The following is a 72,089-nucleotide window of genomic DNA, read 5'->3' on the forward strand; positions in this document are numbered from 1 at the left end:
GGTCCAAGTTACTTAAGTAGTTGGCCGAGGGACATAATGGTATGTCAGGCATGAAAAGGAGGGCAGGGGAAATATTTTGGTGGCCGGGATGGACAGAGTAATGAAGAGGTGTGTGCGAAATTGCATGGAGTGCATGTGCAGTAACAAGTCCCACCGATCTTAAGAATCCCCCATTGTGTCAACCAAATTACCTGACAGACCATGGCAAAGAGTGGCAATGAACATCTGTGGCCCTTTCTTGACCAGGGGAGTGACCGACAAGTATGCACAGATTACTATTCCAAGTGGCCAGAAGTGGTGTTTACGAGAGAAATCAAAACATCTAACATAATAGATTTTTGGGATCACATTTTTCGCAGGTAAGGGTGCCAGAAAAACTGGTCACAGACGACAGCCCTCAGTTTATAGCAGACAAGTTCAAAGGGTATCTGACAAAAGTGGGAGTGTCACATCATAGCACAGCTGTGTATCATCTTAGAAAAAATAGTCTTGATGAGAGATTTAACCGTGTGTTAAAGGAGTGCATACAGTTATGCGAAGGAAGTGGCGGAAATTGCAAAGAAGTGGTCAAGGAGATGTGCAGTATGCCCCATTCTGTCACAACGGAAACTTCTTTTCTGCTTTTGAAGGGAAGACACGCAGGCACCAGGTTCTCACCGCATGGATGTTGAGAAATGTAACACAAAGTTTGGACAATAGGCTGTTGGAACGCAGGGTCAAGAAGTATCAAGATTAGTATGTGAGGAGACACAATGACAAGTTCAAGAGGAGACCACGTACTTTCACTATTGGTAATTGGGTGAGGACTGGAGTAGCAGAGTGGGCACTCAAAAGATGGGTTGGTCCAAGTGGTTTGAGCCAAAGTTTGTGGAGAAGGTGTCTGCAATTATGTATGTTTGGTTGATGGAAAGAAGTGGAATGTTTGTAAAATCACACTGTGTAATGAACTTGAGCGGAATGCGTGGTTGAGGAAGGTTGATGGTGGTGTGGCAAGAGGTTTGGAAAATGTAATTGCTTTAAAAAATTAGAACGAACCTACCAGACCTACGGCCATAGGAAGGGATAATGAAGGTATTAAGAGGAGGCCCAAGTGGTAAGATGGCTATATATGTTCGTAACTATACAACATTAAGACCTGTGTGTGAGTGTTCCACACTAAGTTGATTTCATGTACTATTCTTGTGTCGAACAATGATGCTTCTTAGTTAGGTGATACAAGTATCCACTTATGCTCTTGTTATTGTATTATTATTCATTGTAGGTGTTTTGCTATATTGCTGTGGGAAAAGGAGATGTGTTGTATCCTAGTAACCATCATTAGTTCCACAGTGGGTGTTCTGGAAGATCATTCCAGGAGGTGGAGAGAGTGTTGGTTGCTGGAGAGGGAGGACATTTGTAGGGGTTGTTCCTACTATGCCAAAACCAAAGGAAATGATGGACGGAGTGTTGAACATTACAAGCACTGACCCCCAGTCAACTGATCTGGGTTTAATCCATCACCGTTCTTTAGCCCAATCTGCCACCCCAGTTCAGACATGGCCATATGCAAATCAGTCTGACCCTGTGCCTCATGGGAACAGTCCAGCCCGAAATGCCAAGCCATGTCTTCCCTGGACCGGAAACAAGCTTCCTAGGACCAGTTTTTGGCATTTCAGCCGTCTTCAGCCAGGCTTGCTTGAATCCAGTGGCAAAGTGAGCAAGGGACTCACGTCTGAGCATACCCTGCCAACTTATGGCGAACAAAGCAAAAACCAAAGGAAATGATGGACTGAGTGTTGAACATTGCAAGCACTCACCCCCAGTCAACTGATCTGGGTTTAATCCATCACCGTTCTTTAGCCCACTCTGCCACCCCAGTTCAGACATGGCCATATGCAAATCAGTCTGACCCTGTGCCTTATGGGAACAGTCCAGCCCGAATTGCCAAACCATGTCTTCCCTGGACCGGAAACAAGCTTCCTAGGACCGGTTTCTGGCATTTCAGCCGTCTTCAGCCAGGATTGCTTGAATCCAGTGGCAAAGTGAGCAAGGGACTCACGTCTGAGCATACCCTGCCAACTTATGGCGAACAAAGCAAAAACCAAAGGAAATGATGGACGGAGTGTTGAACATTGCAAGCACTCACCCCCAGTCAACTGATCTGGGTTTAATCCATGACCGTTCTTTAGCCCACTCTGCCACCCCAGTTCAGACATGGCCATATGCAACTCAGTCTGACCCTGTGCCTCATGGGAACAGTCCAGCCCGAACTGCCAAGCCATGTCTTCCCTGGACCGGAAGCAAGCTTCCTAGGACCAGTTTCTGGCATTTCAGACGTCTTCAGCCAGGCTTGCTTGAATCCAGTGGCAAAGTGAGCAAGGGACTCACGTCTGAGCATACCCTGCCAACTTATGGGGAACAAAGCAAAAACCAAAGGAAATGATGGGCGGAGTGTTGAACATTGCAAGCACTCACCCCCAGTCAACTAATCTGGGTTTAATCCATCACCGTTCTTTAGCCCACTCTGCCACCCCAGTTCAGACATGGCCATACGCAAATCAGTCTGACCCTGTGCCTCATGGGAACAGTCCAGCCCGAACTGCCAAGCCATGTCTTCCCTGGACCGGAAACAAGCTTCCTAGGACCGGTTTCTGGCATTTCAGCCGTCTTCAGCCAGGCTTGCTTGAATCCAGTGGCAAAGTGAGCAAGGGACTCACGTCTGAGCATACCCTGCCAACTTATGGCGAACAAAGCAAAAACCAAAGGAAATGATGGACGGAGTGTTGAACATTGCAAGCACTCACCCCCAGTCAACTGATCTGGGTTTAATCCATCACCTTTCTTTAGCTCACTCTGCCACCCCAGTTCAGACATGGCCATATGCAAATCAGTCTGACCCTGTGCCTCATGGGAACAGTCCAGCCCCAACTGCCAAGCCATGTCTTCCCTGGACCAGAAAAAAGCTTCCTAGGACCGGTTTCTGTCATTTCAGCCGTCTTCAGCCAGGCTTGCTTGAATCCATTGGCAAAGTGAGCAAGGGACTCCCGTCTGAGCATACCCTGTCAACTTATGGAGAATAAAGCAAAAACCAAAGGAAATGATGGACGGAGTGTTGAACATTGCAAGCACTCACCCCAGTCAACTGATCTGGGTTTAATCCATCACCGTTCTTTAGCCCACTCTGCCACCCCAGTTCAGACATGGCCATATGCAAATCAGTCTGACCCTGTGCCTCATGGGAACAGTCCAGCCCGAACTGCCAAGCCATGTCTTCCCTGGACCGGAAGCAAGCTTCCTAAGACCAGTTTCTGGCATTTCAGCCGTCTTCAGCCAGGCTTGCTTGAATCCAGTGGCAAAGTGAGCAAGGGACTCACGTCTGAGCATACCCTGCCAACTTATGGCGAACAAAGCAAAAACCAATGGAAATGATGGGCGGAGTGTTGAACATTGCAAGCACTCACCCCCAGTCAACTGATCTGGGTTTAATCCATCACCGTTCTTTAGCCCACTCTGCCACCCCAGTTCAGACATGGCCATATGGAAATCAGTCTGACCCTGTGCCTCATGGGAACAGTCCAGCCCGAACTGCCAAGCCATGTCTTCCCTGGACCGGAAACAAGCTTCCTAGGACCGGTTTCTGGCATTTCAGCCGTCTTCAGCCAGGCTTGCTTGAATCCAGTGGCAAAGTGAGCAAGGGACTCACGTCTGAGCATACCCTGCCAACTTATGGTGAACAAAGCAAAAACCAAAGGAAATGATGGACGGAGTGTTGAACATTGCAAGCACTCACCCCCAGTCAACTGATCTGGGTTTAATCCATCACCTTTCTTTAGCCCACTCTGCCACCCCAGTTCAGACACGTCCATATGCAAATCAGTCTGACCCTGTGCCTCATGGGAACAGTCCAGCCCGAACTGCCAAGCCATGTCTTCCCTGGACCAGAAAAAAGCTTCCTAGGACCGGTTTCTGGCATTTCAGCCGTCTTCAGCCAGGCTTGCTTGAATCCATTGGCAAAGTGAGCAAGGGACTCCCGTCTGAGCATACCCTGCCAACTTATGGCGAACAAAGCAAAAATTAAAGGAAATGATGGACGGAGTGTTGAACATTGCAAGCACTCACCCCCAGTCAACTGATCTGGGTTTAATCAATCACCCTTCTTTAGTCCACTCTGCCTCCCCAGTTCAGACATAGCCATATGCAAATCAGTCTGACCCTGTGCCTCATGGGAACAGTCCAGCCCGAACTGCCAAGCCATGTCTTCCCTGGACCGGACACAAGCTTCCTAGGATCGGTTTCTGGCATTTCAGCCGTCTTCAGCCAGGCTTGCTTGAATCCAGTGGCAAAGTGAGCAAAGGACTCACGTCTGAGCATACCCTGCCAACTTATGGCGAACAAAGCAAAAACCAAAGGAAATGATGGACTGAGTGTTGAACATTGCAAGCACTCACCCCCAGTCAACTGACATGAGTCCCTTGCTCACTTTGCCACTGGATTCAAGCAAGCCTGGCTGAAGACGGCTGAAATGCCAGAAACCGGTCCTAGGAAGCTTGTTTCCGGTCCAGGGAAGACATGGCTTGGCAGTTCGGGCTGGACTGTTCCCATGAGGCACAGGGTCAGACTGATTTGCATATGGCCATGTCTGAACTGGGGTGGCAGAGTGGGCTAAAGAACGGTGATGGATTAAACCCAGATCAGTTGACTGGGGGTGAGTGCTTGCAATGTTCAACACTCCGTCCATCATTTCCTTTGGTTTTTGCTTTGTTCGCCATATGCTGGCAGGGTATGCTCAGACGTGAGTCCCTTGCTCACTTTGCCACTGGATTCAAGCAAGCCTGGCTGAAGACGACTGGAATGCCAGAAACCAGTCCTAGGAAGCTTGTTTCCGGTCCAGGGAAGACAAGGCTTGGCAGTTCGGGCTGGACTGTTCTCATGAGGCACACGGTCAGACTGATTTGCATATGGCCATGTCTGAACTGGGGTGGCAGAGTGGGCTAAAGATCTGTGATGGATTAAACCCAGATCAGTTGACTGGGGGTGAGTGCTTGCAATGTTCAACACTCAGTCCATCATTTCCTTTGGTTTTTGCTTTGTTCGCCATAAGTTGGCAGGGTATGCTCAGACGTGAGTCCCTTGCTTACTTTGCCACTGCATTCAAGCAAGCCTGGCTGAAGATTGCTGAAATGCCAGAAACCGGTCCTAGGAAGCTTGTTTCCAGTCCAGGAAAGACATGGATTGGCAGTTCGGGCTGGACTGTTCCCATGAGGCACAGGGTCAGACTGAGATGCATATGGCCATGTCTGAACTGGGGTGGCAGAGTGGGCTAAAGAACAGTGATGGATTAAACCCAGATCAGTTGACTGGGGGTGAATGCTTGCAATGTTCAACACTCCGTCTATCATTTCCTTTGGTTTTTGCTTTGTTCGCCATAAGTTGGCAGGGTATGCTCAGACGTGAGTCCCTTGCTCACTTTGCCACTGGATTCAAGCAAGCCTGGCTGAAGACGGCTGAAATACCAGAAACCGGTCCTAGGAAGCTTGTTTCCGGTCCAGGGAAGACATGGCTTGGCAGTTCGGGCTGGAGTGTTCCCATGAGGCACAGTGTCAGACTTATTTGCATATGGCCATGTCTGAACTGGGGTGGCAGTGTGGGCTAAAGAACGGTGATGGATTAAACCCAGATCAGTTGACTGGGGGTGAGTGCTTGCAATGTTCAACACTCCGTCCATCATTTCCTTTGATTTTTGCTTTGTTCGCCATAAGTTGGCAGGGTATGCTCAGACGTGAGTCCCTTGCTCACTTTGCCACTGGATTCAAGCAAGCCTGGCTGAAGACGGCTGAAATGCCAGAAACCGGTCCTAGGAAGCTTGTTTCTGGTCCAGGGAAGACAGGGCTTGGCAGTTCGGGCTGGACTGTTCCCATGAGGCACAGGGTCAGACTGATTTGCATATGGCCATGTCTGAACTGGGGTGGCAGAGTGGGCTAAAGAATGACGATGGATTAAACCCAGATCAGTTGACTGGGGGTGAGTGCTTGCAATGTTCAACACTCCGTCCATCATTTCCTTTGATTTTTGCGTTGTTCCTACTATCTCAATAACCTATTAACCACCTTATTCTAGCCTGTGTATCCTAAAATCCCCTATTCTCACTCTTGCCCAAAGTGTCCTTGTATAGCATCTGTAGTGCTTTTAGGAGACGTTCAGGGATGCCCCAGCATGACATTTTCTGCTAGAGGAGATTACGCTGCACACAGTCAAATACAACCTTTGAGTCCATAAAACAATTAATCAACCAATCAATCAGTATTTTTTTTAAGTGTGACTACTTACCCTGAGTGGGGGGGCGTCTGCTGTTCAGTCGAAGAGCCAGGACTGGAAGTCCTTCCTGAACTGCGGCAGCCATGGGGATTGCCTGAGGTGCAGTGGCTTTGAGTTTCAGGTCTTTGCAAAAAGGTAGGAAAATGATCTTCCTCCTGCCATGGTCTTCCGGATCTGTGGTATGGTGGCCAGGGCCAGTTGGTCGGAGTGGAGATGTCTGGTGGGAGTGTAGAAGGAGAGGTGGTGGTTGCGGTATGCAGGTCTTGCATTGTGGTAGGCTTTGTAGGCGTGTGTGAGGAGCTTGAAGGTGATTCATTTGTTCACAGGTAGCCAGTGAAGGTCTCTCAGGTGGTCAGTGATGTGGTTGCGATGTCGGATATTCAGGGTGAATCTAGCAGAAACGTTCTGAATGTTCTGCAAGTAATTTTTTTAGTTTCTCAGTGGTGCCGGCCTAGAGTGCGGGGATAGGTCACTTGCTTGTTTAACTTTAATTAATCCATTATTGCAGAAAGAGATGTTAAATGCCATGGTGCCCCCTTAAGTACACCTGGATTGATCAGGAGGGATATTTTGTACTTCTCTCCAAACCAATAGTTCGGTTAGTAGAAGGCCTGCAAAATGCTTTCCCTCAGTATCTAACATTGTGATGTGGAAGTAATTTTTAGGCTGGTGGCGGTCACACCCTTTAAAGATCGGGTTAATTATGGAGCCTTTTCATAAGTAAGGGATGGTGTCTAGCTGCAGAGCACTGTTGAAAACCACAGCCAGTAGGTAGGTTTGGTTTTATAAAATGCTTGTGGTATTCCACTCGGCCCGGCGCTCCATCATGTCTGCACTTCTGAATCCATTTACATACTTGATCTTCAGAAAAGCTGAGCATTCTGTCATCTAGACTTATGATATTTATTGAGCTTGTGCTTTTTGTCTCATGGTTGGAGGGTATTATGTCCTCTGAAGATTATTTGAAGGGTTTGGTTAAAAAGTTGGCCCAACTTGTCTCTGGTGGCAGATTTTGCTGCCCTGTTTAGGCTTTTCACCATCCTCCAAAAGTCTCTAGAGTTTTTCTTTTTACTGAAGTACTCTTCTTTTGCCCAGAAGGTTTGCATTGTTGTTAATTTTTCCTCCAAAACCATTTTCGGTAAGTTGTATTTATAACTTCTAGGTTAGCTTGTATCAGAGGATTTCCAGGCTGCCGCCGGGCCATTCTCTCCAAAGGTACATATGCTATCATTGGACTACCGTAATCTCTCATAATTAAGTACTTGCCTACTGATGGAGGATACATTTAACATCGAGCTCTATAATTTGTTGTCCACGATCGCTTTCATGTGTTTGTTTTATCAGGAATAATGTAATTAAGAGAAGTAGAGAGAGAGTTGCTGCTGTGTAATCAATTATAGAGAGTGAGTCAGATGAGTAATAGGCCCATCCTAGTGGGGCATCTTGTTGGTATCTGCCATTTAACACTCTTAGCCAAAAGGATTCTAGATCTTTAACTAGTGGCACTACCTTTGTATCTCTTGACCTATGGCTTGTTGCTCCTGCAGATTGTTTGGGGACAAGCCAGAGATGGTCCTGTGTATAATATGGTTATCTCAGGTGAAAGGCCACAGCAGGTCCATGTTAAAGTCTCCTGTAACCAAGATTTCTGGGGCCGTTTGGTCTTGTAGACTGTCGAGTAGGATGTCTGATAATTTAATTTAAATGACATGGCTTCCCTGGATACTGGGTCCGGGTAAATAATAAAAGGGTCTCTCAATTCTTACATTCACTTCATCAATTTGACCATTATGATATTGTAGTCACCTGATTCCACCAATTCACTTTCTGTCTTGACTGTGGCTGCACAAAAGTTACCACGCCCCCCTCCCTATTTTATTTGCTGGGCTGTAGTAGCCTACAAATCCATGAATGGAAAACGGCTGTGTTGACCATGTTTCTTGCAGCAGTAAAATTTGATAATCCCTCAGGACGTTTATCTGGTCCTTATTATGACTTTTATTATGAAAGCCATTTATATTCCATGAGCATGGTTTCATAGATTGGACCCCTGGATTGTCTTGTGTCTTTGGGTGTTAACGTGTCAGATTGCTTGCCACCATGCAGGGCTGCTGCTAACCAAACTAGGTCTAGTTGTATAGAACTGCATGCATCTATTTGGGAGCGTTGCAAATTAGGTTTTTGAAAAGCTTTTTGTTTTTTGAGACTCTCACTCGAGTGGACTCCTTTCGGTAAGCAATCTGGGCAGCTAAACAGTGCATATTGATCCTGATTCCCCAGCCGAGCAAATGCTCTTTCCCAGAGATACTTCCCTGGCCGTCAAGTTTGAAACCCAGGTCACAAGGGTGGCCTCCTGTGTCTTGCCTTCCATGGGAGCTATTCATTTGATAGATTCAATATCTGCTGTAGAGGTCTTCTCAAGGGTTGACAAAGACAGTCATAGTTTTAAGATATTGATGGGTTTAGGAATATCATGTCTGTCCCTTGACTGATATTCTGTGGTGAAGACCATTTAATTGCTGTCTGTTGAATTTCCAGATGATTGTGCAGTACACACATGCCCTTGGTTTGCAGTATCCTTAGCACTTCGATCGTAAACCAGCAGGAGATCATCCATCATGCTCTGGGTGCCAGCCTCTGTTTGTGTGTGCAGCTGAACTGGCAGATCATTACTAAACATGCCGCTGATGTCTCTTTTGTGGAGGGATAAGCTAAAATGGAGCCTGTTCTGGGCTGATTGTTGAGACTTCTAAGATTCCAAACTTACTAATCGTAGATATATCATTGAATTAGGTGTTCTTCCTTTGATTGTTTTCCAACAAAATTGGTGCCTTAAGTGAACCAATATATGTGGGAGCTGGAATGATTGTTATCAATGTTTGGTTTGTAAATGATTCCTTACCTTTGGCAGCATCACAGAACTCAGAGAGAGGGGTGGCACTGATTGGTATGGCTTTTCCTGGTTTCTTATCGAATAATGTATAGGACTTCATTTTCTTTAATGGGTTATTATTGACTTGGCTTCCCCATTATAATGGTTCTACATCAGACAGACTTCTATGTACTACGGTTTGGTTTGCGCTTATACATGGTATGGTTATTGGACTGCTTTTCATTTTGTTTCTAGCCTTGCGTTACTTCTTCCTCATTTTTATTGTCATTATGTGCAATACTTGTGGAGATGGTTGAGTCCTGTGGGAGATCCCCCCTTGGGTTGACCTCTTCTTTGCCAGGCTCGCCAGCCTTCTCTGTTGGCATTATGAATAAGCAGTCTTCCTTTTCTCCTGTTGCTCCGATGTTTGCTTTACAGTAGACACACAGATAAGGTGGTTGCACTGATGTAATTGGGTCCTTTTTACAACAGAGGGTTTCAAAGTTAAGTTTTAGGTCTTCTATCAGGTGGCCAGGGCATCTGGGATTGTTTGTGAGTTTGCTAATCAATTGTGCGGAGGTGCAGTCTACATATGTTGCTGCTGCATTGTTTTCTGCATGGGTTATCAGTTTGTTTAAGTCAGTTCTGGAGACAGACACAGCCACTTGCACATCCAGCTTATTCGACTAGTAGATCAGAGTGTTTAATGTCAGCTGTGACGTTCTGAACAACAGGTCACAAATGGCCCCTGGCCTTGTTGAGGAAATGGGCCCTTGATTTTGGAAGGTCTCGGAGGTGTTTTTTTCCAAGCTCTTACTCTCTATAGGTGGCCCTGTTTGTGTCCCTGTGTCTATTGTGGTCCACATACTATGGTGTGTCACATTTGAGTCATTGAGTGAATGCAGAACTTCCTAGTGGTGTTTTTTTCCCCTCCTTTTGTAGGTCTGTGTTGTCAATCGACTGATCTCTCCTTGATGGAGTTGGACTGTAGAAACATGATTCGCCCATCATTTGTTCACATTGGCTATGTGCCACATCTAGGAAAGGGTCGGATTGTGGGCTGCTACTAAGCCCGAGATCCACACACTGGGCTCAGCAGTTGTTGTCTCAACGGCATGTGTGCTTCATGGTGCAATACGTTTTGTGCTTCCGGTTGTGGTTGATTTTCCAAGCTACTTTGACAATTATTGCCCTGACCCCATTCAGTAATGGGCCACTGTTTGATAATAATGGTCGGGGGGTATTTGAGGTGATAATGGCCTGAATGAGAGTAATTCCAAGTCAGTTATCAGGTCCCAGGCCATCTCTTTGTTCTCTTCATTCTCTGGCGCTACTTCAATGCTCGCATCCCCCTTACGAGGCTCAGTGTTTTGTATTGTCTTATGAAGGGGACTATTAGTAGTTGTGGTTGGAGAAATTGGTGCTGGCAGGGCCTCCATATTGCCCGAGGTGGAAAAAATGGTCCAGACTGGGCCCTTTAAGAAGGCTGATTTGATGGTATCTTTAATGATTTTTCAAACATGCAGGGCACTGGTGAGATTAGACACTGGCTCTCCCAGGTAGATTTTGATATGGTACTGTTTGCGGCTAGAAGAATTTGCAACATTTTCTTTCTCCATATCAGTGATTACGGTGCCTTTTCTCATCCAGACCGCATTTTAATCCCTTCAAGGCACTTACAGATTTACTGGCTTTTTGCAGGCTTTGTCCAGAGCTGCTCTAGTCCGCGAAGTGCTGGAAAGCACCTTCGATTATAGTACTGGGGGTTTGCACGTGGCAGCTGCTTGGCCCTCTAAGCCCCAGACTCCGTAGGTCCAAGGACAACTGTCCAATTGATTGTCTAGTGGTGGGGCTGACCAGGATGTGGTGGTGGCTGGTGAGGTAAAGACAGAGCAGGCACTAAAACACGCACAAGCCGCATTGGCCTAATGCCGGCCGCCTACATGGATCACGCGATGCCTGCAGCCTCATACTTGCTGCCCTATTGCAGAGCTCCTATGCTCCTTTGCCCCCAAGGCAAGTGCCACTTTACAGTTATGCCACACAGCTTTGCACAGAACCTGTCTCACCTTCCTGGCTGATGTTTTTTGAATGCCGCTGCTGACGAACTCCTGGATCACAGATTTGTGGGCTGAGTGGTGTGCCTGCATGCCTTCTCTCCTCGCCTTCTTTCACTGACTGCTCTGCTCTTCACCTCGTGATGTTTCCCCTGCAACTATCAGGTTGCAGATTTGGAGGGCCTACAATAGCCCCTAATCAAGCCTCTAGGTGCAGGGAGCAGGATGCTGGATGAGGCCGGAGGAGCAGGGTGAGTGAAGGGTGTGAGTGGGCTGAGTAGCACAGTGTTGAGCCAGTGATAATGTAGCATTGATCCTGTGGCAGGCTGTGGCTTAACTGGTCCTGCCTCTAACGTAGCCTCTCACATAGCCATTATGAACTGTATGTCTAAGATAAGCAGGTGGGACTCAAATTCAATAGGCAATATGTGTCTCTCCAGACCTGCAGTACTATAATGCCTTGGTGCATTACAGTGTCTTTCCACAGCATCAAACTGCAGTAGCTGCATCACTGAGAGACATGGGCTTGGGCTTAGCCTTAGGTTGGGGTAGTGCTGTTGGTGATGCAAGAGTGCTACTTCCAGTCTTTGCTGGCCAGACAAGGGTGCAGCAGATACACCACGTTGCCTGAAAAAGATGGAGACCGGCACAGTAGTGGTGGCAATTTTCTTCTTCTTCTCCGCCTAACTGGTCTCTTTCTAGGCAGCAACACCCTTCTTTGGGGCCAACTTCAAGTTCTTTCTTAGGTCTTGCATTTGCCTCTTAGCTGCACAAGAGGAAGCAGAGGAATACTCAGCTGGTGTGAATCACTGCCAGTCTTGTGTTTGGTTGTACTGTGTGTGTTGATGTCTCTTGTGCACCTAAAAGCAAGCATACAAGAACACATTTCAGTGAAACCTGGCATTTGCAGTTTGAATCTATAGAAACCATATTTTAGGGAGATCACATCATGAATAATTAGCAATAGTGTATCCAGTTCAAACCATAATAACATAATATTTAAATAGCAAACAGCTTGAAAAGTTTATTTTATCTGCTTTTAAGGCCTGTGAGATGCCTGAAGTAGGCAGGGGGTGCAGAGGGAATATGGAATAATCCTCAAAACAATGAAAACTGGTGTGCGCCTATGGTAGGCAGGGGGAGCAGGGGAAACTTAAATAATTTGAAAAAATATATTGCTGGTATCTCCCTAGGGACTTTGAGAAATCATATGGAAGCCAAGGAGGCAGAGGAGAAACTGAAAACAATTATTAAAAAACACTGTACAACATACTACAATCAACCTCAGGTACATTAAACTCACATTAGGAGAAAATAGAAAAAATAAAAAGACATAGGTCTCTTCCATCAATGTCCCTAGAAAATGGCTTTGAAAAGTGGAAGAAAAGGATTAAACTGGCTACAGAAAATGGCCACCACCCACATGACCACCAAGGGCAAAGGCATGGATAACAAAGAACACATGCAGGCCAGAGGCAGAAGCAAAGCACACTGACTACAAAATGACCACCTGTCACATAGCCACCAAGGGCGAAAGCATGGACCACCAAGATCACATGTAGGCCTAAGGCAAAAGCAAAGCACACTGAATACAAAATGGCAGCTAGCCACATGCCCACCAAGGGTGAATGCATGAACAAAAAAGAGCACATGCAGACCTATGGCAAAAGCAAAGCATACTGACTACGCAAAACAAAATGGCCATACTGTCACATGGCATGGAGAAAAAAGACAAAAGGGTGGCCTATAACAAACACACACTGGCCACAAAAAATGGCAACTTGGCCAACAAAGAAATGAGGCATGGTAAACAAAGAATAAAACACTGACATTAATTCAGCAATGCCATAAACTAAAATTATCTGTCAATTTAAAACATTTACCAATAATGAACATCTCAAGGCATCAAAACACTTTTCAGAAAAACATAAAATACAAAAAAATACATTTTGTATTTAATCCAAGGCCATCCCTAAATCAACAGATGTTTTAACCCCTTGCATGCTTCTGACGGAACCACTTCGTCATGAGCCACGGGCGCCGTGTGCTCATGACGGAGTGGTTCCGTCATGCTGCGGCCGTTGGCGGCCGCTCCGCCCATGCGGCGCTGTTTCCCTGCCTGAGCGGGCGATCAGCGCAAGTGGGTGGAGTCATGACGGAACCACGCCGTCATGAGCACAGCTCGCCCGTGACTCATGACGGCGTGGTTCCGTCATGAGCATGGCGGCGCCGCGCTTGGCCCAAACCCCCCCCAGCGCTGCGGCGGAATTTGCGCCGCAGCGAAGGGGTTAAATAAAACATATACCACATAAACAAATGTTGTTCAATATATATATGTTAACTCAGTGCCTTGTAATATTAGCTAGCTGGCTGTGGGCCATAGCCAGTGGAGTGTGGCATGGGCAAACTAGGCCCCAAAGTAAAATTAGTAAAATAATGGTGCAAACTCCCCAAACAACATATACAAAAATAGTGAAAATGGCAAAAAATAGTACTTTAAACATTTTAAAACAAGGGTGCCAGCCTTCCCAAACTTGCGCAAACCTCTTACCTTGGAAAAAAACGAAAAAGATGTGGCAAAATAGACCACTACTGCAACTTCAAGCCACCCACAATCAAATTTAGAAAAGGAAGGGAAATCAAATAAGGTTAAAAAAAAATACTGGTGCAGGCCTCCATCAAACAACAAACTTATCCTATCCAAAAGCTCTTTAGCTTGATTCCTTTACATTTTTTTAAATCCAATAATATATGCAGCAGGAATTGAAGCAAAAAAGGGAGTGATCCTTCCGCTCAAAATCCAAATGAAAAGTGACCAAAGGATGGACAAAGTACTGGGAGGAGCCTTCTGGAGAGTAAGAGGAAGTTGGAGCCTCTGTAGCACTTAGTCTGATCCGCTACGCCCCCCCCCCCCCACCAAATGCCATGTGACACTCATGGGTGAGTAGCCGCCCTGTACAAACCCTGCTTGATTGATTGATAGCACTTCTTTCTTGTTAAAAAACGTAGAATTAAAAAAATGTGTGTCACGCAAAAAAACTGCCTGAATCATCCATTCAGGAAGAATAGTTACCTGAAAATCCATATACAAGTTGATTTGCTGCTTCTCGAGTAGAAAATCTACTCAAGAAGCAGCCCTCTAAACACATCCGGCTGTGACCACCTGCATTGTAAAATGGTGCTGGATGGCTTCCTAGAGACTGGAAATCGCCAGCTCGCTTGCCGAATCTCGTGCTGTTCCCGTTGTCATCACCCTGCTTGAATGGGAGCAAAATTCTGCTACAAGGCGATTAACAGAATTTGGCCAGAACTCCATATTTAAGAGTAACATGGAGTAACCAAAATTCTGTCAATTCAGTGAGCGGAATGACATTTTCCACCCATTCCTACTATGATATTAAAGAAATACAAAAAGATTCACCCAGAGTTTGCTGAATGGTCTGACACATAATGGGAGAAAGCAACTGCCAACAATTCTCCTTGATGGCCTTCAAGTCAGAAACAAATGAAGACTAATGAGTTTGGGTTGTTCATGCAGTTTTTACTACATATCTACCTAAATCTAATTCATGTATTGATTATGCTTTGTATGTACTTATGTATATGGTATTTCTATAGTGCAAACCTAGCAGAAAGGCAGCAGACTGTTGTACTTGGTCCAAAACAAGCATAAAGGCAACATGTTATAGGAGAGGATGTTTACATACCCCACTCTCTTGGACCCAAAGATCCACCCTATTCCCATTCCCCAAAGGATGTATTGTGTCGCTATTGTACTGTTCTTAGTCATGAGTTGCTCTACTGTATACGTAAATGACAAGAATCCCTGAATGTATAAGAATATTGTAGTGTCTAATGGGAACCAATTCTCTCAGTCTCTTGGAGTATGTTATACTGCTAAGGTCACATCTGGGGTAACCAAGTGTTGGAGACCATAACTTATGGAAGACTAGCTTTTGGCCTAGATGCTTTTTGCCAGCTTCTGGTACCCCAGTAATTTCCAAAGTCTCTGAAGCCCCATTTTCAATGCCAGTATTTCATTTTTGCCCAAAAGAGACAGTATAATGTGTTCAGCTGCTCATAGTATCTGAGAGATAGTTTTACTTTGGCTTCAGGGTACAAGGTATTTTAGAGTTGCGGGGTGGCCTAAAATTATTGTCTCTGGTATTTTTCTGATTTATCTTTTGTCACTTCCCTGATTCCCTCTAACACACCTGAACAATATCTTTCCAGATTCAGGCGTTTCCAAAGAATGTACAGAAAGGTACCTGGTTCCCCACAACCCCTTCAAAAATCCCCTGATTTTCTAGAGTCTATTGCGTAGAGTTACTTCAGTGGATAGTACAATCTGCATAATATTTTTCAATGTGCTTCTTTTTCTTGAGATTGTATTGCAACATGTTCAGGGCCAATGATGATTTCCTCCCACTGTTTTTATCTAGACTAATGCCTATCCCACTTTCCCACTTCTTTGGCATTTGTATTTGTCCATGGTATGATTAGTGTTGTGGGTGCTATCTCTTAGATTATCTGCTTGATAATCATACCAACCATTGTTTGGTTGGGGACGGTGTTGTCCTCAGGAATGGACGAGGCAATGTGACCCTAGAGATAAGATTCAAAATACAGTCTATAAATAAGGTTTTCTCAAAAAAGAGTTTGAGATCAAAAAATTAAAAAAACACAAAAGTTTATTAAAATATGAAAATACAATCCAGAAAGGAAAAAATATAATCAGATTTAAATAATGAGACATAATGCCTACACATACAATTGCTATTAAGGCACTTTAGCATTTAGGAAAGATGAAGCACTGAGAAAAATTTGAGAAAAAGCCCAAACTGTGGAGCAAATCAATAGAGAATCAGGACAATCCCTGCTAGAGACCCAAAAGGATCTTGCTCACCCCCTCAATTAGAGGGTATTTTATAGCAATTCTCACTATTGAAAACGCATAGTCAGCATGGTGTGAGTGTATGTATCAGAACTGTGGCTCAACATTGTAAAACAAACTCTAATCCATCATTTTAGCACAATTTCCCCTAAATGAATAATATTATGCCCCTTCTGACCTAATGTCATCAGAGGTATCAGAACAATATGGTTACAGGAACAATGAAAAGTCTCATGAGTGAATAGACTGCAGTGTACAAGCAGGAAAAACCTTGAATTGTATGTAAAGGCTTTCTCTGGAGTTCTTTGAGAGCAGCATGTACTTACAATCAGTGCACATTTTGCTGCATGCGGTGGCAATGACAAATATTAAGACACAATAAATATTATGAAACAGCAGCCATGTAAATACAAGATAGAGTCGAGACCTAGTTATGACCTAGTTCGTCTAGGTCAGGGAAACACATTCCTGTACATCTCCGCATCTTAATTTTAATTTTAAATTAATCATATTAATAAACACATATGATTCCTATCAGAAAATAACTCCCACAAACCCCCCCTCTGGTGATTACAATCATCACCAACATCCCACTCTTACATTACATAATACAGTCTTCATCTCGTTCTGTTTTGTGCATTTCTATTCGTCCAACATCTTTATATCATCACAGGCTCATGCTTTGATGTCTTCTAACTTGTAGAATTCATGCTTCTTCTTATTTGATGATGCTGCTATCTTCTTCTTACAACCCCAGTTTAGTCCCATTTTAGAAAAGATTTTTCAAACCTTATAAACAAGAGGATGAAACTATTTGCACAAAGTAGCAAAATAATTATTGAGGCTAGAATCAAAGGCAGAAAAAGAAATACAAAAAGATTCACCCAGAGTTTGCTGAATGGTCTGACACATAATGGGAGAAAGCAACTGCCAACAATTCTCCTTGATGGCCTTCAAGTCAGAAACAAATGAAGACTAATGAGTTTGGGTTGTTCATGCAGTTTTTACTACATATCTACCTAAATCTAATTCATGTATTGATTATGCTTTGTATGTACTTATGTATATGGTATTTCTATAGTGCAAACCTAGCAGAAAGGCAGCAGACTGTTGTACTTGGTCCAAAACAAGCATAAAGGCAACATGTTATAGGAGAGGATGTTTACATACCCCACTCTCTTGGACCCAAAGATCCACCCTATTCCCATTCCCCAAAGGATGTATTGTGTCGCTATTGTACTGTTCTTAGTCATGAGTTGCTCTACTGTATACGTAAATGACAAGAATCCCTGAATGTATAAGAATATTGTAGTGTCTAATGGGAACCAATTCTCTCAGTCTCTTGGAGTATGTTATACTGCTAAGGTCACATCTGGGGTAACCAAGTGTTGGAGACCATAACTTATGGAAGACTAGCTTTTGGCCTAGATGCTTTTTGCCAGCTTCTGGTACCCCAGTAATTTCCAAAGTCTCTGAAGCCCCATTTCCAATGCCAGTATTTCATTTTTGCCCAAAAGAGACAGTATAATGTGTTCAGCTGCTCATAGTATCTGAGAGATAGTTTTACTTTGGCTTCAGGGTACAAGGTATTTTAGAGTTGCGGGGTGGCCTAAAATTATTGTCTCTGGTATTTTTCTGATTTATCTTTTGTCACTTCCCTGATTCCCTCTAACACACCTGAACAATATCTTTCCAGATTCAGGCGTTTCCAAAGAATGTACAGAAAGGTACCTGGTTCCCCACAACCCCTTCAAAAATCCCCTGATTTTCTAGAGTCTATTGCGTAGAGTTACTTCAGTGGATAGTACAATCTGCATAATATTTTTCAATGTGCTTCTTTTTCTTGAGATTGTATTGCAACATGTTCAGGGCCAATGATGATTTCCTCCCACTGTTTTTATCTAGACTAATGCCTATCCCACTTTCCCACTTCTTTGGCATTTGTATTTGTCCATGGTATGATTAGTGTTGTGGGTGCTATCTCTTAGATTATCTGCTTGATAATCATACCAACCATTGTTTGGTTGGGGACGGTGTTGTCCTCAGGAATGGACGAGGCAATGTGACCCTAGAGATAAGATTCAAAATACAGTCTATAAATAAGGTTTTCTCAAAAAAGAGTTTGAGATCAATAAATTAAAAAAACACAAAAGTTTATTAAAATATGAAAATACAATCCAGAAAGGAAAAAATATAATCAGATTTAAATAATGAGACATAATGCCTACAAATACAATTGCTATTAAGGCACTTTAGCATTTAGGAAAGATGAAGCACTGAGAAAAATCTGAGAAAAAGCCCAAACTGTGGAGCAAATCAATAGAGAATCAGGACCATCCCTGCTAGAGACCCAAAAGGATCTTGCTCACCCCCTCAATTAGAGGGTATTTTATAGCAATTCTCACTATTGAAAACGCATAGTCAGCATGGTGTGAGTGTATGTATCAGAACTGTGGCTCAACATTGTAAAACAAACTCTAATCCATCATTTTAGCACAATTTCCCCTAAATGAATAATAATATGCCCCTTCTGACCTAATGTCATCAGAGGTATCAGAACAATATGGTTACAGGTACAATGAAAAGTCTCATGAGTGAATAGACTGCAGTGTACAAGCAGGAAAAACCTTGAATTGTATGTAAAGGCTTTCTCTGGAGTTCTTTGAGAGCAGCATGTACTTACAATCAGTGCACATTTTGCTGCATGCGGTGGCAATGACAAATATTAAGACACAATAAATATTATGAAACAGCAGCCATGTAAATACAAGATAGAGTTGAGACCTAGTTATGACCTAGTTCGTCTAGGTCAGGGAAACACATTCCTGTACATCTCCGCATCTTAATTTTAATTTTAAATTAATCATATTAATAAACACATATGATTCCTATCAGAAAATAACTCCCACAAACCCCCCCTCTGGTGATTACAATCATCACCAACATCCCACTCTTACATTACATAATACAGTCTTCATCTCGTTCTGTTTTGTGCATTTCTATTCGTCCAACGTCTTTATATCATCACAGGCTCATGCTTTGATGTCTTCTAACTTGTAGAATTCATGCTTCTTCTTATTTGATGATGCTGCTATCTTCTTCTTACAACCCCAGTTTAGTCCCATTTTAGAAAAGATTTTTCAAACCTTATAAACAAGAGGATGAAACTATTTGCACAAAGTAGCAAAATAATTATTGGGGCTAGAATCAAAGGCAGTACACTTCCTCCTAGGCTACCAAACCACACATCAGCGTTTTAAAATCCCTTTCCAATCCCACGAAACCAGGAACCAAATGATTCATACAAACCATACTCCTCAAAAGTCGTTTCTTCATGAGAAATGTTAGTAAAAAAAATGTAATACGTGTTAATAAGCTTACTGTTATCAGGAATGAAGGTGCAGCACTGTTGTACCTACAATCAGACTCTGACTTACATTAAATATGTCTAATGCATAATGGTATTAAACAATCATAGCAAGCATAGTCATTAATTCTCCATTTAGAAGGAAGACAATCAACAAGCTTCACCAATCTTCTAATTTTCACATCGTTCAAAGCCACACCAATAGACGGATCTATAGCACCAATCAATTTGTTGAATCCATTTTTTGTATTCTTTTCAAACAGTATCACATGGTGAACCTGTGGAAATACCAATGCATGATAGCAACTCCATATCCAATCACAAGGCAGTTTGAAATAAGCTGTCTTCCCACATACATAAAAAATCTCCCTGAATATAGGCTCGCCACCAATGAAAAATTCCTCATCATACACCTTTCACACCCACTTTCTCCAACAAATTCCATTGAACAAATACCTCAAGACTTTAGTTGCGCCATGCATAACACTTCTCTTATTACATGTTCGATTCTCAATCTTGGATGCATATTCAAGTTCCTGAATTTCTCTTAAGCTTCTATTTGCATTTTGACTTCACGTACATCTTCCCGATATCTTAGAATTTTTTGCCTTCTTTCATTATGATGCTTGACAAACTCACACTCTCATTCACTCAAGTTTATACAACTCATTTTGAGTTTGGTTAATACTCAAGTATTAGGCTGTGCAATCACTTTTAAGTGTTTCAAAAAGGTTACGTGATTCCCACAGGTTTCAGATGCAGGAAGTTCTTCCAGGTAAACGTTGAAGTTCAAATGATATGGTGACAGAAATTCTCTATTATGAAGACACGACAGGGAAGGGGATACAAGAAGGGACATGGGGAATGTGTGCACCCCCTGTCACTGAAGAAGGTAAATATGTACAGATAAAAACTCCTTTACTTTGATAAACTGGCATACTCCTCTAATAAATCTGAATGTAAATTCTCACTATAATTACCTACACATCTATCCCTATTTGATAACATCATGAGTGTTAATTATATTAGTTAGCCTACTGGTTAGTTCAGCATGTGTGGATGGAGCAAATCTAACTCAAACATAAGAAAAGACCAACTAAACTATTAATATTATTATCAATAAAAAAACACCAAAAATCTGCAGCAGTTTGCCATGTTCTACTAAGTGAAGATAAAATGAGACACGAAAGCCAACTATAAAGGCACAAAATCAGGAATTGTACATACAATTACTTCAAATGTTCAGTTGATTAACTCAGTTTATAGAATTCGAAAAACTCTTCTATCTTTGTCTGCTTACCAGAGGTATAAAAAATCAATTATTAAGTTCTTCTTGCACGTTTCAAATTTTCAATAAAAAAATTTATCACAACTCATTTTTTTTAAGTTCAGGGAAAGTCTTTTAGTTATTGATCAAAAATGAACTGGCAACAATTTATCAAATCATAGACTTTCACATCTGATTCTTCATCTGCAGAGGCTATTATAAATGTCTATTCAGGAGATATATATTTTCTGTTTGGCACTCTATTCTCATGTAGATAGTTTGGCTACAAGCAACTCACTCACTATTTTCAGAGTCTACTTCAATTGTCTCTGGATTTTCTCTGATTTACTCTGGCCTTTTTCTCACTGATTCAGGCCACTTGTCTCCTCAGTGCATATTCTCATCTTCAGATTTTTGTGACTACTGCTGAATCTTCTTCACTTATGACTAGATTTGTGCTTTCATCTACTTCAGCAACTTTTTTCTTTAGGGGTCCTTTATCATGAATTTTCAGCTTTACTTTTTCAAAAAATGGAGTCTAAGTTGGAATTTCATTCTGTTGTTCTTGCTTGTGATAATGCAACATTTCTTCTTCTTGATTTTTGATGTTGTTTGCACTTTCACCCCCTCTTCCACCCACTTTGGGAACATATAGACTACCACTAATATATATCTAGGCTCATTGTGTGCAGGCATTTCAATGTAATCTGCTTGAAGTCTAGTAAACAGTCCCTCATTAGGCATTCACATGTAACTCATCGTCACTACTGTTTACTTTCCTTGATTCATTTTCTAACAGGAATCTTTTGTTACAGCTCTTAAGTAACCATTATGTCAATACTTTTAAAGATCCATTTCATCTCTCCCTACATGTGACTATACATGTATTAACCTGGCCATAGTTGGGAGCATTAAATCAGGAAGCACATATAGTGATCTGAAGTCACCCACAGGTCATTGTAGTCTTTTTACAACCAATTATTTCCCACCATTTCTTTTCATCCTCTGGTACCGCCTCCTGAACTCCTCTGAGTTCATCCGGTGTTGTCTGTCTGGATTTATTAAAAAACAATTCACATTGTCAACTTCATCAGAGTCTGTCCCTGAGTTACATTGTTCTTGTTCCATTTCTTGTTTTTGCTCTATAAATTTGATTGTTAGAGTTTCAAGAGCACAGTATCAAGCAACGTGATTCGGACAGCGATTATGCATAGTGACCATGTCATCACCAAACTTATGAGTAATACACTTTACAACCAAACTCTCCCTAGTTTGCTGTAGTGCCTCTTACAAATTCAAAATGTATGTTCAATTCCTAATTGGAGTACCAGAGGATGTCATGAACCCCCTTTGTGACCACAGTTGCCCAAAATCAGGTACCACCCCAAAACCATATTGGCTGTCTGTGTAGATCTTTCCACTCAATTCATTAGCTAGACAGCATGCTCTTGTCAGGGCAATGAAATCTGCTACCTATGCTGAAGTTACATAACACAAGTGTGATGTTTCACCAAATTCAGAAAAAGAGCAAACTGAATAAGCTGCTCTCAATATTTCTTGCAGGTCTCTCAGACAAGAACCATCTACAAACAGAGTTAGCTTGGACTCATCAAGTGGAGCATCTTTTATGTCTGGTTTTGGTACACAATTCTGTTACATCAGTGCAATTGTGGCCAGATTCTTCCTCATCGTCATCATTGGGTGCAGTATTGCAGGATTCAATGTATTGCACCTTCTAATTCAAAGTTGAACAGCTTCCAATATTGTTTGCTCATACTTTTTTTTTTTTTTTTTTTTTTTTTTTTTAATTTTATTGAACAATAATTCGGTTACAAGCACGGGCCTACAACCACCAGGGCCGGCCGCTAGGTACAGAATGAAATATACATTTATCAAGGCTGCAGTCAGTTCCCGGGGCTCAGCCCCGTAGTGGCTCCGGATAGTTCTAAAGGAACAGGAGACTTAAGTCCAACAGACACAAAAACTAAAAGAAAAACAAAAGGCGAGGCATAAGGGCAAACAGTGCGGGTCAGGCTTCCTCCGGGGAACTCCAGTTCAGACCATTAAGCAGCCGGCAAAAGGAAGGAGTACCGGGAGGCTGGGGATGGGGGGGGGGGTCAAGGGAGATGAACGTCCATATGTAGTTATTCCAAAAGGTGCCAGGAACCGTCAAGGGTCAGGGGGACATGGCGATATCGGTGTCCACCAGGGGGGGCGTACAGATACCCCCGCGATACGCATTCCATTGCCCCCAGATTCTACCCCATGCCCCCGGCTTACCACTGTTTGCTCATACTTGATCAGGTGGCTGTTTGTCAAATTCAGAGTTCGTGTATGAGTTAGCAATATCTGGGCTGAATGAAAAACTAAGACAATAAGTCGGTACCATCACGATTTGTTTGCTCTGCTGTATCGCTAACTAAACAGCTGCTACAGATTTCAGACAACCAGGAAGAGCTGCAGCCACTGAATCTAATGCAGCAGAGATTAACAGGACAGACTGCTTTACTTCTGCATGCTTTTGCACGAGAACAGATGGCGCACCCATATTTATCATGGCAGTATAAAACAAAATCTTTCTCATAATTTGGCATTCCTAGAGCTGATGTGCTGCAGAGTTTGTCTCTGAATTCCAGCAAGGCCTTTATGCATTCATCATCAACTGGGACTGAATACACTATATCACTGTGAGTAAGCCTCACTAAAGGCTTTGCAATTGGGCAAAAGTTTGGAATCTATTGGCTACAGTAGCAAAAAAGTTCCACAAACATCCTTACTTTCCTCTAGTTAGTTGAAGAATCAAATCTGAGGATTACAAAAATTTGGGATCTATTAGGATGGCAGTTGGAAAATCTCTCTGACCGCCATGGTAGTGGGAAAACACCGCCCGCTAGGACTGCGGCATAACCGCCGGTCCAATTAGTATGCTCTGCAGTCGAAATCCAACCACGGCGGTACTATCGTGGCATTTAACATTGCACCGCTGCGATGTCCAAAAATGCATGTCCTGCATATCCCTGCACTGCGTGGCAGGCAGTGCACAGTGCCTGCCACCTGGTACAGGGACACAATGCACCCACACCCCCCAAACACATTGGGGGCCTGCAATGGGCCCCCGGAGTCATTCTCGGCATGCCTTTCCATGGTGGTTCTACCATCACGCAAAGGCTGGCTACCGCCGGCATCATAATCATGCCGGCAGAGCCTGGCCCTGCACTGGCCCAATTTTAGTAGTCCAGCTCCGCACGCCAGGCAAGCGTGCGGACTGCTACCGGCGGAAAAGTGGCGGGCGGAATATCTCACCATCGCGGACGTCACCACCAAGCTAATGGGACCTGCAGTTTTCTGGTTTGCGATCGCCATATGACCGCCATCCTAATAGACCCCTTAGTTCTTTGGAAACATTTTCACCCAGGTTTCAATGTGGTGAACAAGGTAAATCACTTCTTTCATACAATATTGCATTTTTGCTGGTGACACTTTATGACCATTATCAGCAAGTTGATTCAAGAGCCCACTTGTAGCCAACTTGCAATATTCTTTTTGTCTTGGAAGCGACCAGAAGGTCATCCATGTATTGCATTACCACCGAGTTTTAGGGCAGCTGCAAATTCTCCTACTCTTTCTTTAGGATTTGTCTAAAAAGGTGTTCTGCATACCCCTGTGGGATTCGTCACCAAATGAGGGCTTTATTGAAAAAAAATCCAAATGTGAAAATATATTGGCTGTCCACATGAAGAGATAGACACTTAGCGCAAGTCGACGACTAGCTACTATTCTGCATCCACATGAATCTGAAATAAAATCACAGCAGGATTAAGTACCACTGTATAATTTTGGAAAACAATTTTATTGAGTTTCTTAAGATCTTGTACGACCATCCATTTGCCACTAATTTTTTTCATGCCCACCGCAAGGACTAACAAGCACCTCTTGTAAGATACCGTGTTCTTCTATGACAAGCTTCATTCCCTCTTTTGCTTCTCTTCAAAGTTTATACTGACCAGTTTGAGGGTAAAATGAATCTAGTTTCACTATTATTTTTATTATTTTGCACTTTTTATTCATCTGATTTCTTTATCTGTAAAATCCCTTACCTCTTCCTTTATATTGTGTCTTATATTGAAAGACAAGACCTCATTTTTAAGTAGTGGTAACAGCTGAACTTTTGAGTGTTGTGATTTTATTGTGAACTATTAATCCTCATCTTGTGTTTGAATTGCAATGCCACCCAGTGTACAGTCAATCATGCAATTCATCATGCATACCAAATCCTTGCCAAACAAATTAACAGGGCTGAATAACACAATATGAATTGGTGATTGTTATCAATAGAGTTAGTTTTTAAAAGAACATTTGCAGAAACTTGATTCATAATGTCCTTGTTGCTTATTCCTACAACTTGGACTTCTTTTCTGATGAGGGATTGGTTTGAAACATCCATGGAATGAACCAAGGAGCGGGTAGCACAAGTATCAATAAGGAATGATATGTGGTGGCCATTCACCTCACCATCTGCATATTGGTCTCTCTGGCCTACCTCTAGGACTGCACCAAGCAGGTAAGACTCCTCCCCCACCCTGGTCTCACCATTGCAAATTAGTTGCATCTGGCTTAAACTGGGAAAACTCACAGGATTCTGTTCAAACTCTGAATTCTGGCAATGAGGAAAATGTATTTCTGCCACCCTGGAGCTACAAGCACATTCTTTTGGAATTGCCATAATTCTGCACATTTTGTCTAGAAGCCTGTTGGTCTGGTGTCATTGACTGTGTCATCTGATTTGAATTCTGTTGCACTTGTAAAATTATTTTGAAATTGATCTGGATTTTGTCTGCCCTTGTTCTTCCAGTGACCCAATGTTCCTACAGATATGACAAGCAGTACTCATTTTAAGCATGTTGATGTTCTCATCCATTCCAGATACATTCACAAACCCTCTACCTCTGCCCTATGAGACCACATTTCCGATCTGTCCAGACACCATGTTATTTCCTTGCACACTAACTCCTTCCATTCCTTGCACCAAAAAATTCAAATTCACACCATAATTTACACCATCAACAAAATCAGAATCATGACCCTAATTTGCTATTTGATCTGTATAACCATCAAATTCTCCTTTACATATTTAAAAGTAGTCACTGCAATATTTGGCATACTTGAAGTATCTCATCAATGATCTTAGTCTCCCAACACATCACACTCTGCTGATTGTTAAGCTTCCAACCCGAAACCAAAACGAAAGTGGATACAAATCTGTTAACGCCGTCTTTCGCTGGATTGTTCTACTCCACTATACTTTCTATAGATTTGCGTAGGCCAATCATAGTAGGTATGAACTGAATCTTTCGGCTCTTGTTTAGCGCTTATGATTGTTGGCCAGTTCACCTCTTTCTCTGGCACTTATTGCTTCAAATGCTCTAACTTTCACTGCTTTGCATTTTTCCATCATAAGAGTAGCAGGACCATGTAGGAAGCTGGATTGCTGTTGCAGTAAACCCCCCATGTTTTGCCATACTACTGATGCACTTTGACTTGTTGTGCCCTGGGTTCCTGCCAATCAGGTTCCTAGGGCCTGTGTTCTTTTCCAAAAACTGTACTTTGTACCCCCAATTGGCACCTCTATGGCCATATGTCAGTCCCTTGTAAAAGGTACCATGGGTACCAAGGGCACTGTGGCCAGGGAAGGCCGCTAAGGCCTGAAGCACTTATTGTGCCACCCTTAGAGGCTCTGTACCTTTACACACACACTGCCATTGCAGGCTGCGTGTTTTGGTGCAGAACAAAGTGAAGAGTCTATATGGCACACATCCCTGTGTGCCATGCATCCCCGTGTGCCATGCATCCCTGTGTGCCATGCCTACAACCCACTGCCCTGGCATAGGTCAGCCACCCCTCTAGATGGGTGCACTATACCAGTGGTGAGGGTACAGGTGCATGAGCCTTGTACCCCTACAGTGTCTAAGCCAATATCTATCCATTGTAAGTGCAGAAATGCCATTAAGAGTATATGGTGCTGGGAGTTTGTCATGACGAACTCCACAGCACTATAATGGCTTTACTGAAAACTGGGAAGTTTTGTATCAAACTTCTCAGCACATTAAACCCACACTGATGAAAAAACTGCACTCAGAGGGCATCTTAGAGATCTCCCCTGTAAAATGACCAGCCTCTGATGGGTTCCCTGACGCCTAGAGTGGGAAAAACGCTCCCTGAGCCCAGAAACAAAGTATTTCCTGGGCGAGGTGTTCACACTCCTCTCCCCCCCAGGCCAGGAAGGGCCATCTGTGGCAGCGGAGCTTCAAAGGCCTTGCAGCCTTTGTAATGCGACCCCCAGCCTCTCCTTCTATCAGGAGCAGGCCCCCTTCATGTCTCCCCTCCTTTTCAGTGGGAAGAGAGGCGGGAAAAATTAGCCAAACCAGAAAGTGTGCCCACCTCTGCTAACCCCACCCCTCAGGTGGGGGAGGCAAGGTGAAGCCCACTCTTCAGTGCCCGCCATCTTGTAGATGGCAGGCACTCCCCAATCAGGATTAGGGATTGTGCTCACTCCCCCACGTGGGATGAGCACACCAAGAGTGAAGTCATCCTAAGGTCAGTAGCCGATTGGCTACTTACCCCGAGACCCCGAAAACACCCCCTTAATACAGTATTTACGGGGGGCAGCCCTGAACCAAGAAAGCAGATTTCCGCAATCTACGAAGAAGAAGGACATAAGAAGACGCCCAGCAGAAGAGACTGCAGAGAACAATTTACTTGGCCCCAGCCCTACCGACCCGTCTGCGGTTTCCAGAGATCCTGCGCCAGAAGTCGCACTCTCCTGCAGTCAGTGACCTCCAGAACCCTGGGAGGACTGACTGCCTTCAACAAAGACCAGACCTTTTGCGAACAGCAGCACTGTTCAAAAGAAACGGCAAAGAAAGACTCCGAGCCTGCTCTACGCCTGGAACCACCACTCACCCGACGCCTATGGCCTGAGTTCGAGTAGCCCACCGATCCCAGCGAGGTCCCCCAGCGCTCCAGAGTCCAGGTCCACCCTGGGTTGACCCTTTCCGGACTCGACTGCAGCCTCTGCACGGAGACCCTCCCAACCGTGAGTGGCCCGTTCAGGTGTAATCCGACCTCAAAAGACACCCCTGCATCCAGCCGCCCTGAGCCCTGGAGAAAAGAACCCAGGGTGCACCTACGTCCCTGAGCCCTCCAACTTACCTGCCCAGCTGTCGGTTCATTCCAGAAGTCTTCCTGGACCGAGCCTGCAGCTAAAAACCAAAACCGAAAATCCCCATTGAAAACAACTGGGCAACTGACGTCAAAACAGCAACCTGCACCCAGCCGCCCCTGCACCGCTGCGGGTGTCACTTTGTTTGCTAAACTGGATCCCTCTTTGCCCTGAACCTAACATGAAGAGCTTGGCTCCCACAACCCAGTGGCCTGCTCGTCAGCAGCCATCAATAGGAGGCCCCCTATCCCCCATTGGATAACATTGGGCCTGAGCACTCTGCACCCGGCCGCCCTAGTGCCACTGAGGGTGTAACAAGAGTGTATCCTTGACCCTGGGGGCCCCCTGAGTCTAGTCCCAGAATACCAACTCCCACAACTGAATACTTACCTTTGAACCGTTAACCCTATTTACCTCCACAGGATAACATTGACTGCTTTTCTGTGAAAAGTGTGGAGTTCAAAAATCTAAGAAATCCTTTAAAACTGTAACTAAATAAAAACGTTTTCACCTACCTGTTTACAGGAAATGTCCCAGTGCTGTATCCAGGTATACTTCACTGTGTAAGAAAGGTAATCTGTAAAGTAATTTACTTGACATTCTACTAAAAAGCCAATACTAAGTATATGTACAGTATTTCAAAAGCATCACATTACAAGTAGCTCTACTGTAAGCATATCAAAGTGCATATTCAATTGCAATTCAAACTGTTTACAAACTGCTTTACTACTGTGAAGTATTTATTGCTTACCTGTGCCAGGCTTGGTTGCTTCTAGAAAATAAAATAACTAAAAGAATACTTTTGTACAAAACCAATTGGTCTGAAGATCAGTCTTTGAGTGTGTGATATCATTTGCTGATTGAGAGTGTACAACAAATGCTTAACACTACCCTCTGACACAGCCTTACTACTTGACCACACTACCACAAATAGAGAGTAAGGTACTATCTACTTTTACCTCTTCCTACCTTTGGGGTTCCACTGGACTCTGTGCACACTATACCTCACTTTGGTATAGTATATACAGAGCCAGATTCCTACAGATCATTATTATGAAACACTCTTGGAGGTTCCTCCGTTGGTCAAGTAACAGCCGCTTTGCCATCAGTCCACAAATCTTTAGAAACAGTAATCTCGAATAATGTACTCAGACCCACCTAAAGCACTTTTGAAATAGCCGCTAGCTTTCAACCTATATGTGCCACTTATCTGGCTCCTCTCTCAGTTATGGAAAAATCATTGTAAATGCATAAAGATTTGACCCTGCTTAAGGAACATGCACAAATTCTCCTCCATGAACTTCTAGCAAAGGAAATTCTGACACAACCATTTCTATTTCAGGCTCACTCATAACCACAGTCACTCTATTGTCAGTAGCTATCCTTTTTCTTTTTAATATAGCTCTTGTTCTTCCATTTATCTCTGTACTTTATCAAATCACTTCAGTCTTTAATACAAGAAATAAATTCTCAGAAATGTGCTCACAAAGACAACAAACCCATATTTTTTTTTTCTGCATCACACAAATCCTTGCTAAAATGTTTACAAATTCTTCTTTCTATACATACTGCCGCTGCACCTTTCAAGTGGGAAACTAGATCCATTATTAGCTACTCCAGGTCTGAGCTATATGCACTTAACATCGGAGGTAAAGACCCAGCTTTTATGTGCCTAGCATTCGATGAGTCCCTGAAACTATCCTCCTTTATCTGCCACAATTGTCAGGTCTGTCCACCTATGATCGAATACAGGGCAATCAAGCCCCGTATGTGTCACAAACATCTAAGTAATGGTAGGCTTCATGTTAAACCACTTCGATGTATCCTTCTAAATGCTAGATCGTTAGTTAAACATCGTACGGAATGTGCTGAGTTAATGGAGACACAGAATATAAAATGGCATTATTCACTGAATCGTGGATGGATGACGCTTCGGGTCCAGACTTGGTTAAAGCTATGCCACCTGGGTTCTCATGTCACTCCTTGAATAGCCCCAGTAGAAGAGGGGTGCCTAGCGATCATTTATCACAGTTCATTAACTGCAGTATTTCTACTTTCACATGTGAAGCTCTATCTTTCTGCTTTCTTCTCTGGCATCATCACTCCTTTAAGACTTTACAGACTGCCAGGAAGTTTTTGGATAATATTGGGACCCTATCAGAGGAGGGGCTCTGTGCCAAAAATGTCACCATACTTGGTGATATTAACTTTAATTTGGGATAATCTACTGATGTAGACACTGCTACCCTGCTTGAAGTTATGAGTCGTATAGGACTAACAGTACACAGCAAGTACAAGACCCTACTCATGCCACAGGCCATACCCCGGATGGCGTTTTTTCAAACCATCCACAGTTAGCCTATACAAGCTCAGTGCCACTCAACTGGATTAATCATTTAGCAATCCAATTTTAGCTGTTTCTACCAGACCGGCATTGTGCCTGTAAAGTGTCCAAAATCCCGGTCACATTGCAGGCCTGGAACAAAATCAACGGATCTGAGTTAGAAGATTATCTTACCTCTACTATTCGACCACTGCCCGTGGACATAGAGGAGACCACCACGTGGTACACAGAGTGGGTTGAGGCAGCTTGCAGGACTCAAAACCCGAAAAAATATTAATTCCTAAACGCTCCCAGCCTACAGCGCTGTGGTACTTGGAGGAACTCAGGGAACAAAAACGCATCTGTAAATGCTTAGAACGCAACTGGAGAAGGAATTACAGTGACGTAGAAAAAGAGCACTACAAACAAAGTCTTACTGTATATAAAAAGCTTCTACTCACAACCAAAAAATCATTTTTTGCAAAGCAGACTACGATGGCTAAATGTTCAGCCAAAGAACTTTTTGGAACTGTATCTAAATTAGCCTCCCACTGTCCGCCTAAAATGGCCAGCAGCAAAGCTCTATGTGAGGATATTGCAGCTGTATTTTTACAGAAAGTAGAACAAATCTTCTCCTCCTTTAACATAGGCTTGACCGGCAAAATGGGGGCCCTTTCTACTTGGGTTAACCCCAACACAGACGCTCAAGCTGTCTTGACATACTTTGCCCAGTTTTCAAAGGAACACAGCTTGGATCTACTTTCTTCCATTACATCAGGCTCCCCTTACGACCCTTGTCCAGCATCAGTGATTAATTTAGCTACTGAACCCATTGTAGATACTCTTACCTCTTTATTAAATGCCATGTTTAATTTGGGTAATTTTCTAAAGCATGGAAGAAGGCATCGATCCTCCCTTTGCTGAAAAAACTAAATTTGAACCCCAATGATCCTAATAATTTTAGGCCTCTCTCCCGGCTTTCCCTTCTGGCTAAATTAATAGAGAGGGCCATAAATTCGCAGCGCAGCAGTTTCCCACAGGAAAATCTTATTTCAGATCCAACACAATATGGCTTTAGGGGAGGCCACAGCACTGAATCAGCGCTTAATAAATCCACTGAAGAAATCAGGGAGGCACTGGACATGGGAGGCAATGCAGCTTTAATTATGCTGGATCACTCTGCAGCCTTCGAAACGGTCGACATGACCTTTTGCTGGACTTTCTGTCAGCCTGTGGTATTCAGGGCAAGGTTTGGGGGCTACTGCACTCCTTCCGGATGAACAGAATCCAAACAGTGGCCTTAGATAAGTTTACATCTAAACACTTTTCTCGTCCTTGTGGGGTCCCACAGGGGTCTACTCTTACTACTCGTATTAATGTTTATGTCTCAGGTCTGGCCCCTTTGATCAGATCATTTGGATTTCACCTAACTTCTTATGCAGATGACACACAAATTGTGGTGTCTCTGCTTCCAGGCCAGGAATCAGAAAGGGGTAAGATGTTTCATGATTGTATGAAATCAGTCAAAATGTGGATGAAGCTAAATTGTCTGAAACAACTAAAAAAAACTGAGGTCATCATTTTTGGAAACAATGCTAACATCTGGTCACTTGGGTGGTGGCCGTAGGATTTAGGTACCCTCCTAAAGCCGGTCAGTAAATCTGGAAGTAATTATTAAAAATAAGCTCACCTTTAGGGATGAGGTAAATGCAGTTACTGCTGCTACTTTCCAGTCACTCAGAATGATAAAAAAAAATAATGCATCTTTTACCTCAGAGTAGTCAACGTGTAGTGATAACCTCCCTTATTTTATCAAAACTGAATTACTGCATCAGCTTATATCTGAAAATCCAAAAGCAACATTTGAATTAATTGTAACTGTTGCAGAATGCAGCAGCTAGACTGTTCACTGGTATCCCTAAATTTACATTGGTAAGTAAAGAAATCATAAAGCTTCATTGGCGGCCAGAAAGGCGACGGGTGTGATTCAAATCCCTTTGCACTGCCATTAAAGTTCTGCATGGAGGAGGACCAGACCATCTCAGACATTGTTTTAGTTGGTACATTCCAAAGAGAGCACTTCGCTCATTAGGAGCGAAGATGGTGATAGTGCCTCCATTTAAAAAAGTCAACTGGGGAGGCAGAAGCTTTGTTACCTGCACCTCCAAGGCTTGGAACTTCCATTCCATATCAGAATTTTCCCCGATTTGATGTCTTTCAGAAAGGCATTGAAAACATGGCTTTTCTGCACTGCCGGTCTGTACGCTATCCTTCTATTCGACTGTTTGAGCTATGTGCTAGGACACCTTCGGGTTACAGCTGCGCTCTATAAATGTATATACCATAACATATCAATGTCATTTTCTTGTGCTAATTTCTCAAGTGTGTCATAGGTTTTACTTAGCTGCTTCTCTGATCAAATGTTGCAGTTCATCTGAATTGCATCAATTCTACCCCCCAAAATTTCTCCAAACTTAATATTCATTATTTCAAGTTATTTTTATAATTTTTTTCACAAAAAAAGATCCATTCGCTTTACAGTTAGGAATTCCAAGTGAACTTTGCATGTCCTTGCAAAAAGAAGTTACATATGAGCTTAGTTGGTGTTACAAACAGTGCTGTTGCTGTTTTAAGCAAGTCCCTCTGGAGCCCTCTATGCTGTCCATCTAGGGTAATGTGTAGAAAAAAAATAGAAGAAAAGAGAGTTAGTGTGTGCTCCAGCGCGAAACAGGAAAAAGAAAGAGAGCACATTTTACAACTATCCTCCCTGCGTCACAGACCCGTCGTCATACTAACTCATTCACACACGCATTCATTGGCGCGGCCCATAACACCAACACTCACACGTTTTCTCACAGGTCTACACACAGGAGGAGGGATGATGCGCTGGACATGTGGAGGGATACCTTATAACCTATAGGGAAAGAAAAGTTATTTTACAGAATATACATTAACATTCGTCACCTATAGATTCCTAATCCATAAACATCAAGGCACTCCACCCACTTGGTCGATGGACCAATTAGTTGGATTGGTTGATGGTGATTTAGAACCAGCTAAAACACATTTTAAGACTCAGAATCCTTTATTCTCTTTAACGAAAGACCACAAACTCATAATTTCTGTTAATGTAATCAATATTTGTTTAACTACAATTTCATTTGAAATATTATTAGCATTTGTTTCATCAAAAGTTTTAGAATTTTCTAGATCAATTTATTTAAATCACAGGACATCATATTTACCTATTCTGGCTATCTGGATTTCTCTAATTCATTGGCTCTGCATAAACGAATTAGCCGCTAAATTGTCCAAATAAGCAGCCCAAAGCTTAAGGTCCAAAAGTTCTTTGCTCAGCACGTCACAGTCCCAAAGATCGCCAAAGGACCAGAAGTCGTGCAAACATCAGTCATCACCTGTGGGGTCAAAGAGGGTATGCACTCATAGTAACCGCCGAATGCCATTAGCCCCTCCCGATTCCACTACTCTTTTTATAATAAATTTTGAGATAACATGAAACAATTTTGGGCGGAGAAAGTCTATGATTGGCTAATTGAAAACATCTGATTTTAGTCAGTCAGGTTTCACATGGATTTTGCTGATTCGTTTCCGGAGATGACATAGCCTTTATCTTAAAATTTTTTGGTTTTTACTTGTATGATCCAATTGTTCATTTAAGCCAGTTTTTTTTACAGTCCAGGCTTTGGCAGTCCACCAAGATCCTATCCTTGACCGGGGACAGTGTGGAATAGGTTATGTGGAGATTCACGGAGCCATCCGAGTCTGCGCAGTAGAGTCGCGCTCACGAGACGGTGGCCACTTCTGAACTTGGTTTCCGCAGCCATTTTGTGGTAGGCCCAAATGCTAACTTAAGCGAAACAAACACAAAAGAATAATTAAATTAAAACAATGAAATGATGCTTCTAATGTTATACCCTCACTAATCCCTTTATGTATTAGTATTTTCCTTGCGTATAGCGACATTTAAAGCAATAATATTTACCTTTTGTGTCCAACCTAGAATGCAAACATATAAATCATGCGATATCTAACTACCACATATACTACTATTAATATGCGTACATATTTTAGTTATTTGAGTTCTTTTGCCATGCAAAATAGCAATTTTCCACGTGTAATTTGTGTATGCAAAGGTTAAGTTAGTTTCACACAGCAAACCGTTAGTAACATTATAATTAGTAGGTTATATAGTTAATCTTTACATGCTAATAGAGGAGGTATACAAAATGTTGCTCTACCTGCTCCATCAATCCCCCCTTTGGTGATTTTTAACATCACCACACTACCTTTAAATTTGGAAATATTTAGTAAATAGAAATGAATTCAGTTCTCTTAACTTTTTGTTAGATCATATTACTGTCTCACCTGTCTCTTCTTCTCTTGTTTTTCTATACATATTGTCTTTCCACTCTTCTAATTCTACTTCTTCAAACTCTCTTTCTTTTCTTTCTTTTTCTCTTTTCTTTACAATTTCCCTTTTTCATGTTATTTCGTGATTTTCTTCTTTTGGTACATAAACATCCTAATCTTAATATTAATACTAAAATAATCACACATGTTACTGGAAATGGAATTTTACCAATAAAGGTACTACCTAATTTTAATAAAAAGTTCTTAATAGTAGAAAACTTTTTCCCAATCTTTTCCCAAATACCTTCAGCCTCCAGTGGAACAATTTCCTCATGGAAATCCGTAATATTTTTAATATACGTCTTCAAATCTTGACTTTCGTCAGGAATGTAAGTAAATTATATCAAGGGCAAGTCGATTTTGCATAATCATGGCACGCATGGCAACCATTTCAGTGTTTACCAATAAAAATCCTCCAGCGGTGCTTGTTGACAAGCGATCCACTACTGTTGATAATTTTCTAATTTTGTGTGCATTTAGAGATATTCCCACTGCTGGTATCAACGCTCCGAAAATGTCTCCTACAATTTCTGACCAAGATTCTCTTCTCCTACGTGTTAGTTGTCTATCTATGCCATGTGCACCATCTTTTCCTCTTCCCACATGGAATATCTTTGGGAAAACCAGGCCTAGATAACATGTGCCATACCACTGATCTGGCAATCGATAATATGCTTTGCTCCCACAGATAAAATATAATCCAGGAAAAAAAGGATCATTTCCTCCTTTAAATCCCCATCCTCCCATGATTCTATAAGTATCATGGCAATCACTTGTGCCTACAAAATAATTATCATAAACAGTTTGATTCCTTCTAATACACAACTTCCCTTTCTGAGGCCAATCTTAAGCCATTGTTGGACTAGCTTCTCCTTTCAAGTGTTTCTCTCTTTCAACATCCCAGACTGTCTTTTCATCTTTTCCCTCAGGTACTTTCCTTTGCATTTTTAATCTCCTTTCTTCTACCATATCTAAGAAAACTTTCTCCTCCTTCTTTAAACTGCAAGTTAGATTGTTTCTAAATATTGATTCTAATGTTAATTCTTTAGTTTCTAAGAACAATTCACCTAACACTTTAGGAGGTTTTACTTTATTCAGCTTGTTAACTACAGGTACCTGTGAAAATATGTTTTCTACATCTGAAAAATAATATTCTAATTTACCTATTTTGTAAAACAAACTTGCTAATACACTACATGTTATTCCATATGTGACTGGGAGGTGATGGTAAGTCACTCCCTCACATACAGATGCAGGCAACTGCATGCAGACGTAACAATCCCTCTCGTCCATCGTCTTTACATATTCGTACAGTAATTTTGAAAAAACACTGTTAGAAAAATCAGTTATAGACCTATCCTTATGTAAATAATTTCTATCTATTTTAGTCGGGTAAATCTTTTGAATCTTTTCTACATTAGTCTTATTCTCACTATGTCCTTCTATTGTTTCTAATGTAACCTTAAATGAAATCATTAAAGCCAACGCACTCCACAGAAGCATTAGTAATCCTGTACAACAACAACACATTTTAAACCATCTTCTAAGGAACACACATTTAAATGTTCTACTTTCCGTGTTTGCCATTTCAAAAAATGATCAGTGTCTTTTGAATTAGCCTCTTCTACTTCACAACTAGTTTTGTCTAACCCAAGGCTCTAAGCACCTACATACCTTCTTTTCAGATTATGTATTTTCCGGTAATTTATTGTTTCTCCATTTAGAACACTTTTGATCTTTTCAGTTTGGCATTTGATCATCTTTCACTTTTCTTTCGTAATCTTTATGCAGAATTTCCTGAACATCCATCTCTTCTCCGATGTCGGACAAGATAACTCTCAGGATTTCCGATTAATTGTCTTCTTCAACCACTCCTGGTACAGTCACCTCTGGATCCCCTTGGCTATCTGCCTCTTCTTTTACTTCAGGCAGCGCCACATATGACCATTCCGGCGACTTATGCTTCTGGTTAGGTTTTCTTGTTCTCTTACTTTCTTCTGCTGTTGTTTGTTCCACGTCTTTTGATTTCTCTTGGCTAGACACTTCATTCACCTATTCAGCCCTAGATGAATTTACTCGTGTCAATCTGTATCTTAATCTCTTTATCTTGTTTGGCCAAATTTCATCCCTTGCTGGCCTTTTCAACTTACTTCCTTTTTCATTTTTCTCAGTTCTCCATGCTCTCTTTCTCAGGACTCGACCTTCTGGTACTTCTTCATCACTGTCCTCTGATTCAGTTCCAACTTGACTTTTACTTTCAGTAGTCTTTCTTTCCACCACTTCCTTTGTATTACCTACTTCTGTCCCTCCTCATGGTTCTTCCATACAATCTTCCTGCTGACTAACTGTCCCTTCTTCTACCTGGATGCGTGGTTTCCCTACAACTCCTCGGGGGGCTTCCGCAAAACCCTTTCCCTCACTCTCTGTATCTGGTACTTTACCATCTAATTGTGTTATTTCAGGTGGAATTTCTCTTGAATTTTCATTCAGGACTTCTTTATCAAGAATTTCTTTGATAGTCTCTTCACTGTTTTTATTTTCACTCTTGTGTGCTTGTACTGGTTCAGTGTCTGATTCTGAGCTGGTGTCAGATATCTGCAATTTTCTTCTTAAAGGAAGATTCTCTGGTGCAATAACTGGACTCAATTCCAACTCCCCCCTTTCAGGAGTTTGTCTTGTTCTTATTTCTCCAGTATCTGATTCAGAACTTGTATCTGATTCTTCAAATTATTCTCCTTCCTTGTTATCCACTGCATTTGGAATTCGCAAGGTGTGACTAGCATGAATCCAGGTCTTTACTCCTGCACATTTTACAGCTGTGGTCGTGGTCAGAATCACCTGAAGTGGTTTTCCCCAACGTGGGACCAAACAGTGTCTTCTTCTGTGCACTTTTATTCTCACCCAGTCACCTGGGCTCAGATCATGAGCTGGCTTCTTTTCAAGAGTAGTGGCATCTGACCCAACCTGATGGAACACAGAATGAACGGAATCAGCCAACCCCTTGCAATAATCCAACACCAAGTCATCAGATATAGGCAATAGCTTGTTGACTGGTATGAAAACATGTTGCATTGATCTTCCCATGACGATTTCATGGGGACTCAAACCTGTATTCCTATCTGGAATAGATCTAATAGTCATGAGTACTAGAGGCAAGACATCAGGCCATTCCAAACCTGTGGCTAAACACATTTTTCCCAGTCTGTTTTTAATGGTACCATTTACGTGCTCCACCACACCAGAAGCCTCTGGGCGATAGGCACAATGTAGTTTTTGTTGTACATTCAATGCTTCACAAATTAATTTCATGATTTCATTATGAAAATGTTTTCCTCTATCTGACTCAATCGTAACTGGAAACCCAAATCTAGGAATGAACTCTCTCAATAATAGCTTAGCTACTGTAATTCCATCACTTCTTCTTGTTGGGTATGCTTCCACCCATCGAGAGAACAGACAAACCATCACTAGAACATACCTCAACCTGTTACAGGGGGGCATTTCAATTAAGTCAATCTGCATTCTGGTGAAAGACCCTCCTTCTCGACCTATCGTTCCCAGACTTACCACTGTTTTTCTTCCAGGATTGAATTGCTGACATATAAGACATCTTTGACAAAGACTTTCAGCTACAAGTCTAAATTTCGCATTGTACCATGTCTGTTTGAAAAGTCTGATCATAGCATCTCTTCCTACATGTGCTTGTCCATGATACATCCGTGCCATGGCAGAAACCATGTGTTGTGGCTTTACTTATGCATCTAACTCTGTATCCTTTCCACTGCTCTTTTGCCAGTGCAGCTAGTTTGCATTCCATGTTCTTATAGTCATTGGCCTGGCAACAGAATACTGGCAGAGCAGAGCAGAGTGGGAGTTGGTATTGATGAAGGCGGTTAGCTGTTGTAAGGACTGGTGGTTTCTTTCCACTACTACTGGAATAAAAATTACTTAATCCAACTGGAAGCGTTATGGATTTCATGAACTTTACACTGGCGACGAGTGGCCTGCTTGGGGACAGGAGTTGATACCACCAGTCTCCCCATAGCGAACCTACGGCCAAGCGTTTTTTTGGATGACCATCTCAACAAGTTTAAATTGTGGAAGAAGACAATTGAACTGTATCTGTGCTATTCCCGTGGATTTTGGTGACATATTGGGTCTGGATTGACTGTGGACAAGAGAAGACCCTCAACTATAAACCATTGGATGTCAAAGTGGATGTTAACGGCTGCGCTTGTTATTTGGAAGTTGCGCTGAAGTTTTGCCGTGCTGTCATCCCACTGTAAGCTTTGACGGGTTTTCGTGTCGGATGACGAAAAGGAAACGGAAGGTTGAATTCCCAAGATTAGCATGTTGTACTTGTCAACAGCGTTTATTTTTAAAAAACTAATAGTCTCACGCGCTAGACTCACCTTGCAGCGCGTGTACATTCGTGGATTCTTCGGTCTAGAACGGAGAGTGAGCGGCAGCATCGGAGCTGAGAGTGAGTGGCAGCGTCGCCTAGAATCACCCGGCTCACGTTGCATTCAGCGTCGGCGTTGACGTCACTGCTGGCTTCTCGCGTGTATCAGTGATACGCGCACTTTGAACTCTTTGTTGTCGTGACGTGCATCTTCAAGGTCTACGTTCTGCTGGCTTCATGTGTGTATCAGTGATACGCGCACTTTGAACGCTTCGTTATTCTGACGTGGAGCTGGTGAAGGAACTGCTGGGTGTGTTGGTAATGCACACATTGGGGAAATGACGCTGAAAAGTGCACAAGAGGATTTTGAACGACGTTAGGTTATTTTATTCTTCACTGATTTTATTTTTTTTGTGTGTGTTTCGTATACAATTTACATGCTGGGGGTACTGTACAAATGCTAGCTACATAGTTTAGTAGTTATTACTTTTGAGAAAGAATTGTGAGAAGTTAAAACGTTCTTATTTTTTTTTTGTGGGTATATTTTAGTGCTTATGCTTTTATAATGGCTGCGTCTAGCATGTCTCAACCCCCTCAATTTTTAAGTGATGTGGGCGACCCTATTTTACCTTGGAAGAGGTGGAAGCCTCTTTTTGATTCTTATTTATTAGCTATTGGAGGTGAAAAGTTTTCAGCGGTGCGGAAGCAAGCTACATTGTTGCATAATTTGGGGGTGGAGGGTAGACATGTTTATGATAGTCTTGATGAAATTCCTTTGGGACGAGGTGAGGGTGAACCTGAGAATATTTATGACATGACTGTATTGATGCTTGAAAATCATTTTGGTTCCAAAATTAATGTTGTTTTGGAACGTCACAAATTTTTCTCTAGGATTCAAGGTAAACATGAGAAAATCAGTAGTTATGTGGCTACTTTAAAAACTCTAGCACGCACTTGTGAGTTTAAGCAACTCACGGACTCCCTCATAAGAAATCAAATTGTCAGGTGTACTAATGATCAAAAAGTACAGCAGAAGCTTCTAGCTAAAAACCCAGATCTCAAAGACACGCTGTCCATTATTGAGAGTATGGAAAACACCAACATGTGGGTACGTGAAATGAGGGTGGATAAAAATTCAGGAGCATCAGTTGATGAGAAGACAGTTAACGAAATAAAGAAAGAAGAAGTTGTGAAAGCAGATGTTAAGGGGGGAGTCAAGGAAAGTCATGAGAAGGACAAGAGGTTTCATAGTTTGGAACAACCTGGTCTCAAAAATAGATCTTCTGACTCTGAACAATTCGGATTCAGAAATAACAGGGGTGGTTTTAAATGCTTTAGGTGTGGGAGTGAAAATCATTCACCCAACAGCCCAAATTGCTTTGCGAGATCGGTAATTTGCAACAAATGTGGGAAAAGAGGTCATTATGCACGAGTGTGTCGGAATAGCAGGAGTCAAACTGAACAGTGTGTTGAGCAAGAAAAAAAATTTGTTTGCTGCATCAGACAAGATGGTGATGTTTTAGAAATGCCTGAGTGTGACGTACTGATTGGTGGTGAACGGTTTTCAGTGTTGGCTGATTCCGGATCGCCTTACACTATGGTTGGGGATGCGAATTGGGATGCTGCTATTGGTTTGGAGAAGACTGAATTGTTTCCCCCGGACATTAGTCCTGTTGGATATGGGGGAGTTAAAATTGATGTGTTAGGTTTTGTTGTAAGAAAAATCCAATTTAATAATAGAGAGACTTTTGGAAAAGTGTATGTGGCAAAGAGAGGGGATAATCTTTTGGGGTGGAGACATCAAAGAGATATGGGGATTAAACTAGATCCAAACTCCCCGGAAAAAGTTCTGCTTATGTCTCCTTCTTCCATGCCTACTGATATATGTTCGCAATTTCCCAAAGTTTTTTGTGATGAGTTGGGTTTATTAAGGAATTTTGAGCATAAGATCATTCTGAAAAATAATGCTCAACCTTTTGTCAGTAAGGTTAGGAAGGTTCCACATATGTTGATGGAGCCATTGGATTTGGAACTCAAAAAGTTGTTGTCAGCTGGGGTGATTGAGGAGATCGAGTGTTCGGAGTGGTTGGCTCCCATTGTTTAGCGTCCAAGGACGGTGGGAAGGGAATCAGGATGTGTGTGGACTTACGCGGGTTGAACAAACACATTTGGGTCGATCGACAACCTTTACCCAATATCTCCCAAACACTTGCCTTGATCAAAGTGCTAAATTGTTCAGTGTGATGGATCTCTCCTCTGCCTACCATCAGGTTCTATTGCATCCTGATTCTAGGCATTTGACTTCTTTTGTTACACCTTTAGGAGCTTTCAGGTTTATTCGAATGCCCTTTGGGTTAGCTTCTGCCACGGCTTGCTTTCAGAGGGTGATGAAAAAGGTGTTGGCCGGGTTACAAAAAGTTTTGGTATTCCAGGACAACATTTTGATTTATGGTAAGGATGTGCATGACCATGACAATGTACTTTGGAGAGTTTTGCAACGGTTACAAGAAGCTGGGTTGGTTATAAAAAAGGAGAAATGTAAGTTTTGTGTAACGTCTGTGGATTATTTAGGGCACACCATTTCTTCTGAGGGTATCAGTCCTAAGCTCAATTTGGTTGAGAGTATAGTTAAGGCCCCGGTTCCTGTCAGTAAGGATCAAGTTCGTTCATTTTGGGGTTTGGCTGAGTTTTGCTCCAAATTCATACCCAATTTTGCTGGAGTTTCCTCTCCTTTACGTGAGTTGTTAAAAAAAGGTAATCAATTTCTATGGTCAAGTGAGTGTTCTTCTGCTTTTGATTCTATGAAAAAGACTATCAGTCTTATGCCCACTTTAGGACATTTTGACACTAGGAAAAAAACGATTTTGTCCACGGATGCGAGTATGTTTGGGTTGGGAGCTGGACTTTCACAAATTACTGATGGAGAATTGAAGATTGTTGCCTTTGCGTCCCGTTCACTTAAGGGTGCTGAGGAACGATATTCAGTGATTGAGCGGGAGGCATTGGCGGTATTCTGGGCTATGCATCTTTTCAAGTTTTATCTTTGGGGACTTCCGGTGACTGTTAGGTCAGATCATCGTCCGCTATGTCACATTTTTACGTGTAGGGATGTTGAGAATGTTTCACCAAGGATCAAGCGTTGGGTTGAGGGACTTGCTGATTTTATTTCATTGTTGAGTATGTCCCTGGGGCTATGAATGTTGTTGCAGACTGTTTATCTAGGTTACCTGTCGACCAGTCTGGTGTTGAGGTTGATGGATCTTTGGTTGGATGGGTGCATGAGACTGCTGTTAATCAAGAAGAGTGGTCTTTGATCTCTCATGGTGACAGTGATTTGGAGATGCTTAAGGAGTTCAAAATTAAGGGTTGGCCAGCGGTGGGTGATATTCCTGAACGTTTGAGAAATTTTATCAATGTAAAAGAGGAGTTGTGTGTTTTTGATGACAAACTGTTGAGGGGGAATCGTGTGGTGCCTCCTAGTGAACTTAGAAACAAGTTGATCAACTTGGCCCATGAGGGACACTTAGGAAGAAATTTAACGAAAACTAGAGTTCGAGAGTGGTATTGGTGGCCGATGATGGACAGACAGGTGGAGGAGGCTGTTAAGGATTGCTGGGAGTGTGCCAATAATGAAAAGAGCAAGAAAAGTCGTATAGCACCACTTTCACCTGTTGAAATTCCAGTTGCACCATGGACGAAGTTGGGTTTGGATATTGCTGGTCCTTTTGAGTCTTTTGCGTGTAATGAACGTTATGTTCTTCTTTTGGTGGATTACACCTCTAAGTGGGTGGTGACCAAATGTGTACCAGCAGTAAATACTAGGACCGTTATTGAGTTTTTATCTGAGGAATTTTCAAGAGAGGGAATACCAAAACAACTGGTCACGGACAATGGTGTTCAGTTTGTCTCTAATGAGATGAATTCATTTTTGAAGGAATTGTCTATTGTGCATTTTAAAACGGCATTATATTCCCCACAATCCAATGGCCTGGCGGAAAGGATGAATAGAATTGTCAAGTCTTGTGCTCAAAGAGCTTTGCAAACTAGATCCTCATTGAAAGAGATGCTCAGGTCTGGAAGAGATGGGCGCGGTATCGGGGCATCGCATTGTCTGTACGGGAGGGTGCAGCGACATTGGACCCAATAGAGAGACTGATTAGAGCCCCGGGGGCTTCCCCTCCGAGACCCCATGACCTGTGAGCGGAGGGAGGGTAACCAAAATGTGGTGCAAACGCTGATAGGAAATGTTGCTTATTTATGCTGGACTGTGGGTTGGTGTGCTGTGCGGGAGGGGGGGAGGGTTGGTGGGTCTGATGTTCTGCAGACCAGGGGGGGGCTGAACAGGGATGCCAATTCTCACTGCTCTTCTCTCCGTATTGGAACCTTGTATGGGGGCGAGTTCCCCGGTGTCCTTAAAAATGCCAATAAAGTTTGTTGTCAAAAAAAAAAAATGAAAGATGCTCAGAGAAACATGGTGGGCTTACCGCAACACCCCAAATTATGTGACCTCAGTTTCACCTTTCTCTGTTTTGAGAGGGAGAAAACCTCATGATAAATTGAGTCCTGCATGGTTGAATTTAAAGATTGATGGTGTGCAGTTGGATGAAGATGTTGTTTGGAGGCGGAAGTTTCATCAAGATAAGTATAAGACCAGGTTTGATTCCAAGAATTCTTCTGTTTTTAGACAATGGAAAGTGGGTGATGAAGTTTTGGTCAAGAGACCTGGACTTCTGAGAAAAGGTCACTCACGGTATATGGGTCCTTTCATTATTAAAGAAGTGAGAAAGAATGTTGTGGTGTTGGATTCTGGAGATGTGTGGAGTATGTCTCGTCTGGTTAAATGGGAGCCAAGTTCTGAAGGTGCTGGAAGTGTGGGTGTGTCTGATGAGCCTACTCAGGTTCCAGGGACTGCTGATCACACCTGCATTCAAAAGACTGATCATCACATTAAGAATCACCGTAGGATGAGGTTTAGGCCACTTTGGCATGAAGACTATAAAATGTTTTGATTTCAACATTTATTCTTGTAATATGTAACTGTGTCTGGTTGTGTTCATTTGTTAAATCTTTCTGTAGGTAAATGCTTTTGATATTGTGGGGATGGAGATGTGTTGTGGCTTTACTTATGCATCTAACTCTGTATCCTTTCCACTGCTCTTTTGCCAGTGCAGCTAGTTTGCATTCCATGTTCTAATAGTCATTGGCCTGGCAACAGAATACTGGCAGAGCAGAGCAGAGCAGAGTGGGAGTTGGAATTGATGAAGGCAGTTAGCTGTTGTAAGGACTGGTGGTTTCTTTCCACTACTACTGGAATAAAAGTTACTTAATCCAACTGGAAGCGTTATGGATTTCATGAACTTTACACCATGCTATCAGGCATAACTGGTCTTCCATTCCGATAAACCCACACATGATCTTTTCCCGTGGTGCACATCCTGCTTTTACCCACTGTCTCATTTCCTCATCTCCTGCTCTTCCTGCAACTGCCTCACTTCTTCCCATGTATTCACAGTGTTAGTAAACAACAAGGGACATGAATTCATTTCTCTTTCTCTTCCCCGATTCACAGAATTCTGATTTCGCGCGCAATATTGAGCCATATCATTGGCAAACTGATTGCCAGCTGATACATAATCATTGGACTTCGTGTGAGCTGCACATTTCACAACAGCTAACTGCTTAGGCAGCTGTATCGCCTCAAGCAATTTTCCAACCACTTCAGCATTCCTTATAGGAGTTCCACTCGATGTCAAAAACCCTCTTTGGGACCAAATTTGCCCAAAGCCATGCACTACACCGAAGCCATATTGGCTATCGGTTATCACAGTCACTCTCACATTCTTTCCCAACTTACATGCTCTTGTTAATGTAAAAAGTTCAGTAACTTGGGCTGATTTTACTCCTTTTAGGCACGATGCTTCCAATACAGCTGCTACTGTACAAACTGCATATGCTGCACTCAGAATTCCCTCATCCGTTCTCAAGCATGATCCATCCACAAACATCACATAGTCACTTTCTGTCAAGGGTACATCTTTTATATCAGGACGTGGTTTGGTACAGAAATCAAGCACTTCCAAACAGTCATGATCCACATCGTCTCTGACTTCCACATTCTCAGCGTCAGGCAATAACGTTGAAGGATTCACATTCAGACATCTTACAAGGCTCACATTCGTGGCACCTAGGATGACTTTCTCATATTTAGTCAGACGACTATGCGTCTTGAACTGAGTGCGGCTCCTTGTTAAAAGGATTGCCACATCATCAGGTACAAACACTCTCACAGGATATCCCATCACAATTCCTTCACTCTGTTCCAGACTCTTACAAGTGGCTGCTACAGCTTTCAAACAACCAGGCAATGCTACAGCTACAGGGTCTAGTATAGCTGAAAAATATGCGATTGGTCTACTCAGTTTTCCATGTTTCTGTATTAATACAGAAAGTGCACATCCATTTCTTTCGCTGCAATAGAGTTCAAACTCTTTCTCATAGTCAGGCATACCAAGTGCTGGTGCTTCACACAAACTGTCTCTCAATTGTTTAAAGGCTGTTAACTCGTCTTTATTTAATTCAATGGGGTGTTTAACATCACTTCTCATCAAGCGTACCAAAGGTTTTGCAATCAGGGAAAAGTTACTTATCCACTGACGACGATATCCAACCATTCCAAGAAACATTCTCACTACTCTTTGCGTCATTGGGGCTCTCATTCCTTTTATTATCTTGATTCTATCTGCAGTTATTTTTCTCATTCCTTTTTCAATTTTGTGGCCTAAATATTGTACTTCTTTCTGACAGAGTTGCAATTTCGATGGGGATACTTTAAGTCCTCCATCTGCCAAATGAGTCAGCTATGCAATGGTATCCACTACACAAGCTTCTCGGGTTCTTGATGCCACAAGCAAGTCGTCTATAGATTGGACTAGAACCAAACTTTCAGGCATTTTTAAATCTTCTAGAGACTTTTTCAATATCTGATTGAATATTGAGGGACTCTCTGTGTACCCCTGTGGGATTCGGCACCATGCCAAAATACGTTCGCCAAACCGGAACGCAAAAATCTGTTGACTGTCAGGATACAATGGAATGTAAAAGAAAGCATGACACAGATCAATTACTATGTACCGTTCTGCATCAAGAGGAATCTGATACATAATCACAGATGGATTTGGTACTATGGGACAACATGATACAACAATTTTATTTATTTTTCTCAGGTCTTGCACTATTCTAAAGTTTCCGTTAGGCTTTTTCAGGCCCATAATTGGTGAATTACATGGACTGCTCATTATTTCTCTCAGAATACCTTGCTTAATCATCCTCTCTATTATGGGAGTAACTCCTGTAATTATCTCGGGTGTCAATTTGTGCTGTGGAATATTTGGGTAACTTACTCCTTCCTTTACAGCAATTTTTACGGGATCTACATTTTTCATTAATCCCACATCTTCTCGTGTGATGTCCCATATCTCTTTCTTTACTGTCTTTTTCAATGCTTGAGGCAGCTCCTCAGGATTAAATACAGCAAATGCCTCAGTAATCTCAGGTTCCATATTAGCCATAGTCATTTTATACAGTACATCCTCATCTGGAGTCTCAAATGCTATACCATCTGGGGTACAAATGATTGTGCAATTCATCTTTCACAGTAAATCTCTCCCTAACAAATTTACAGGGCTTGAATCGCACACGACAAAACGGTGCATTTCAGAAAATTTCCCTATGTTAACTTTAACTGGTTCAGTGAGATAAGTTTTTATCTGTCTGTTGGATACTCCAACTACTTGGATTGTTTCGTCCTAGAGAGGAAGATTTTTAACATCAGCTGACCTAACTGTTGAACGAGTAGCACCAGTATCTACTAGGAAAGTAATGTTTTCATCATTTACCTTTCCATCCACAAATGGGCCTGTCTGGTCTACTTCTAGAGTTGCGCCAAGTACGCACTCCTCTTCCTCCCCTCAGCACCGTCAATAACTTTCTTCTGATTCACTCTCATCGCGTTGTAGCCAATACTGCGAAACAGCACTAGCGCGCGGCAGTTTAATTATTCATTGTAGAATCCTGTCTCATTACTGTATTTCTGAGGATTTACGCTCTGTGGAAAAGGCGGTTTTGGCGCCTGATTCTGTTGGGCAACAACCTGTTGCTGTCGCTGCGGTTGACAACTCACCTCATTCTGCACCTGTGGATTCAATGATGCATTATCACTGTTAGCACTTGGGGGAAATTTACACTCGGATTTCCAATGCCCTATCCTTCCGCAATTATGACATGGCCATTTCTTTTTGGCTTCATCTATATTAAATTGTCCTTTCCCTTTTCCAATATTAAGTTTTGGTTTCATACCTGTACCATTTGCCTGTTCAATCAATTGAGCTCCCTGCCGTTCTGCCACTTTTACTTGAGCCCACATGGCTTTTTCTTTTAATTTACGCTGCTTTGCTTAAATTTCATCACTAAAATATTTTGCATGTCTTAGTACTTCATCTATCTTTTTATTTTGCCAATCTACTGTATGTTGTTTAATCATTTCACTTATTTCAGGTCGTAACCCATACACAAATCGATATACAAAATGACTCAGATCTTTTTCACTCAAATTTTCATCATCACTAAACTGTTTAAAGGCAAGAATCAAACTTTCGTAATAAGCATGTACGGATTCCTTCGCTTCTTGATGAGTTCTATCAATCTTTACCCAATCAGTTTCTTTAGGAGGAACTTTATTTTTCAAAAAGGTAATCACTTGTTTATATTTTCTCATTACTTCTGGATCAGGGGCACCTGTTTTTGTATCTCTGGGGTATTCTTGTGTAGGCCAGCTTATCATTATTTTACATTCTATTCTACCCATAAATCTGCTGGTACAATTATGTCAAATAGGCTATTCAAATCAATCCATAGAACTTTTGATAAACCTGTCAACCTGCCTATACCACTGGACTGGCTTTTCGCGCAGTCGTGGAAAATCATTGGTAAATGACAAAATATCTTGTCTGGTCCAGGGGACATGTACATAGCCTCCACCGGGAATCTCTCTCGTGGGACATTTAGTTACTACCTTTTCTTTTTCTCTTACTGGGTAAGCTGCAAACGTTTTATCCGTTGCATCGTCTCGTTTTCGAAACCATCTACTTTTCCATTTGTCTACATTGCCCCATTTTCTCAGTAATATGATTAAATCTTTAATCTGAGTTGTTCGTTCCGTCGTATTCAAATTTTCAATGTCTTTTTCAGAAAAATCCACTCTATATGGTTTTTGTAATGACTTTACCTTTTCGAAGTCAATACCCATTTCATTTGCTACTTCTTCTAGTCTTTCATGTAAATTTCTGGCTCTCCATGTTATACTTTTGCATAGAAACATTAATTCTTAATCTTGATAGTTTTTTAACTTTTCCGTAGGAATAGTCCCTACTATTAATTCCTCTAATACTATTTTTAATTTGGACACATCTAAAGGTCTAGGCTCAGCATCTTTTTGTTGTAAACTTCTTAGCCATTCACTTAATTCATCAGAAGTAGGACCTACGGAAATCATTTCATTTCGTGTCGGTTCAAACCCTTTTGGTGATCCTGGTACTGACTGTGTCATCATTATTGCTCTATTTGCTAGACTCTGATTTACTGTCAAATTTTTAGGAGTACTCTGTTTGGAAATCCCTTCCGTTTGTCCCCATGAATTTCCTCTTGTATCTCTTCTTTGTATTTCATTTTCTCTGTTACCATTATAAGGAATCGTCAGACAATGCTCACTATCCTTTTGTTTGTCAAAAATCGGCATTACAGGTCCTATTGTTACTATTGTTACAGTTTCCATATTTTTAGTTAATTCTCTAATTCTCTAATTCTCTAATCGTCTCAGTTAATTCTAAAGTAGTTCTAGCTAATTAGGCTGAATTTTCATTTGACATTTTATTAGTTTGAGTATTTTCTCTTCCTCTGAAAGGATTATTTATTTCTACCTCATGTGGTACTGTTTCAAATTTTATATTCTGTGGGGATTCTTTTACTGGGGCACTTGGTGTCAATAATGTAGAATTTGGTTGATACGGGGGTGGATTTTTATAAAACATGTCCTCAAGAACATCATCCTCCGACTCATGCACACCATACTTATAAACTTCTTATCCTGTATTATTTCTCTTTCTGTACATTTTCTACTAATAGTCTCTTCAACATTTCTCATAGGAAACAACCCATCAGTCATATTTGCACTTCGCCATCTCTTCATTCTATCATCATGATTCTCGTGTCCATATGATCCACCAAACACATATCTCTACCTTCCGCCACTCCGTTGCCATTCTCAATCATACACCTCATTTTCCCATTCTGTCAATGCTTCAAACTGTCTAGGTCTAGGTCTCGTTTCTAATTTCATCTTTCTTTCTCACAGATTTCTCAAAACCGCTAAATTAAATGTACCATGTTCCGGAAATGCCAAAACTCCATCATCTTTTGTATATTTTGCCCAATTGTCTGCAGGTGATTTCGCTGGAGGAAGCAACTATCCCTCTCTAGTCACAATCGCTTTGTCCTTTTTAAATAAGTTCTTGATTTTACCGAACCAGGACTTTTTCTCTTTTTCTGGTGGATCGTAATACATAATTTTCTCTTTTCTGTATCGCTAGATTTCTTCTACGACAATTTTGTTTGTTTTATCCAATCGTAGCGCGACTCTCACTAACGCACCAATCCGGAGCGTTCACGTCACCCTGTAATTCTCCACTCCTAGCGTGGCGCACACTAACGCACCAATCTGGAGCGTCTTCATCTCTTACTGACTGTCCAATCCCAGTGCAGTCTGTCTGACATTAGCTTTTTTCGCTACTCCTGTTTCTGCTAACCCCTCCTTTACAAAATGTATCGGCAAACTTTTTACATTCACTTTTTACTAAAATTCTGTTAGTAACGATATAAAAACACCACCATTGTCTGTTTCGCTAACAAAAGGATCGTTTTTGACCTTTTTCACAAGAATTCCATCTTTCCCGAGAGCAGCGCTTACCTCTGCCCTACTACGGAATCATTACATCCGTTGATAAAGTAGCACTTCCCTCTACTTTACCCTTCTGGCAAGCATTAGCTAACCGTTTCTCTAGAAATAAAACACCTGTTGGAGACCCAATGCTCCTGAGAATTAAAACCAGAGTTTCACAATTAACCTGAATGCTATTACATTTACACACATTCATACAGAAAATGTAGTTCATTCACACAGAATCCTGTCTTTCCAGAGAACAGCGCTTACCTCTGCCCTACTACAGAATTATTTCATTCGTTAATAAAGTAGCACATCCCTCTACTTTACCCTTCTAACAAGCTTAGGGAACACCTATTACCTTTCCAGTGATAAGCGTAATCAGAGTGCTTTTTGGACTCCTGGTACTTAAGATCCAAATTTCACAGGTGGCATTCGCTACCATACACTTCTCCCATACAGAAAATGTCCCTAATGGCAACACACGACGATGTTACCAAATCGAACCCAGACAATGCGTCATGCGACTTCAATTGTCACATGTTTTCCCTGTGTACCTACAGGGCAACAACAATTCCGTCTTTCCCGAGAGCAGCGCTTACCTCTGCCCTACTACGGAATCGTTACAAACTTCCGACTTCCTACATCCCAGAAGTCGTCAAACAACATGGAACGCAACGCGACTCAACATAGAGTGTTAATACATAACCCAATACTTATCCAACATCCACAATCAATAATCAAATAGGAAAATCAATAAGCAATAATCAATCTATAAGCAATAATCACCAAACCAATGCAATAAAACTATAACTCTGCTACCAGAAAAACTGCTCCAGCACGAAACAGGAAAAAGAGAGAGAGCAAATTTTACAACTATCCTCCCTGCGTCACAGACCCGTCGTCATACTAACTCATTCACACATGCATTCATTGGTGGGGCTCATAACACCAACACTCACACGTTTTCTCACAGGTCTACACACAGGAGGAGGGATGATGCGCTGGACATGTGGAGGGATACCTTATAACCTATAGGGAAAGAAAAGTTATTTTACAGAATATACATTAACATTCGTCACCTATAGATTCCTAATCCCAAAACATCAAGGCACTCCACACACTTGGTCGACGGACCAATTAGTTGGATTGGTTGATGGTGATTTAGAACCAGCTAAAACACATTTTAAGACTCAGAATCCTTTATTCTCTTTAGCGAAAGACCACAAACTCATAATTTCTGTTAATCAATATTTGTTTATCTAAAATTTAATTTCAAATATTATTACCATTTGTTTCATCAAAAGTTTTAGAATTTTCTAGATCAATTTATTTAAGTCACAGGACATTATATTTACCTATTCTGGCTATCTGGATTTCTCTAATTCACTGGCTCTGCATAACCAAATTAGCCGTTAAATTGTCCAAATAAGCAGGCCAAAGCTTAAGATCCGAAAGTTCTTTGCTCAGCACGTCACAGTCCCAAAGATCGCCAAAGGACCAGAAGTCGTCCAAACATCAGTCATCATCTGTGGGGTCAAAGAGGGTATGCAGTCATAGTAACCGCCGAATGCCATTAGCCCCTCCCTATTCTACTACTCTTTTTATATTAAATTCCGGGATAACGTGAATCAATTTTGGGCGGAAAAAGTCTATGATTGGCTAATTGAAAACGTCTGATTTTAGTCAGTCAGGTTTCACATGGATTTTGCTGATTCGTTTCCGGAGATTACGTAGTACCTATGTATGATCCAATTGTTCATTTAAGCCAGTTTTTTTTACAGTCCAGGCTTTGGCAGTCCACCAAGATCCTATCCTTGACCGGGGACAGTGTGGAATAGGTTATGTGGAGATTCACGGAGCCATCCGAGTCTGGGCAGTAGAGTCGCGCTCACGAGACGGTGGCCACTTCTGAACTTGGTTTCCGCAGCCATTTTGTGGTAGGCCCAAATGCTAACTTAAGCGAAACAAACACAAAAGAATAATTAAATTAATACAATGAAATGATGCTTCTAATGTTATACCCTCACTAATCCCTTTATGTATTAGTATTTTCCTTGCGTATAGCGACATTTAAAGCAATAATATTTAACTTTTGTGTCCAACCTAGAATGCAAACATCACGTAAGCAATATAAATCATGCGATATCTAACTACCACATATACTACTATTAATATGCATACATATTTTAGTTATTTGAGTTATTTTTCCATGCAAGATAGCAATTTCCCACATGTAATTTGTGTATGCAAAGGTTTAGTTAATTTCACACAGCAAACCGTTAGTAAAATTATAATTAGTAGGTCATATAATTTTGCTCTACCTTCTCCATCATGTACAAGAAGTGATGTTTCGCTCTAAGCCTAGTCTGGGTTGGTGCCAGCATCTGGGTGGTTGTTAAGCCGGAGGGATAACAGCAAAATTAATTTCTTTCCTTTCTGATTCCATTGTTTGTAGGTTACTAACAACAGCTTCAATGACTGGGACTACTGTATCAACAGTTGTTATAATTCCTCTAGGACCAGGCAAAGCAGGTAAACCATTCCCAGATGGAGCTTATGCAGTACCAAGTGCTTTCACTGCATGCATAACCATGCTTTAGTGAACTGCACCCCTATCATGTGCTGACGGTCCACGTGTCTATGCATCATCAGTGTAAGGGGAGGTCTAGAATCTAAGAGAACATTTAAGATTATCCTCCTCAGCAGAATCATTTTTATTATTTTCCCGGTCTCTCTTTCATTTTTCGTTTTTAGAATCATCAGATTCTCAAGTTTATTTTTCTCTGTCCTATAAATCAAACAGGTGCGGCCAGCATGGCTACGGGTGGTGGAGGGTCGGGCACGCAGGGGGAGAACGGTGCGGCAGCGGACTGCATAAAAAAATAAAAGACGAATAAACAAAACTTACCTTGCCGCCACCGCCAACGGGTCCCACGTCTTCATTCCTGATCCCCTGCCTCGACCCCAGGTCGGAACAGGAAGCAGGCAGCCAGACTCCCACCCCTAAGCCAATAGCAATGCTCCAATGTAGAGTTATGATTGGTCTGAGCGCCGTGACACGGTGCTCAGCCAAGGGTTGTAGGGGTGAGCATGTTCTCCATGGAGGCTGCAGCACTGGTTCGGGGGCCAGAGAGGGCTGACAAAACAGTCCGCTCTTCCAATCTCGCACTGGCCGAAACCCTGCGCATCCACAGAGCCAGAGCCATAGCAGGCGGAAGATCCTTATCTCACATTGCAGCCAAGACCTGGAACGAGCTACGGGCAGACATCAGACGCGCCCCCTCCCTGAACACCTTCAGGAAGATCCACAAGACCTGGCTCTTCGGCTAAACAGATCTGCGGACCCCCACCCCCTTAGCACCTTGAGACCCTCAAGGGTGAGTAGCGCGCTTACAATTCCCCTGATTGATTGATTGCTTATGCAGTGGCCGCTCAATTTCACTTATTCAATGCTTCGAATTGTGTAGGTCTAGGTTGAAGGTCTCTCTCTCATACATAACATGTCTCAGGTAGTCAAGCTTTCTGACATTAAAGGTAACCTTTAAAAGAAAATGCAAATTGTTGTCTCTAAAGGTGATTTCAAGACAGTCTTTTGACCACACTCCTATGAAACCCCTCATCTGCAATCATTTAAAATCAGGGGAATCCCCATGAGAAATTTCTTACCCTCCATAATAGAATTTAAACCTTTTCAATCCAGCAGGGTGAGAAAGTGGAATATTAGATGAAGTTAATAATAATGGCACTATTCCTGACTAGGTCTAGTTCGGTCTAAATAATTTTAACCTAAACTCAACCCTTGATAGTTGTGCCACTGTGCCGACAGGCCTGACTTAAATGAAATGTGTAAACTATTTATCAGTTAATAAGTAGAAAACATATTAAACACAATAATTATCCACACCAAATTATAAAAATAGAGAACATTTAAGTGACAAATTGACAACAAAATACCAAAAATTGATGGAGCCAGAGATATAATTTTTCAAGTTTTAGAAGTTTCTAATTGCAAAGAGTACAAAGCGCCAGCTGCGAGTATCTGGTCATGCTAAACCGAGTCAAGATCAAAAGTTAAGGCCTACTTTGATGTAGCGTGAGTCAGATACAGAGAAAGGTTCGGTCCAGTGGAAAGTATTCATTTTGACTTAGGGCTTAATTACGACTACGGCGGTCCACTGGGCCGCGGTAGTTGTGGTAGCGGTCCGAGCACCGCCGCACTGGTGGTCCGACCCCTGCATTCGGAGTACCTCAATGCGACCCTATGAATGCCGATAAGCCTGCCATGGAAAGGGTGGCTTTGATGCAACTCAGTGCCTATGTGCAGGAGGGTGCATGCAAGGGGGCACATGTTGTACCCCCTGTATGTTTGCCCCCCAGTTCCTGCACAGGAAGAAATGCATGACATGGTGAATTTCTCGCTGTGCATGAATGTGTTGCCTTTCTATGGCTCTCCTTTGAGCCTTAGAAAGGCACCACCGTGGGGCCTTCGCAGCAAGACCGCCTGCCAGGATTCAGCTCATAATCCGGCAGCCAGTAAGACTACGGATCTGGTGGTCTCGCAGCAGGGAGCTGGGGTGGCAGCCAGCTGCAAGATCTCCAAACTCGTAATCAGGCCCCTGGTCTTTTTCTTGGAGAAAATCTTAGATGACGAGGCGATCAGCAGGTGGTTGCGATGCCAGCTAGATCTGATTAGGAGCTCATTGAAGTTGGCCAAGTGAAGGGCAGGACCTCGATGGATGCCTCACTCTGGCAGGAAGTTTGAGGCTCTCAGAGTCAAAGGTGTGAAAACTCCTAATGAGCAAAGTCTGATGATCAGGCAGAGACACCTGCTGTTATAGGCAGGGTGCTGCTCGGCGTTGGTCCAGGTGAAACCCTGTATGTTCGGACTTGGAAACTTTTTCAGAAGTTGGGATACTTTCAGCGGGGTGAACCAACAATTTGCATCTGAGTTTGGTGTCTGCTGCTTTGGGTCAGCAGCAGTCCAGTGGTGGGCTATGGTTCTTTTTGAGAAAATCCTTCAGAAAGTTTCAAAGGTTAAAGCTTTCAGGATTAGGCAGCAGGAGTAGAATCTGACATTTGTCTAAGGGCCTCAGGACCTTAGGAACACCACTTGAGAGTCAGAACTCACTGTAGGAGGAGCCACCAGCAAAGTCCAGGGCAAGTCCAGAAGGAACTGGTCAGCTTGGCTCTTCAGGAAGGTGGGTTACATGCAGCTTTTGTGTCCCTATAGCTTAACTGGAGGCTGAAAACTAGCACTTGGAGTTCCCTCTTCTGTCCTGGGTTCAAATGACCTTTAGGGTTCTCTCCACAGGTTACAGTAGGTGCAGTCCTATTTCTGAAGTCCAACGGGTCAGCAGGTGCAATGATTTTTCTGTGCTCTTCAGGACCAGCAGTGTTCTAAAAAAGGTACCCAGGGAGGCCACTTTTATGCCTGGCACCAGCTTGCCTTCTTTTGTCGACATGGCAAAATCTGTCTTACCCTGCTTGGAGCTTTGGGTACACCTCTATGGTGTGGCTAGGAAAATAAGGAACTCCCCCAGCAAACCAGCTCTAGAACAGGTCCCCCCACTGAAATTGGTGTAACTTTGGCTACTTGGACAATGTCCTACGTGTGAGTTACATCTGCCTGTGACAGGGGAAGCCCCTTTATAGACTGTGCAGTTGGTGGGTACATACCCTGGGCCATCCTGTAAGGAGGAGGTTTCATCTCCACCCAGCCACGGCCCTTTTGTTCTTTCTCCTTGGAGCCATTCACAGATCCCAGCAAGCTGCCAGGTGACAGTTGGGGATTATATCCGAAACGACTACTAGGTAGGAAAAGGTTAACTTTCAAAAAGTGACATATTATAAACAGCAATTTGACCATTAGATTGTATTTAAAGTTTCTATTAATTTTAGTCCTAAATCATGGTTCTAGTTATTCCCACAGTGAAGAAATACATTATATGGTGTTATTACGCAATTGAGTGCTTTTCTCTTGGGGAGCTAGCCAGGCTATAGTAAAAAATGACTTTGGAAATTTTTCACTGCCAGCACATGTAAAATTTAAGTTTAAATGCCCCACTGTTAAAATACCATACACCAAAGTCTAACTTTACCTTTGTGAATTGGGACCTCTGATAGGGACTTTTGAATTAATAAGAATCTTTGAGATCATTGTGTTCTTACTAGAATTAGTTTAGTGTTTGTTTATTTTGTTGTTGCCAAGGAGTAAACATGCTGTTCTAAGTAGGTATATCACTACTGGTCAAAATTATGCCTTTACCTTTGGCAATTAGGCCCTCAGAGTGTATGTAGTGCCTCACAAAACACACAACCACTTGGTGAGAAGTTCTATAATATATCTTGAGATCTTGGATTATGATAAATCCAATTACCTTAACCAACAAATAAACATAAATAATTCAATACTTTCATCGACACAAACAGAGGAATCTGCCTCTTCACATATAAATGTACGCAACAATTAACCTTTATTCTTTCACCCACAAATATGACAAAATCATCAAAGTCGCAGAAAGCAAACCACCCAATGTACCACAAATCAAGAGCGCATAACTGCACATTCAGTGTAATTCATGACTACACAAATTTGCACACACACTATAAATCCCACAATGCCCTATTAAGTGCCACAATCACTCACAATGCATTCCACGCTACTAATACTGACACTCATTTGCTCGGGAGCAACTCTGGAATACTCGAACACCACAAATAATCCAATTTAGATATGTTCATGGAAAATAGAGGATGCAGACAGACCGCAGAACAGGGACAAAAATTATCATGGGATAAATCTATTATTTTATCTTTATTCATCCCCATAGGGGCCACCAAAACTGTGGGCCCTATCCTTAAATAATCTGCATGATTGTCATGTTGCTGATTTAGGGACTATGTTGTCCTAAATAATTTGTGGTGCATGTTGGGCCCACCGGGCACAGAGATTATAGGAATTGCCACAAGTCGTAAGAAAATCAAAGTGTCATGTGCGCATAGGGAACCCCTCCCTACAGTTCAATTTAGAGAGTAAGGAAAAGATGGAGATGATAGCGCTTGAAGAAAGTATTTTGTTGAATAATGTCAAAGTGATCCAAACAGTTTAGATGATATTGGTTGTAGGTTCAGGGTTGAATTCTTTTATTTCAATCTTGTATTTGCAGTACACGGAGGCCACAGCCAACACATGTTTTGCCCCCCTGTGGTCTGCAGGCCTGAGGCTTTGTAGGGCTTTAACAGTAGGAGGAAGTGTAACTAAGTATATTGCAGTATACGTTTTGAATTTGTGCCTCCATCAATGTTTGTCACAAAAAGGATATACATCATTTAAATGAAAGGTCAGCGATTGTGTCTTGAAAAAATCACAGACATTGTGGGACTATTAGCGTCCTTTGCAGGTGTCACATCATGATCGTCATTACTAAATTATTGTGAAGAATCTAAGGTACCACAACACTTTCATATCAATCAACAAAAAAAGATTCAAAACAGCATTTAAAAGTGCAATAAATAAATAAGACAGGCTCAAAAAAAGATTTTTTTCTCAATAAATTAGAAACCCATGTAGGTTTATGAAAATATTAAAGTGTAATACAGAAAGACAAAAAATATAACCAGGTTTAAATAATCAGTCGTAATTCATAGGAATCAAATTGGCATAAAGTCTCTGTAGCATTTAAGACATATGCATCAATAAGCAACATCTGAAAAAGAGCTTTTTTATAGCAATTTTCACCAAATAAATCAATAGAATTCGCATAGTCTGCTGTGAGCAAATGTATCAAAAATACATCAAGAAACTGTTTAATGTTATAAAGCGTCATATAATAACACCATCCTAGCACTATGCCCCTAAATGAATAATAAATGCGCCCCTTCTTACCTGATGCCATCGGAGGTGTCAGAACAAGATGGTTGAAGGAACAATGAAAAGACTCATGAGTAAACAAGCTACAGTGTGCAAGCAGGAGACGCCTTGACAAATATAAAAATGCTTCCTTCCTCCCGAGTTCTTTGAGAACAGCATGTCATTATCGACATACTGCATGTTTCCCAGCGTGCAGTGTCAATGAGAAATATGAAGAAACGATAAGTATTATGGAACAACAGCTACGTTAACAAGATGGCGTCGAGGCCTAGTTGCAGCCTTTTTAGCATGTCAGGGACTCACAGTTCTGTACATCTCAGCATTTTCATTTTAATTGCAAATGGCTCACATTAATAGGCGCATGTGATTCCAATTAGAAAATAACTCCCACAGTGTTCATAGTGGTGCTTTGTGACCAAATGCTCAGTGGTCGTAGAAACCTCTTGAGTTCATTAAGGCTCCTGGGGGCATATCAGCAACACCTGGCGATAATGATCGCTCAGCGCTCTTAGCGTGAGGATAATTATCGCCGGGTAACGTGGATTTTTATCGCTGAGATAGCGTGCTATTAGCAACGCTTATCTCCTCAGCGATAAAAATCCTCACGCTAACTGCCTAACGTGAGATTATCTCTGGAAACCCAGCGATAATCTCACATAGTGTGGCGTTAGCTTGCTGATAGGGACTCACAGACTTAGCCATGATATCCACCTTCCATAGGATATCATGGCCAAGTCAGTCCTGAAGCAGGCGTAAGGAAAGTAGCGATAACAGGGGTTATCACTAGTTTTCCTGACGCTATGCTTCATAGCATGGGGCTTGATGATAGGAGAAATGTCGCTTAGCAACATTTCTCCTGTCATGTTAGGTCAGGAACGCCAACTTTGCATCTCATTATAGATGCAAAGCTGGGCGTTAGGAATCCCCACGCTAAAGCAAGGTTTCACGCGTTAGCGTGGCCTTGCTAATTAGGCGATAAAATCATCGCCGCTTTTTGGCCAAAAACGGCCGCAAAAGCAGCGATAATTTTTTATCGCCATCTTGTAAATATGCCCCCAAGTCCTCTCCCTCCCCCACCACCGGTTGCAGTGTCCAGTGTCTGAGTTGCAACCAATTGTATTTTTCTGTTTCAGAGATTCTATATACTACCTTCACTTCATCAAATCATATCATTTTCGCACTAGAAAATGGCCCCTTGATCGGAAACATCCCCCTTTCATTGCTCAAAGAGGGTCCTATCTTTCCTAGTGGAAAAGTTTTCATTACCAAACATTGGGGTGAGAGGAGATGGGTAGATTGCCACAAAATGAGGGGCACTGCTAAGGTATTTAGACCTGCAATAGAATTAATGCACTTAACTTACATTGCTGGGCATTCATCTTGCAGAATCTTGGTGATGGTCACTGTACATTAATTATATAAATTGCTTTCGCCTTTGTGCACCAGTCCAGAGAGTGAAAGAGGCTATATAGCTATAGAGAGAGAGTGAGTGTGTGTGTGTGTGCGTGTGTGTGCGTGTGCGCGCGCACGTGTGTGTCTGTGCAGCTTTCTTTCTGGACCAGTCCGACCCTGATAAAGTGATTTCCTTTAACCTGATATTTTCCTGCTAGTTGGAGCTTTATTTTCAAACACTATATCCAGGAAACAGTGAGCGGTTTGCTTTTTTGTGTTTCTGATACCTCCAGCCTAAAACAAAAACTGGAGAAATGTTGTGTTAAAAGACGACTTTATGCACTGCAGACGTATGCTATGCTCTGAAGCAGCAGGTCCCATTATGCTACACTTGAGGTCAGACTCTCTCATCTCTGTTTTGAAAGCCATAAAAAAGATCATTTTACAAAGTAGTGTTTCTCTCAGTCAGTACTCCTACCGATCCACATTCCTCTCCCTTTCCACTGCTTCTAGAGCCCCTCTTATGTGCCCTGTTTGTCCTATAATGGTTTATAACATTATATGCCAGCTTGATTGTCGGGAAATCACCCTCCCCCACCACCGCCCCCCAATCTTACTGACCCATCTACGCCCCTGAGAGGATCCAATAATTAATGTTGGACCGAGCTTTCGCCACTGCAAGGATCACATGATCAATTACAGACTTTAGTGGTTAAACCCAAGGCGGCTCTTATAGAGAAGTTTGGTCTAATTAATTTCATAACAGATATATACTGATATTTTTTTCATAGCAGAGATAGACTTTTTTTCTACATTAATTGTTTAAGGAATGGCTTCATTCTGCAATTAACTTATTTTGTCAATGTCTTGCTTCAAGGCACTTTGGAAAGAGTCCAGACAATTAATTAATCCCTGTCTGTCAAAGAACAAACAGCCTTTTCTCTTCATTGCTCTTCCCACCCCTTGGATTTGATGCTCATGAATTTTCTTCAAGACGAGTCAGAATAAATAAATATATCATATCTTTTTTCCAGGAAATGATGGACAAGTGAAGTCTCCTTAATTTTGTTAGGACCAACAAAGGGTCGCTCTGTCGATGCATTTCATATTCCATGGAACACTGCTGCTTCAAACGTTCCAATCTTCATTTGATTGGCTTAAAATTAAAGTTGCTGCAGGTGCTTACGGGTGAGCCTGAAACACAAGTTGCCTTGGAAATGAATGCAAATAAGGAACAGCCCCAAGCTTCTTAGATCCTGTTGGTTGGGCGGTGCTTCCACTTATGCATTTTCCTCTTTCGTTTAAATGCAAAATAGAGTTCCTAAAGAGAGATTCCACCAACATTTACTATCGACCATTTTATTGGTGTTAAAATGCTTTACTCTATTGCTATTAGAGGGCGATGGTTATTGCACTTAACTGATATCGTTGCACGTTCATTTTGCATAGTCTTGGTGAGGGCCTCTGTGCTATATGAATTGTTTTCTCATTGGTGCACCAGTGTAGAGAGTGAAAGAGGCTAGCAACCTCAATTATGATGGATTCTTATGCTGTATTGTATTGTGTGCGTGTGTGTATGTGTGTGCATGCGTGCGTGCCTGCGTGTGTGTTTGTGTGTGTGTCTGTGTTTGTGTATAACCCACACTTTGGCGACCGACTTGGTCCTTACAGCGTGGGTTAACTTTATCAGAACCTGATAAAAGCTATCTTTGTGTGGACCGGTGCATTGTGAGGACCAGTCCCAGTAGTGTGTTTAGGTACTTTCGAGCAAGTGTATCAAAAACTAAAAGCGGTTACATTTGCCTCGGTCCGCTTTAGAACCTCCCGTACTAATAAAGTGCGCGTGGAGCTAGAATAGTAAATACACACTTCATTACATTCAATGTCCGGTCCTCATAATGATAGGTATGTTATGGTATAGTGTATGTGTGTGTGTGTGTGCGCGCGTGCGTGCGCGCGTGTGTGTGAGAGAGAGAGAGAGAGAGAGAGAGAGAGAGAGAGGGAGGGGGCATGTTTAACCCATACCAATAGGTCTGGACATATCTTCACAATATTGGTAAACCCTGTTCTCTGTGGTTACAGCATGCTCATCTGATGCTCTCCTAAAATCCTTTTGGATGGACCTATTAAAATAAAGGAAAGTGTTTTTGTCTGTTGATTTTGTAGCCAACTCAATTGGTAATTGGATATGTTCATGTATCTCCATTACATCAAGGAGAAAGATGACACATTTATCTCTTTTAACATTAAGCCTTTTAAAGGGATTTTAATTTATCGTCTTCCAGGAGGGAAGAATGGTTTTCTGCATTCCTTGAATGTGATATTAGAAGAAGGACTGAGTCAACAATCATTTGTGATGCTTGGAGATTTTAATTTTCACCTGGAAAAATCTGAAGATCCAGATACAGCCAGACTTAACAATATCATGGCCATAGGAGGCTTTGAACAACTGGTCTCCTCTCCTACTCATACGAAAGGACATACCCTAGACGGGATCTTCTCTAATAACTGTGACCTAGTTAATATCTCCACTCTCCCGATTATCTGGTCTGATCACTTCGTAGTCAATTTTGAATTAAAGCGTGCTAGGAGGTAACCTACTGGCTCCAAACAAAACAAGATCATTACTAGGGCATGGGGTAAATTAGATGTTAAACAACTGGAATCCTCCCTTATTGATACAATGTATACAGCTCCGCAGGACATTGAAGAAGCAACATGTTTGTACAACAGTTGGATAATGGAGGCGTGTCTTAAACTAGCACCTCCAATAAAATGGACACCGAAAAGGGCCTCACCTACCGCTCCTTGGTACTCAGGAGAGCTTAGGGAAAAAAACTATTATGCAAACGTGCTGAAAGAATATGGCGGAAGAACTGTGCCATGTCTGATAAAATAGATCTCAAACTAACGATCTCTAATTATAAACAATCTCTTATGCTAGCCAAGAAAGAATATTTTTCTTTACAAATTACGAAAGCTAAATCTGACTCTAAGGAGCTGTTTATAACAGTTGTTACACTGTCAAACCCCAGGACGCCGAATGATCCTGTTGCCCCTGACTTTTGCAATACTATCGGGGCGTTTTTTCAGTCGAAAGTTGAATCAATCTTCCTTTCCCTGTCAGAACTGATTGATAATAATCAGAATGATCTAAAAGTGGAAATCTCTCATCCTCCTGGTAGTACTCTGGACTACTTTTCACCTTTGGAAAATGAGGACACTGTGAAACTTATGAATAGTATAAAATCAGGTGCCCCGAGTGATCCCTGCCCTACATGGATCATTAAGCAGATAGTTGATACTACCTGTAGGGTTTTGACACCTGTGTTTAATGACATATTTTTATCTGGAATCTTTCCTAATCTCTGGAAAAAAGCTTCAGTGCTTCCGCTACTGAAAAAACAGTCTCTGGATCCTAAAGACCCAACAAATTACCGTCCTATTTCCAGACTCCCCCTACCAGCCAAAATACTAGAAAAAGCTATAAACAGGCAACTTAGTGACTTTCTCCAGCTCAATAACTCGTTGGACTCCTCACAATATGGTTTCAGAGCTTTTCATAGCACTGAGCTGGCGCTTCTTAAATCGACAGAGGAGATTAGAGAGGTGATGGATAAGGGAGGGAATGTGATGTTGATCCTATTAGACCTATCCGCGGCCTTTGATACCGTTCATCACAAGGTATTACTTAATCGGACATCAGAGATTGGGATTGGAGGTCGAGCATGGAATCTGCTTAACTCCTTTCTGAAGGATAGGTCACAAACAGTCGAACTTAACGGTAACATTTCTGAACCCTTTTCTCTGCCATGTGGGGTGCCACAGGGCTCATCTCTTAGCCCTACACTTTTTAATATCTATGTGGCACCCCTGGCTGGCATCATTAGATCTTTTGGGTTTCAGCTCACCTCCTACGTGGACGACACACAAATTGTGCTGTCAGTGATGGAGGGAGCTGAAAAAGAAACAGGTGCACGTTTCTCAGAATGCATGGGATCCATTTCTAGGTGGATGTCGGCAAATTGCCTCAAGCTGAATTCAGATAAAACAGAGGTTCTGAGATTTGGCAACAATCCTTTGATGTGGACACCAGAGTGGTGGCCTGCTAATCTTGGTCTTTGCCCCACACCTTGTAGGAAAGTCAAAAACCTGGGTGTTGTGGTAGATGACAAACTCAATATGGAGGACCAGGTCAGCAAGGTGACATCAGGAAGCTCTATGATGCTTAGAATGATTAGGAAAATCAGGTTCTTTTTATTTGAGGGGATTTTGAGAACGGTGGTGACTGCACTTATATTATCACGCCTTGACTACTGCAACATCTTTATGTTAATATACAAACTCAACATCAACAGGCTACAGGTTATTCAAAATGCTGCTGCCAGATTGCTGACCAGGACTCCTAGGACTGTTTCAGTCAAAGGAGAATTAAAGAAGCTGCACTGGCTCCCAACTCATCTGAGATCCCGTTTTAAGGCACTATGTATAGTGTTCAGAGCCTTGAACGGGACTGGCCCAGAGTTTCTAAGAAATAAGTTTTTTTGGTACATGCCTTGCAGAACTCTCAGATCTACTGGCGCTAAGCTAGTGAAAACTCCCTGTTTCAAAAAAGTCAATTGGGGAGGTAGAAGCTTTGTAAATAGTGCGTCTAAAATCTGGAACGAACTCCCTTTCATGTTGAGAAACACCTCTGACTTCTGCGTTTTTGGGAAGGGTCTTAAAACATGTTTTTTCTCTCAGTTTTAGTCATTCTGTTATCTTAGGCTATCAATGCTTAGCGCCAGGACACCGTATGGTAATCGTGCGCTCTATAAATTATAATAACATAACATAACATAACATATTTGGATAACAAATATCGATCTGCATTTAAAAAAGTATCAACTGTTTAAGAGGTGCAGTTCTAATCTGCACCTGGTAGGGTTGAGAGAGAAGGGTCCCACCTAGTCTTCTAGTTTAAGTTAAAAAATAAAATTTACTTTTTTTTAAAAAAAGCATATTTTTCTAAAAAGCTGTTTAAAACTATTTAAGATGCATGACTTAATACATTGAGGCCGTGAGGGAATCTTTTGTGTTCACATTGTTATTTTTTATGGTAACAAGCCCCCTGACCTCTCACCTACGGGCTGTATTCACCACCTTGTGCAGAATAAGATAATATGTTCTCAGGCCTGCTTCTGAGAACTGCTAAAAAGGTGTCTTCAAGTCGCAAGAACTAATCTTGTAAGGAGAAACAATGCTAAGCACATTTACCATCATTCTTCAGACGCCGCGTGGCTTCAGGTATTCAGTGGCGGTCGCTACTAACAAAGGGTGGTGATGCAGGTGAGCGGAGCGCGGGGGATGAGAGAGAGAACGGGGGGATACAGGATGGGTTGATAATGATTCAAAAAATGTACCTGATGCTGGAGGCCATATCCTGTGCCGCATCGCTCCTGCTGACCTCTTCCTGGGTCCCAGCAGCCCCTGGGAGAGATCCCATCCAATCCCTGTGCTGCAGAGCAGAGCAGGGATAGTTCTGAGCGGGTTGAAAAGACTCTCTGCTCAGACCAGAGAGTCTCTGGGGGTTTCTCCAGCCTGGCTGCTGAACGTAGCCGCGCTGAAGAAACCTAAGTGTGCATGTGTGTTTTGGTCGGCCTAAGACTGCCAGGCAAACACACATGAGGACTTAGGGAGTGCACAAGCACAGCTCTTCCACCCGCCCATGCCCCGACCCTCCATGCACACGCAGGCAAATGAGAAATAAAATGATGCTAGAGCATCGTTTTATTTTTTGTTTACTGGTTCTCCGCAAGGCAGTGGGGTGACACTCGTCCGCCATTGAGGAGGAGCTGCCACTGCAAGTATGTGAATGCTTTATCTCATCTCTCCTAATGGCAGTCTTCTGGGATCATATATGCTAATATAATGCTTTTTTCCATTCTGTATCATTTTCTGGCAGGGCAGATTTTCTGTGTCCATTATGGGCTCTTCTTCTATTAAAATAAGAGGGAGGAGAGCCCACCTTAACTACATGGTGGCCAAGAGAAATCGTTCAGGTGTAACCAAAATCCTTGGCATGCAACTAACATATTTAAGGTACTTTTAAAAAACAAGAAGGGGGGCTTTTAGAAGCAATGGTGAATTAAAACTGATAAGTAGAAGGTCAAAACTTATTCCATTCTTTTTTTTATTATAAGCCTGGTGGCAATTTGCTAGAGCATTAATGAGTCCGAGAAGTAGTACTATAGGAGGTTTACATTTTGTTACATACAATTATATATCTTTGTGATTCTGCCCCAATAAGGCTAACTCCCTATTAGTTCAATGGTAAATAAGGGCACAGTCCTATATATTTGCATACATTTTATAGGAATATTCCCATTTGATTCCCATTGAAGATGTTTTATGGTGTATTCACAAATGCATATGCAAGTATGTAAATCATTGCTGCTGGAGTACTCTTTTATGTGCTGCTGTAGTATGCTTTATTCACTCCTTCAATCCGTTACAAATCGGCCTTGAGACTTTCTAATACAAAATATCCAGGGGCCGCTTCACAAAATAATTTTTGAGTATGGGAAGTAACACTGTATAATACTTCTTTATGCTCTCACAAATGATATTCAATAAACATCCATTGGTAGATCTCCTTTGCCTCTGCCACAGCTATCTCTGTTATGCAGTGATCTCTACAACCAATGTGCAAAACTCCACAACCAAGTATGTACTTAAAAAAAAAAAGTTTTATTGATCAATTAAACAAAGAAAGCTGCAGTGATGGTAGACATTGCAAAACAGAAAATAAAGACAGTAGCAGCAATTGATAAAGACCCTTAGAGACAATTACATATCAACATTGGACCATTGCATCAACATTGCAGAGAGCAGTGGTGATATTCACTCTGCTGCCAGACTACTCTTACATAAAAAGCCAGAAGTCCACATCTCCCCTGCCTTGAAGGCCCTACATTGGTTACTGGTTGCCAGAAGATTCACATTCAAACTGCTTTGTATCACCCACAAAGTGTAACATAGCACACAACCGCTCTTCGTCAGGATTAAAATCACAAAATACATTCAACAAAGAAACTTTCACTCTAAATTGACACATCGCCTCAAAATCCCATCGTACAGGAAAAAAGCACACAGGTGGCCCATCCTTCTCTGTTCAAGCAGTCAAACTATGGAACTCTTTACCACCAAACATAAGATCCACAGATAACTATCTTATCTTCAAAAGACTACTCAAGAGTTGACTCTTCCCCATATAACCAATATACTCAAACATAAATATACAGAATATCCCTCTGTATATAACATTTATTTGGACTATAGATGTGTTCCTACATATGTGTATTGCTTTGTATAAATGTGTTTAATAATTATGTTTATAACTATATAGCTATTCATTAGTTCTGCTTAACAAATGTACATATTACTTCTGGTTATGTTATTCTATGTTTAACATGTGTATATAGGTGACTGCATAAATAAGTACATCTTTTATCATAACTATTTATCTACAATTGCTTCACTATTGAACTAAAGAAAATATATTAAAACAAATAAATTAAATAAAGTACAGCTAGAAAGTCTGAGTTTATTAAATAAAGCCTAAATCTACATATAATACCTTCCTTATACGTATATACCTTCCATGTACTTATGCATCTTTATATTTTGTTACTTCTCTTTTATTTATCATCTCCAATGCACTACCCTATATCTCACCCTAAACCTCTCTCAATGTATCTTCTACCGCCAATCTCAGACTCATCCCAAACCCCATTCCACTACTATGATCCCCAAACAACCGTTTCTAGACTCTTGCCTCCTCCACCCCTCTTTGCATCATATCATACCTCTATTGCTATTCAGATCTCCCAAACAAGCCTGTCTAAACCTTTTCCTCTGACTCTTTCCCCTCCACCTCCCCTTTACTCATTCCAAAACTCCTCCTACTGGTATGAGCTTCCCAAAAAAACACTTTCTAGACCCTCCCTTCCTCTACCCCTCCACTATCCTTTTCCATCCAACTAACAGGCTTACATGTCCACCTTCAAATTAATTTCATGTTTCCATATATTCCACACTAATCCTGTTTGAGTTTCCGGAGTAGCGTGCTACTTGCTGAAATCTCTTTATATAAATGCAATCTCTTCCATATTATATCCCTCAACTATCCTTTTTCAATCCAAATAACAAACTCACATATCCACTGCTCAAATTAATTTCATATCTCCTTATGGGTTCGGGAGTAGTGTGCTACTGGCTGAAGTAGAGCTTCCACACCTCGTTAGGGTTTGTAGATTCTATATAAATGCAATTACAATGCCACTATTCATGAAACATCATCATCAGTAATATTCAGGGGCTCACAGAGGACCCCCCATACGTATTCCACTTTCCCCATATCTTATTCCATTTATTTGGACAACCCCTGGCCACCATCAGTCCCAAGGTGAGCCAGAGTCAGTCCATACATTTGAGGCATGTTTCAGCTCACACATTGAGGAGGCACCATTTGGCAGACAGTGCCAGATCACTCTCCACTACTTCAGTGAGGAATCTCAGTACGCTCCCCCAGTAATGTTGGAGCGCAAGGCAACTCCACAGCATATGGATAAACAAGTGCCAAACACAAACCTCTCCAACAATGCAAAAATAAAGGGCCACTCTACTGTGTCAAAAACCATACGCGCATCCAGGGACAGTATGATGCATCTTCCCGGATCTGGTCTGCACAGTCCAAGACCCCATGCAAGCAATGCTGGTTAAGCGCTGTGCCGGTTGAACCAGTGGTTGAATCACTTGAATCAAACATGTGGCCAGAAGTCTCATGAGTATTTTAACTGCGTTCAGTTAGCTTTCCCAGATCATGCACAGGAGGTGGGGCACCTGTTCTGGTGCTGTAAGTTTGTACTGTTTAATGGGGAGTCCGTTGGAACCAACTGCTTTACCTGAGTTTAGAGCACTGATAGCCCCCGCCACCTTCTCCTCCTTCAGGTCTCGTTCCATGAATTCCCTGTCTGACTGTGTCAGGCCTGGTACTTGCATAACCACTAGGAGCTCCTGTGATTCCTCAAGTGTGGCTATGTTAGTGGAAGCATAGATGAGGGTGTAGTAGTCCAGAAACACTGAGGCCACTCACTGTTGGTCCCATACATATTCTCAGGCCTCATTTAAGATTCAAGAACCCATATGGACCCTGTCCAGCCAAGGGAGGGGCTTCCAGGTCCTATCACCCACCTCGTAAAAGCGATGTTGAATAGCATGGAGGCAGGCCCTGGCAACCTATGTCGCCACTTCTCTGAATTCCCTCTGTTTTAAGGCCAGGTTGTGGGTTAGGTCACAGCAGTGCCTCGCAACAAGCTGGGACTCTAAGTCATTGATCTCTCTCTGGATATTCTCCAGATTGTCTCTCTTCTCATATTTATAACCAGCTATCAAGGCTATACCTTGACCTCGTATAACTGATATCTAGGTCTCCCGCAGTGTTTGAACCGAAGTCACAGAGCCCTCGTTTTCATTTAAATAATTCTCAATAGTCTCACAAAGATTCTCTCTGATTTGAGGTACCTTAAGGTACCATGGGTTGAGCACCACCCTATGACTACCCATGCCATCTGTCAGTCCATAGGCGGCACAGACTAGGGAGCGATCAAATATACCCCTAAATCAGGAGAGTTGATGAGCTGATGTTAGGATGTAGTCAATACTAGAGAGGCTTTTATGGGCCCCTGAGTGAAATGTGTATTGTCGTGCTGTCGGTTTAAAGGCATGTAGCGACAAGCCCATGCCCCTCCATGAATTTCACTAAAGGCCAGTGCTGCGATGCCGAATGGCGAGAGGGCCAGTGGTCAGCCTTCTCATCATGAACTGTGTTAAAGTCACCTCCCAGGAGGAACCCACCCTCAGGGAGCTGGTGCAGAAGCACACCAATATCTGAAAAGACACCTTCATGTAATCAGGGGGTTCCCTCCCAATGCCCATCACTGCGACATACCTCCCATGCGGATCAGGTCACAGCTTCTGTATAGTAAGTGGAAGCGTTTTACGCACTAGGATGCCTGCTCTCGTTGACCCCTTGTATATCCCACATGGGTGACGATTTTATAGCTCCCTCGGTTTAATGCATGGCAGGTATTACCTTTTAAGTGTGCCTCCTGGAGGAGATCTATGTCAGGTGAATGTCTCTTGAGGTACTGTAGCCCTAGACCCCATTTTATTTTGTCCCCCCAGGCCACTGACATTCCATGAAAGGTTCTTAAAGGCTGCAGACACCAATGTCTCGACCATGGAGCTTAAGTACCCAAAAAGTGCTGACGGCAACGGAAATCAGTCTCCTTTCCACCGTACATGGGAAATTAACTTGAGGAAGAAGACCCAGAGGGCCATATTCTCAAGGAGCTTTCGCCACACCCATATCCATGGCGACATACACCTCTGGTGTATGGAGTGCAGTGGACAGTGGACGCAACCATGTCACCCCAGCCAGAGGGGGAGTTTGCGGAAATGTTGCCTGTTACGTCCCCCCGTAAGTGTGAACGGAGTGGAATGGCCCGGCATACACCATGCCAGCATAGGGGTGTGAATAAAAAGCACGTAGCCCTAGGCGTGGTCCTCTTCCGGAATGCCCAACGTCTCTGCCAGGGCGGCGCCTCTCACCCCACCACGAGGCCAATGCCGTCCTCGTGAGCGGAGTTGCCTGCGATCCTGTACGCCTGCCGTGCCCCGGCCCACTGGACCCCGAACACATGAGGCCCGCCCCTGTGCAGCCAGGCCACACTAATCACCTGCCGACACTGGCGTGTGTCACGGAGGACCCACCACGTGTAGGCGCAAGCTCCAAGCCCGAGGCTCGCGACCTTGGCAGCCTCCTCAGACCATCATGGCCTCCACAATACAGGCCCGCTTTACTCCTTTCTCGTTGACATACTCTACTGCTGCATCCGGACTACATTACGGTCAAGTAGGTCACACATTTGGAACTGAGTCTTGATTACACGAATGCAGAGTACATATTTTCATTGCAGATTTTATATCAGTGCACTCCCTTCGATGTGGTGCCACCAACTCTGTGCATGGCATTCTTACGACACATGTCTGTTGTCCCCTGCTGACTACTGCCTTCTGCCTACACTACGGTCCAGAGCCCAATTGTCCATGGACTCGATAATTCTCGCTTCAGTGCCCACTCTAAGCACGAGTTCACACTATGCAGCTCTGGGCAACAAGCCTGCTTAATCTCCACAACGGCCCCCCGCGGCGGGATGCCTGGCTTTCACCTTGGGGATGCCCAGTACAGGTTATCTTACAGGGAAAAACCAGGACGGGTTCCCAATGCAAGCGCCAAGATGCCCGTAGGGTGATAGCTGCGCTTTATAAGTACATCAATCAATCAATCAATCAATCAATCAAGTAGGTCACACATTTGGAACTGAGTCTTGATTACACCATGGCAGTGAACTTTATATAAGGCAGAGTTTATGTCACTATACTCCCTTCGATGTGGTGCCACCAAGTTTGTGCATAGCATTACAACCACATGTGTCTGTGGGCCTACGCGGACTACTGCCCTCGGCCTACGCTGCGCACAGGTAGGTCACAAAATTGGAACTGAACATCGATTATACAAAGGCAGAATACATATCATTGCACGAAAGGAGAGGCATAAGAGGATGTTGTGTTGCAGTCCGGAGGGAATAGGATCATCGTTACAGAGGTGATCGAACACTACCGACAACTGCCCTGGTGTCACTAACTCTGTGCATCGTGAGTCAACAACACGTGGCTGTGGGCCACTGCTGACTGCTACCTCCGGCCTACGCTGTGGTCCAGTAGGTCACAGAGTCTTGATTTAGCAATGGCGGAGTTCATATCAGTGTACCAGCATCATCGCAGACTGCACCCCCTCCCAGCCCTTGTGCCACTAAGTCTGTTGCCCGACATTCATGGACTCTCTCTGGTCGTACATTGGTGCAGTCTGAGTGTATGGACAAGGGGGAAGTTTTCATCCTCATGTGGCTCTCACCGAATTGGTGGTAGCAACAAGGCTGTCGCTTTCCACTCCTCCATTTGCTGCTTCCAGATAATATCAGACCTCTGCATCATGCCCTGGAGAACACCTTCCATTGTCCCCGCAGCCCTCCACCTCATTCACTTTGGACATCAATGAGGACCCGCCCAGGTGGCGTGGCCCTACCTCAGTGCATCGCAAGTCACTGTCCAGTGGCGGTGTGCCTATACCGACCACTGTGCATCCGGGGCCACTAACTCTGTGCATCTCATGTCAGTGACCCTGTCTGAATGAATATTGGATGACCTCTGTGATGGTGTTTCAGCGGTCATCGACGCCAGGTGCATGTGGCCCTGCGCTGTCCCCTGCCTCCGGCCTCAACTGCGGACCACCTGGGCTCACACATCAAATCAAGTCCTGACCAGACCGGACGTCGCATCACCGCAGGAGGCACACACCACCATCGCAAGGGACAACTCCATCCATCATCTGCCAGAGTGGAAGCAGTGGTACTGGCAGGCTAACGGAGTTGCTCAGAGCTGTTGTAGATGCCATCATCTGCCTGATCCCCTGCTCAGCAGTCCAGGTGCCACTGACTCAGTGCACCGCAACCTATGGACCGTTACTGATTGAGTTTTGTGCTGTGGAGAAGTTGCGCAGCAATGTCACCTCAGGCAGAGTGGGAGACCTGGGACATTGAT

Source organism: Triturus cristatus, chromosome 9, assembly GCF_964204655.1.
Source record: "Triturus cristatus chromosome 9, aTriCri1.1, whole genome shotgun sequence".
Lineage (NCBI taxonomy): Eukaryota > Metazoa > Chordata > Amphibia > Caudata > Salamandridae > Triturus > Triturus cristatus.